Source organism: Leishmania infantum, chromosome 29 (genome assembly GCF_000002875.2).
Source record: "Leishmania infantum JPCM5 genome chromosome 29".
Classification (NCBI taxonomy): Eukaryota; Euglenozoa; class Kinetoplastea; order Trypanosomatida; family Trypanosomatidae; genus Leishmania; species Leishmania infantum.
Genome location: NC_009413.2, coordinates 184,248 through 250,917, shown reverse-complemented (window position 1 = coordinate 250,917; position 66,670 = coordinate 184,248). Strand labels below are relative to the sequence as shown.

General features: G+C 61.0%; 17 protein-coding genes and 1 pseudogene across 18 annotated transcripts in view; all 18 read left to right on the top strand.

Annotated features, from left to right (window-relative positions):
• LINJ_29_0690 (putative flagellar radial spoke protein-like) overlaps positions 1–1,512 on the top strand; it is a gene marked incomplete at both ends in the record, with an annotated part of 2,109 nt that extends 597 nt beyond the window's left edge. The window contains one exon of the mRNA XM_001466551.1: positions 1–1,512. This exon is cut by the window's left edge and continues 597 nt beyond it. Coding sequence (XP_001466588.1) covers positions 1–1,512 — 1,512 coding nt within the window.
• A 1,862-nt stretch (positions 1,513–3,374) lies between these two features.
• Positions 3,375–5,504, top strand: LINJ_29_0680 (putative phosphate transporter; the record flags this gene model as incomplete). Its single annotated transcript, XM_001466550.1, has 1 exon — positions 3,375–5,504. One exon carries the CDS (start codon positions 3,375–3,377, stop codon positions 5,502–5,504), a length of 2,130 nt encoding a protein of 709 aa, XP_001466587.1.
• A 964-nt stretch (positions 5,505–6,468) lies between these two features.
• LINJ_29_0670 (conserved hypothetical protein) lies at positions 6,469–7,263 on the top strand (the record flags this gene model as incomplete). Its single annotated transcript, XM_001466549.1, has 1 exon — positions 6,469–7,263. One exon carries the CDS (start codon positions 6,469–6,471, stop codon positions 7,261–7,263), a length of 795 nt encoding a protein of 264 aa, XP_001466586.1.
• A 696-nt stretch (positions 7,264–7,959) lies between these two features.
• On the top strand, positions 7,960–8,379 carry LINJ_29_0660 (putative BET1-like protein; the record flags this gene model as incomplete). The annotated part of the gene is made up of 1 exon (XM_001466548.1): positions 7,960–8,379. One exon carries the CDS (start codon positions 7,960–7,962, stop codon positions 8,377–8,379), a length of 420 nt encoding a protein of 139 aa, XP_001466585.1.
• Positions 8,380–8,419: 40 nt separating this feature from the next.
• On the top strand, positions 8,420–8,833 carry LINJ_29_0650 (annotated as a pseudogene). Its single transcript has one exon. A coding segment is annotated over exon 1 (414 nt).
• A 4,354-nt stretch (positions 8,834–13,187) lies between these two features.
• On the top strand, positions 13,188–18,788 carry ABCA10 (ATP-binding cassette protein subfamily A, member 10; the record flags this gene model as incomplete). The annotated part of the gene is made up of 1 exon (XM_001466546.1): positions 13,188–18,788. The coding sequence occupies one exon, from the start codon at positions 13,188–13,190 to the stop codon at positions 18,786–18,788; it is 5,601 nt and encodes a 1,866-aa protein (XP_001466583.1).
• Positions 18,789–23,577: 4,789 nt separating this feature from the next.
• LINJ_29_0630 (conserved hypothetical protein) lies at positions 23,578–25,473 on the top strand (the record flags this gene model as incomplete). Its single annotated transcript, XM_001466545.1, has 1 exon — positions 23,578–25,473. The coding sequence occupies one exon, from the start codon at positions 23,578–23,580 to the stop codon at positions 25,471–25,473; it is 1,896 nt and encodes a 631-aa protein (XP_001466582.1).
• Positions 25,474–26,879: 1,406 nt separating this feature from the next.
• Positions 26,880–28,616, top strand: LINJ_29_0620 (conserved hypothetical protein; the record flags this gene model as incomplete). Its single annotated transcript, XM_001466544.1, has 1 exon — positions 26,880–28,616. One exon carries the CDS (start codon positions 26,880–26,882, stop codon positions 28,614–28,616), a length of 1,737 nt encoding a protein of 578 aa, XP_001466581.1.
• An 885-nt stretch (positions 28,617–29,501) lies between these two features.
• On the top strand, positions 29,502–32,822 carry LINJ_29_0610 (putative DNA repair helicase; the record flags this gene model as incomplete). The annotated part of the gene is made up of 1 exon (XM_001466543.2): positions 29,502–32,822. The coding sequence occupies one exon, from the start codon at positions 29,502–29,504 to the stop codon at positions 32,820–32,822; it is 3,321 nt and encodes a 1,106-aa protein (XP_001466580.2).
• An 894-nt stretch (positions 32,823–33,716) lies between these two features.
• On the top strand, positions 33,717–35,168 carry LINJ_29_0600 (conserved hypothetical protein; the record flags this gene model as incomplete). The annotated part of the gene is made up of 1 exon (XM_001466542.1): positions 33,717–35,168. The coding sequence occupies one exon, from the start codon at positions 33,717–33,719 to the stop codon at positions 35,166–35,168; it is 1,452 nt and encodes a 483-aa protein (XP_001466579.1).
• Positions 35,169–36,387: 1,219 nt separating this feature from the next.
• Positions 36,388–38,925, top strand: LINJ_29_0590 (conserved hypothetical protein; the record flags this gene model as incomplete). Its single annotated transcript, XM_001466541.1, has 1 exon — positions 36,388–38,925. The coding sequence occupies one exon, from the start codon at positions 36,388–36,390 to the stop codon at positions 38,923–38,925; it is 2,538 nt and encodes an 845-aa protein (XP_001466578.1).
• Positions 38,926–39,682: 757 nt separating this feature from the next.
• On the top strand, positions 39,683–40,900 carry LINJ_29_0580 (conserved hypothetical protein; the record flags this gene model as incomplete). Its single annotated transcript, XM_001466540.1, has 1 exon — positions 39,683–40,900. One exon carries the CDS (start codon positions 39,683–39,685, stop codon positions 40,898–40,900), a length of 1,218 nt encoding a protein of 405 aa, XP_001466577.1.
• Positions 40,901–42,682: 1,782 nt separating this feature from the next.
• On the top strand, positions 42,683–43,228 carry LINJ_29_0570 (hypothetical protein; the record flags this gene model as incomplete). Its single annotated transcript, XM_003392635.1, has 1 exon — positions 42,683–43,228. The coding sequence occupies one exon, from the start codon at positions 42,683–42,685 to the stop codon at positions 43,226–43,228; it is 546 nt and encodes a 181-aa protein (XP_003392683.1).
• A 1,532-nt stretch (positions 43,229–44,760) lies between these two features.
• Positions 44,761–47,403, top strand: LINJ_29_0560 (conserved hypothetical protein; the record flags this gene model as incomplete). The annotated part of the gene is made up of 1 exon (XM_001466539.1): positions 44,761–47,403. The coding sequence occupies one exon, from the start codon at positions 44,761–44,763 to the stop codon at positions 47,401–47,403; it is 2,643 nt and encodes an 880-aa protein (XP_001466576.1).
• Positions 47,404–48,588: 1,185 nt separating this feature from the next.
• Positions 48,589–50,097, top strand: LINJ_29_0550 (conserved hypothetical protein; the record flags this gene model as incomplete). Its single annotated transcript, XM_001466538.1, has 1 exon — positions 48,589–50,097. One exon carries the CDS (start codon positions 48,589–48,591, stop codon positions 50,095–50,097), a length of 1,509 nt encoding a protein of 502 aa, XP_001466575.1.
• Positions 50,098–51,349: 1,252 nt separating this feature from the next.
• On the top strand, positions 51,350–60,355 carry LINJ_29_0540 (conserved hypothetical protein; the record flags this gene model as incomplete). The annotated part of the gene is made up of 1 exon (XM_001466537.1): positions 51,350–60,355. The coding sequence occupies one exon, from the start codon at positions 51,350–51,352 to the stop codon at positions 60,353–60,355; it is 9,006 nt and encodes a 3,001-aa protein (XP_001466574.1).
• Positions 60,356–62,135: 1,780 nt separating this feature from the next.
• On the top strand, positions 62,136–62,834 carry LINJ_29_0530 (conserved hypothetical protein; the record flags this gene model as incomplete). Its single annotated transcript, XM_001466536.1, has 1 exon — positions 62,136–62,834. One exon carries the CDS (start codon positions 62,136–62,138, stop codon positions 62,832–62,834), a length of 699 nt encoding a protein of 232 aa, XP_001466573.1.
• Positions 62,835–63,500: 666 nt separating this feature from the next.
• Positions 63,501–63,920, top strand: LINJ_29_0520 (ADF/Cofilin; the record flags this gene model as incomplete). The annotated part of the gene is made up of 1 exon (XM_001466535.1): positions 63,501–63,920. The coding sequence occupies one exon, from the start codon at positions 63,501–63,503 to the stop codon at positions 63,918–63,920; it is 420 nt and encodes a 139-aa protein (XP_001466572.1).
• Between the last annotated feature and the right edge of the window lie 2,750 nt (positions 63,921–66,670).

The following is a 66,670-nucleotide window of genomic DNA, read 5'->3' as shown; positions in this document are numbered from 1 at the left end:
TTGGCACCGCCGCGGCCGCCACGCCGCCCACGCCGCGCCGACGCCGAAGACGAACAAGAAGAAGAGGACGCATCCGCCGACGCCGGGGCGGATGGCCAGCCGCAAGTCGACCTCGCAGATCACCCCGGTGCCCTTAGCGATGTCGTGACGGAGCAGCAGTACTTCAACATGGTTGGGCTTGGTTTGCCGCGGGTGGATGCGTATCGCCTGCTTGTTGGCCTACGCCAGCTGATCCGATCTGAGCCGCTGTCCACCGTGCGCTTCTGGGGCGTGGTCACGGGAAGCGCGTACGACTACTACGTCGCGGAATGCCAGGTGGATGAGGATCGCATGCAGGAGAACGCTGGCATAACCGGCGAAGGCGATGCGGAGGACGACATGGAAGAGGAAGAGGAACACGCTCCCGTTTCGCAGATCGCTGACGTGCTCTGTACCCTGGCGGGGGGCCGTCTTGCACGCCGCTGGCCACGTCCTTCCGCGCCGGCGGAGGAAGCCGGTACGGGCCTCAACGCCATGTGCTACTATGCTTCGACTAGCGCGGACCCCACGACTTGGACCCGCCTGCCGGACGTCAGCCCACACCACATTACAGTTGCCCGCGCCTTGCGCTGCCGCTTCACTGGTAACCTCGACGCCCCCGTGCACGGACATCCACGCTTCATGGGGTGCGAGAAGCACTACCTGCGCGCTCAGATTGCGCGCATCACGAGCGCGTGCCGCATCGCACCAGTGCAGACGTTCACCACCGAGGGTGCAGTGCCTGACGCGGAGGAGGATGAAGAAGAGACCTCGGCTCGACCACCGCCGACGGCAGTGCCGGCCTACGCCGTGCTGCCGCCGCTGCTGCCGCAAGAAGCGCCGGACGAGGAGGACGCGGAGGCCATCGCGGCTGTGCAGGCGTGGTACAAGGGATACACAAAGGGGGAGCTGATGCAGGCGAAGGGGTGGTCGCACATTGCCCCGTCGGTGCTGAACTGCGGCCGCGTCACGACGGCGCCGGTAGAGGAGGAGGAAGAACCGGCTGATGATGAAGGCGACGACGGGCAGGGTGACGGCGCGAACGCTTCTGAGGCGTCACCGCCACCGGCGCCCGAGATGATCGCGCCTTTCCTGTCTGACATTAGCCTCGACGCGCCACTCTCCTACCCCGGCCACAGCCGCTCCCACCTCGCTCCCTGGACCTTTCGCAAGGCCTACGAAGGGGAGGGGAGCCTGACAGCTGTGTATGTGGCAAAGTCCCTCCGCTGGCCCGGCGCGGCCACCTACGCGGTGACGACTGCCGGACGTCCTGGGGCCTCTTACCAGATGATGTACTATGGCACGGGTCTCAAGGACATGCAGGGCGCCTACTATGCCCCACCCCTCCCTCCCCCGTGCTTCCGCGAGTACGTCGAGGCGCCTGGTGAATTCGACGGTCAGCGGGACTGCACCATAGATGAAGAGCTGCGTTACGCACCGCCTCCCCCGCGCCCGGAAGCTGAGGGGGAGGATGAGGAGGAAGATGACGTGTAGTGAGGGCGGCTTTGACGGCGATGAGGTGCTTCCACGCTGGGCGAGGAGGCGCGGCAGATGTTTGGAGACAGGGCAGACCAGCGTGCTCTCCTCGGTGCGCGCTCTCAAGCCTCTTGTCGCTCGACTTTCTCCGTTTCTCTCTTGCTTGGCACGTGTGCACACATGTGCTACCCTTCCACCCCCGTCTTCCACGTGCAACTCGCATGCGCCGAAGGGAGCGGGTGGGGCAGGGCCAGCGCATGCCAGCACATGCCGGCGGAGGCAGCGGCAGAGGCGGGGGTTGGCGGCAACATGTAAATTCGTTTCTTTTTTTATGCTTGTGTGCTCGAGCTTAGTATGTACATAGGGAAGAGAAGGAAAAGATTCAGCCAGGAAGGGCCGCTGCTCGGCATCCCATGACGGGGATGACGTGGGTCGTGGGTCGTGCGGACCAAATGGTGGATGAGAAGGCAAAAGCTAGGCATGGCTACGGACGCCCGCCCGCCTCTCCGTATCTCATCAACCGACACACAACCGCCTGTTGCTGCCGCACGACTTCTCTTTGCGTTGATTCATGCACCGCTGCGCACACGCACACGCACACGCACACGCACAAGCACACGCACACGCGCGCGCGAGTACTTTGAGCGTAAGAGCTCATGGATATTCCTCCCTCCTCACTCTCCGCACGATCACCGTTGCGATGCAACGAGGGATCAGTGAGTGGACTGCAGTGCGTGCGTGTGCGTGTGTGTCTCATGCCTCTTTCCTTGCTACTTCTTTTCTTCGCTGCGGTGCGCGCGCTCATGATGATGTGGTGATCGATACTGTGAAAGGGAGAACAGCGCGACATAGGAAGGGAACAGTGGGCTGCATCCCACATGCCTGCTTTCGCGGTTGAGCGAGGCAGAACGCCCCGGCGGCCAAACGACCACATCAGTTGCCAGCACCTACAGCGACTCAGTGAGCACAGGATTGCAACACTGTCGCGAAAGGCACATACTCATCAAGTGCCTTGCGCCAATGTATGGTTAGGTGTGCACGCAAACACACAAGGCAAGACTCAAGCAGTTGGAATGGAAGGCGCGCACCTGGCGCTAGCTGACTCTCAGAGTTCACTTGTTCATCACGCCACTCCACCTGTGTCTCGACCCCAGCTAATCCTTCTCCCCCCTCATTTCTCTTGCTTCCTGCCGGCTATTCCTTCCTTTCCTTCGCCTTGGTTGTGTGCCATGGCTTTCTGCGCCATACCCGCCCGCAGACACGCACCCGCGCGCCCGCTCTTCTCACGTACGCGCAAGAAGGGACGCCACTCACATCGGCCTCTGCTTTCGTGTCCTTCCACCGTGTCCTATCGGCGTTGTGCTATCCGTTCTTCCCGCTTTTCCCCCGTGCCGCATTGAATGTTGCACATTTGAGTTGTAGCGGACTCGTGGCGGTGCGCCCCTCCTTCCCCTCCTCCTCCTCCTCCACGGCGTCGTTTCTGACTCTCTCCGCTCGTGCATGTGTCGCAAGCCGAGCACCCCCCTCCCAGCAATCCAAGCACACTCAGACGGACACGCGCACAGACGCACAACCCTGGACGCATCAACCATTTTTCCTGTGTAGCATCGACCACGCCGCACGCACACGCACACGCACACACAACCCGCATTTGAAAATTCATCGGCCTTGCCTGGCATTCCTTCTTAGTCGGTATCAACACGTACATACACACGCCTATCTATCTGTCTATTAGATAAATTTGTTTTCTGGGCTTTGGTGAAGTCACGGAATTCGGATCGATTCTCGTGTCGGTGTCTTTGCGCGCCTCTCTCACACCGCCTTTGACTGTATCATCTCGTGGTTTCTGTCCTTCGCCGCACTTGCTGCGGGCAGGCTTCATGGGAACCCTTTCCACTTGCAAGCTGGATGTGAACACCACACTCCCGCTGGTGTGCATGTGCACGCTACTCTCCTTCCTGTGCGGCGTCGGCATAGGCGCGAACGACCTTTCCGCCAACTTTGCGATGGTGGTGGGCAGCGGCTCTCTCAACATGAAGCAGGCGATCATCTACTGCACCGTGTTCGAGCTACTGGGCGCTGCCTTCATGGGCGGTCATGTGAGCAATACCATCCGTAGCGGCATCGTTGACCCGGTGCTGTTTTCGCAAAACAAGGATGTTGTGGTGATCGGCATGACGTGTGCCAGCTTCGCCGCGGCGCTGTGGCTGTACTTGTCGGCGGTGTTCGGTCTGCCGGTGTCCATCACGCACACAGTTGTCGGGTCTATTCTCGGCTTTGCGCTCTTCGCCACGGGTGGGCTTACGTACGTCAAACCGAGCGGGGTGGTCGCGGTGGTGATCTCATGGCTCGCGGCACCGATAGCTGCGGGCGGCGTGACAGCGCTTCTGTTTTACCTCATGCGGCGCGACATCTTCAAGGTGAAGGGTCGTTCCTTTGAGCTCGCCCTGGCCGTCCTGCCGCACTGCCTGCTCGCATCCCTGCTGGTGGACTTCTTCTTCATTGTCCTCGAGCAGCCGCCGATCATGTCGCAGACGCTTGCTCAGAACGTCCCGCTTCACGTACAGTACGTCATCCTGCTTGCTCTCATACTCCTCTTCTGCTGGGTGGCGAAGGTGTGGGTGTTCCCGCAGGTGGCGGCGGCCGCGATGAGCGCGCGGTCATTTGTGTGGGAGAGCGAGGCGCTGCGCACGGAGCTGGTGAACATGGAAGACAGCTTGGCGCTGGATGACCTGAAAGACCTGTCTTTCTTCAAGCCAAGAGGCGACGTGAGTGCGACGGCGCCCGTCTCGGCAGGAAGGCAGCCCCCGCGACCTCACTACCAGCACCAGCCGCCTGCTGGTGCGACGGACACGGCTCCGGTGGCCGTGCCGGCAGCTGTGGCGCTCCCGCCGCCCTCGCTGCCAGATAACCCTGCTCCTGCGTGCACGCTTGACTCTCTCTCGCTTGACCGTCGCAACGACGGCGCTGCAGATCACGGGAGCTCTAAGAGCAGCTCCACTTACGGCTGCCCGACGCACTCCCGCACCCCCACGCCGACTCCGCTGCACCAGAACGCCTCGCTTGTACTCTCCTCCATCTCCGCCTCGGACAGCTCCTTTGTACGACAGGGTGGCATGGTACGTCTGGCACCCGTGCACACCCGCGGGCACTCGCCCACATTACAGACGCACACCGAGTCATTTGCCACAGCCGCGGCGCTTATCCAGCGTGGCGCCAACGATGCACATCACCTTTCCGGATGCCACGTTGCCTCGTCTGATCGCGAACGCCACAAAGCACAGCAGGTGCAGTCGGCGGGTGCGACGACGTACGGCAGCACGGAGAGCACGAAGCCGGTATCAGCGACTTGCAGGGGGGAACGGGGGCTAGTGCCGATTCCGTACTCCCCCGCGTTGGTGCACAGCGAGGACGAGTTTGGCGAGGAGGACTGGGCCATGGACCACCCAATGCAGCCCATTCGCTTTGGAGGTATCCTCATCAAGCCCTTCAACCCGCGCGCCGAGTACCTCTTCACTGGCCTGCAGGTGGTGGCGGGAAGCATATCCAGTTTTGTCCACGGCGCGGTGGCTGGCGCCAATGCCACCTCGGCCTTCATCATACTTTACGATGCCTTCACGAACCACGAGTTGCAGGAACCTGGACTCAGCTCACAGTGGTCGATGCTGCCGGCAATGATGGGCATTGCGATCGGCATGTTCGGCCTCGGCGCGAGTCTCATGAAGACGGTAGGGATGGAGCTGGTAACCGTGACGCCGGCGCGAGGATGGTGCATCCAGATCGGCGGCACCCTCGTTACGATGGTGCTGACGGGCATCGGCATTCCCGTCTCACTCTCGCAGGCGCAGGTCGGCGCCGCGATTGGCTGCGGTGTGCTGGACGCCAAGCTGGGCGGTGTGTCGTGGGGCATCGTTACGAAGGTCGTGACGGGGTGGGTCGTGACCCTTCTCATCAGCGCCCTGACAACGGGCGTGTCGATGTGGGTGGTGTCGTCGCTGCTCTGCACGTAAGTGAGAGCAACGGCGTGGATGCGCCTCACGCATGCACGGCATGCGCGTGTGCCATGCATACAGGCGATGCGTGGCGGTGGCGGGGGCGGCAAAGCACGTGTCATGCTCGCGGCCGCCGCGCACCGTTGCTGATGCCCTTCGTTTTTCTAATGCTGCCTTACCCCCTTCCTCCCCTCTTCTCTCCGGGGCCGCGCACAAGCGCACCTCCGCTTGAACTTCACTGACCCTTGCCTCCGCCTTCACTTTCTTCTGCTTGTTTGTGTTCTGTGCATGGGGTGACGCTGACTCATGGCCTCCAGAGGCAGCGGCAGCAGCGAACTGCGACGGGGCATCAGTCGGCAAACCGCCGAGGGAAGAGGGGGCCCCCTCCCTCTCTGCTGGGTCGACTGTGCATGTTTGTTTTTGTTTGGACGCACTTAGCGGATGAAAGGGAGCAACACGAATGCAGGCTTCAAGGTAAGAAGATGTTTGCGGAGGAGTCGTTGGCAGGCTCCAGCAGATCGTGCATGCGCAGGCGACATGTATGTGGTGCACGCGCTTGTGCAGGGAGGAGGGGCTGCTTCGCTTCCTCCGTTATCTTTTTGAGGTGCTGGACTTCGTCACAGAGCGCTGTCGTCGTTGCCTTGACGCGTGTTCGTGTCTTCTCCTTCTCTGCGCCTCACCTCTTTCTTCTTGATCGGTGGCCCACACACGCGAGGCTGCTTCGACGAAATACTTCATAGACCCTCTCGCGGCGCACGGCAGCCGGTTCATCGGCGCCCGAGCGCCACTAGCCCACACCCACGCACCCACGCACACCTTCACGACTGCATAGATTCAACGACGAGTGTGTGTGCATGTTTGGGGAGGAAATCCACCACCACAGAGCACAACCGGGCGTCGCCGTTCATCGTGTGTCCCCTTTTCTCTCTCATACACCCCGTCCACCGCGTGCGCACCTTTCCTACCCGCCGATAAAGACCACATGCAGGCCTCACCGGTGCTGGCCGGCGCGGCGGTGCGCCGAACGGCGGCGGCCTCCGTCGGCAGCGAACCTCGCACCAGGTTACCCTTTCTCATCAACGTTGTCAAGAAGGCGCAGAAGTCTGCCAACACGGTGGTTGCGCCGACGCCGGCACTCTCCTCGACGTTGTCGACGACGGAGCCGCCTATCCAAGCCGCCGCCTTCAAGCCATACCCGCTTCTGAGCCCTGGCGAGACCAAGCAGGCCGCCGGCAGCTCCCTCCTCTACAAGGACGACGTCTGCGTGCTTGTGAACGATGCATTCCCCAAATCGATGGTTCACTGCCTGGTCATGCCACTGGACCTCCGCCTACAGTCCCTCAACGCCCTCACCAAGAAGGACATCCCACTGCTGCGCCACATGCTGCACGTGGGGGATGAGTACGTTCGCTACTTAAAGACGGCGGTTCCCCACACCTACACGGCGCGCCGGTTTATTGCGGGATTCCACGCGCTTCCCTCGTTGCCCATGCTGCACCTGCACGTGCTGTCTACGGATCTGGACAGTCCTTGTCTCAAGAACAAGAAGCACTACAACAGCTTCGCCACCTTCTTCTTCCTCACGGGCTACCGCGTCTTGGAAGACCTGGAGCAGCACGGCCGCGTGACGCTGAACCAGGATGTCACTCGCCTTCGACAGATGGAGGAGCAGGACATGAAGTGCCTGTGGTGCGGCACCGCACTGCCGAGCGTGCCCGCTATGAAGTCTCACATCCAGAGCTGCCCGCAGAACAAAGCCGTGGAGAAATCGTCGTAGGTGGGTGGGTGTGGGCTTTTGGCCACCGTGACGCACAAACGTAACACTCAGCAGCAGCACTCAAAGGAGGGAGCTACGCCAGCCGGCTCATCCGCAGGAAGGCAGTGCCGACAGGTCTGCAGAGAAGACACCGGCTTTTCGGCAGCGTGACGCGTCACCTGAACATGACCGCTTCCACAGCGCGTCTTTTTACGCGCGTCTGTGTAAAAAAAAAAGAAAACGCAGAATGTGCATGCAATCTGTGCGTAGGTGCCGCGGCACCTATCGCCTCCGCTTCTCTGCATCTCTCTCCTCTACTGCCCTTTTCTTTTCCCATTCTTCATCTGCAACCCGATGCCGGCGTGCGTGTCGGAAGAAGCTTGCGGGGGAACACGTGCTGGAGCAACGTCGATGGAGCTCCACACGCACCCGTACATGCATACGAACACGAAAGCGCGCACACACGCACACCCTGCTCATAGCATCGGGCCACGTTTTCATCTGCTCCGCTGTCACCACCGCCCCCGCCACTTATAGGCCTGCTGGCGGTGCTGCTACAACCGTTTGGCGGCACGGGACCAGCCCTCTCTCGACCCTCGCTGAGCTCACCCGCCTCTTTGAGAGCGTATGTATATTTTCTCTAGAGTTGTTGCCGGCTCCACGATCGCGATTACCGCAACCATCGAGCCTCCTTGCTTGCTTCCCAGACAGCGCGCCATGATCCAGCCTCAGAGCACCCTGTTCCGCCGCCGCGAGGGCGGCGTCGGGGATGATGACGCACTTACCTCACCGTCCTCCTCCCCTGCCCCTTACCAGACGCGCCCCGGTACAGCAGCTGCCGCTTCAGTGCACACGAACGCCTTGCAGGAGCAGGAGAACGACGCTCTTATGCAGGCGCTGCTGTCTGACATGCGCAGGGCAAAGAAGAGCTTCACCAAGATGGGCGATGAGGTGCGAGAGCAGAACGCGCTGCTGGAGCGACTGCGCACCTCCTTCCTGAATACGCAGAACTCCCTTCGCAAAACGATGCGGAACTTAGACAAGATAGGCTGGGGAAGCTTCACGCACATGTGGGTGCTGGCGCTCTTCGTGATTGTGTTTTTCATGTTGCTCTACTTGATGCTTCGCTTTCGGTAGTTCACACACTGTCAGACAGGAAAAACCGTCTCCTGTGAACATGCTTGCGGCAGGAGGGACCGCTGTGCGCGTGTGCGCGCGTGTGTCCCTGCGAGCTGCTGTGTGGAGGCTTGGTGAGGATTTCAGCGTCCCATTCTTTTCGGTTTGTTGGGGTGTGCGCTCGCCTTTTCCCTCTCTGTGCGCTCTGTTGCTTTGACGGCGTAAAGTGGGGCGGCTGCTCCGCTGCGCACACACACAGAGGCACCATCCGGTGGAAGGAACAGCCGCGCAAGCGGGCAGGCTGGGGCCCAGGTGGATGTGCGTTTGCATCCCTGAACCGTGCACGTGCGCAACGACCACTAACTCCACAAACCAGGACCTCCTCCTCTCTCATCGGCACGCAACGACGGAGGCGGGAAGTTGCTGCTGGCTTGCTGGCTGGACCCACAGACGAGTGTCTGTGCATGTGTGCTGATGCCACCCAGCGCCCCCCCCCTGCCTTTTTGTCGTGAGCGCACGCTGACACGCGCACTGTGCTGCACCTCGGTGCACTCGCGTGCTGGGTCAGTTGCGAGGACGCACCTGCCTCACGTTGCCTTTTCTTTGTGCTTCAGCTGCACGCACGCAAAACAGCGTATAATGATTCTCGCATCGCCACATACTCACTCTTCTCCCTTTCTTCCGCGCTACCTCTCCTTTTGTTTTCATCCTCTCGTATCGTCTCTGTTTTGGTGCGCGTGCGCCGTCACCGCATACTTGCATTCGCCCCGCATACATGCATCAACCCCTTTATACATGCGCGCGTGCGCTTCTCTCTCCCTCCCTCTCTGACACGCGCTGACGTGTGTACGCGTGGCACGGGCGCGTGCTTCAGATGGAAAAGAAATCGCTCTTCTCCAACTTCTGTACTTTTTTTTCGTTCATTATTGTTTAGATCTTCTCACACACACACTCGCACGCTTGTTGTCGTCGCTTGAGCGCGCGCTGTGTGCTGCGGTGTCTTGACCTCTCGCTGTCTTTCGCTGTTTGCGTCCTCGTCTGCTTTGCCTTTTCGTTGTGTCCCTCAGGTGTAGGCGACGACAAGTCAGGAGCAACGACAGACGCGAAGAACAACGGCCGAACAAGGTAGCCACAGGGGACGGGACGAAACCAAAAGAGAACGCAACACACACTCACACACAGACGGTACGGTATACGCGCCCACGCCGCTGTACCCTCACCCTCTCTTTCTCTCCCTCCCCGAAAGCGGCGACGCCACACTGTCTCTCCGCGCCGTTACCTTGTCTTTCCTCCATCCATCCTTTTTTTTTGTGCTCGCTTGCCTTTTAGGCGTTCCTTTCTCTCTTTTTGATCTTTACTGTTTTGTTTTGTTTGATTCGCCAACTAGTCCGCGCCCACTTTTACGCCACAGGGTTTCCCTCCACAAACTTCACCAAGCCTAGTCCAGCCCACTCCCGTGTCGCTCTCGCTCTGTGCTTGCTTTTGTCTTTGTGCCTTTTCTGCAAACAACAACCATCAGACACACATACACACACACACCAAAGAAAGGTGGGAAAACATATGTAAAGCAGAAGGACGCCACACAAACGTGGAAAAAAGAAAACAACATAACAGCAACCTGAGAGCAAAGTCGGTAAGGCTTCAGGTCTGCGCAGCGCTCGGTGCTTAAGAGAATTCTCTATCTACACATCTGTATCTATCTAGGCGAAGGAGTGGGCCTTTCAACTTTCTGTTTTTTTTTTTTCGTGGTTTCGTTTCGTTTCGGGTCTTTGTAAAACACCAACCAACCAACCAACCAAACAACCAACCAACCAAGCGCGCGCAAACACACACAAAGAAAGCGAAAGAAGCTAGACATACTGGCACAGACGACTTGCTGATGTGATACCGCGAAGACAAACCACCGCCCTACAAGCCCCCCCCCCTGCCACCGCCCCCGCAGAGAGAGAACGAAAGCCAAAAAAAAATAGCAAACTTAACCCATCAAGTCCGAAGCGCCTTTCTTTTCGTTTTACTTTTCTAGTGTCTTGATCGCGCACCACCAGACATCTTCACCTATACGGGCGACGTAACGCTTCTGCTTCGAACGAAGAGAAAATTTAGGAAAGAAAAATAAAAGGCGTGCACAGCTCTGTCTTTCTACTCGTCTTACTCCTCTATATATACCTCTCTCTCTCTTCGCTTAGCCCTGCCTCACTCCCTGCCCCCTCCCCACGCATTGCACGGGTAGCGTGTTGCTCCACACATCCGACGACGGCAAACGCACCAAGTCGAAGGGCGGAAAACAAAAAGGCCGTGTCTTGCGTGGCATTTTGTGTTGGACCTCACTCACTCAGCGTGTCCGTGCGCGAACGCGAAGGATCGACTTTCTGGCTGTTTTGATTCTTTTTTTTTCGCGCTTCTCCCTGCGATCCTCTTGTTTTCCCGTTCCCCCTCCCCCTGACTCCTCTCGTTTTCTCCTTTTCTTCGGGCACACGTCTGCTCGCGTGTCTGTGTGTCCGTGAGAGCCTGGCCGAGCTTGCGTTTTGTTTTCCAAAAGTTCTGCTCATCGAGTTGGGCCGTTGTCCTCGTTGTGTCTTGAACAAGGCAACTCGAGAGGGCGTTTTCGTGTGTTCTTGTGCCGGTACAATCACCGCTCTGATCTAGCTGAGCGCGCGCCGGACGATAAAGGATACACACCGCCTACAAACGGCACGCCCCAGACGCATCCCCACTACTCATCGAGCGAAACGAACAACAAATAAAAAAAAACAGGAAGTGCAGCGAATTCGTGTCAAGGCGTCTTGGGCTAATCCTTCTGCCCCCTTTCCTTTGTACTTTCCGTCAGGAAGCACTTCTTTCGCTGTACGTTATCGCTCTGTTTTGTCTGTGTGTTCCTCCAAACACGTCCATTTTTTTTGTTTGGTTTTACGCATCAACTTCCTCGCGGGTTTTCCATCTTCAAAGCAACTCTCTTTTTTCCCGTTTTTGTTTGGTCTTGGGCTCGGCTCGCCGTCTCGCCCCCTCCCCCTCCTCTCCTCTGCCTTTCTCTTGTTTCCTCTTTTTTTTTTGCTGTTGTTGTTGTTGCGGCTTCTGTTTGGAAGCTGAAGGGTGGGTGATAGTGTGTGCCCCTACCCTCCTTCTCTTCTTTGTTTTTTTTTTGTTGCTTCCCGCTCTCCAAGTCTTCTGGTTGTGCCGTTTATCACTCCGCCCTGTGAATTGTGGCTGCGATTCTTTTCGGCCCTATAGATCGACGGCGTGTGCGTTGGCCCGTGCGTTTGTCTCCGACTTCTCCCCTTCCGGCCCCTTCACCCGAAAGAAAAAAACAAACGGCTAAAAAAAGATTGAGTCCTGCTAACGTTTTTTTTTTTCATTGTACTCTTTCAACTGCAGGTGACGCCGCCTTTGATCACGTTTTTGGATTTCTTCGACCTCTGCCCTCTCTTCGTTCTTTATTTCGGCTTCAGCAGGTGATTGTGTCTGTGTGTGTGCCGTTCTGTCTCTCTCCCCCACCCCGCGTCTTCTGAGGGCTGTTGTTGTGTGCTCCTGACGTAAAGCTGATATCCGCTTGCTTGCTGCCCTCTTTTACTCCGATTTTTTTTGGCCCTTTTTTGGTTGACGCAGGCTACGTGTGTCAGTTTGACGCGTTTCGGTGTCTCCCTCTTGTCGAGTGTTGATCTCTCCCGCGTTTGTCGTTTGTTGTCTGCCTCTGTCTGAGCGCTCACTCAACTCCCTCTTTTTTGCCCCTTTCTCCCCCCTCTTCTCTCTCCCCTCGCCGCCTCCTCTCCTCTCTCCCTGCCACACCACAGAAGCGCCCACACAGGACGTTTCATCTGCGCACCGCTCGTTTTTTTTGTGTGGTGTTGTAGTTTCTTCTCGCTTTTCAATCGAAAACCTCTGCCTCTTCCACCTTCCGAGAGGTGAGCAGGGCATACAACAAGGAAGCAGCGCTCCGTCAAACACGCAAGATTCCCTCCCCCTCCCTCGTCTTCTCTTGCACGGTTAACTCATCCATAACAACCGAATCGGCAAACGCGAGTGGAGGACGATAAAAAAAAGCAAAAGCTAGAGGGGAAAACAAAGAACAGCGGAGAACGCAGTGCAGCACTGAGTGTGTACTCACCCACCCACCCCCCACACCTACACACACACATATACCCAAGTAGTGGACTGCCACCCAACACGCAACCCTTAACAAGGCATCGTCTGGCAACACAGGCGCTGAAGCTCTCAGAAGCTAGTCAAGCTTTCGGTGTGTTCGTGAGGCACTTGCAGAGCGCCTGTGCTCTCCATTTTTTCCTTTCACACTCCTGCTGCTTGTTTGTGCGCGGTGCCCCTCTGCTCCTCGCCCACTCGCTCTGTCTCTGTTTCGCCCCGATAGCAGTCCTCCCCCACACCCCACTGCTCGTACAGGTGCGCCGTGCAGCCTTGTCCACGAGCACGTGCCTTTTTTTTTTCGGACTCTGCGACTGCGATCTGCTTCTCGGCCGTTCGCTGTTTTTCCTTTTTGCCGTATTTGTTTTCGCTCTTCTTCGACACGTTTCTGCGTTCCACTTGCACATCTTAGGGGGTTTCCTCTCCGACTCGGCTCTCTCCGGCTCTTCGGCCAGGTGCCCTTCTTTCTCGGCTTGGCCGGCACGGAGGTGGCACGCAAACACCGCACCTTCACGGAGGCACTTTTTCTCTTCCCTCCCCCTGACACACGACCTTCCTCTTTTCTGCCGTCGTGCGTCTCTTTTCAGAAGGGTACGCGCGTTTCTCCGGGCGTGCATTGCTGCTGACAAGGGACGCGATAAAGGAAGTGCCCCCCCCCCCCCCCACTCCCACCCACCACGATCACGACCGCCACAATGACGAGCTTCTGGCGGCAGTACGGCATTCAGCTGTACGGGTTTCTGGTCAAGACATTCCTGCAGCGATGGCGTATGCCCGTCTCCACGACGGTGGAGATCCTTCTCCCTTGCCTCTTCACCATTCTGATGTCCGTTGCCTACTGGGTGTCGGGCAGTTCGACCGTGCCGGCGCAGATGTACGACGGCGGTGTGTACGTGCCGCTGAACATGACGGACTTTTTGTCGTATTTCATGTGCAAGAAGATGGGGTCAATGCTGAGGGTGCCGTGGTACCCGTGCCCGCCTGGGATGAACGCATCGTCTCTCACGTGTCTGTCGCTCATCGGCAACGGCAATGAGATTTGCATCCAGAACGCCTTCTACACGGTGCTGTCCCACATGCTGTACGGCATGTACTATGGCAGTGGCCCGTTCGGCCTGAACACTATGGACGGCCACCTCACGCTCGCGGCCTTGGTGACCGAGGCGACACGCAAGGAAAACCCAACCTTCTTTGGTCGGGGTGGTAGGGACAGCCTGTCGCACTATGGCAATCTGCTGGTGTCGAGCAACTCGCCTGCGCTGGCGCAAAACTTCATGACGTTCTGCCGCCAAAGCAGCGGCATGTGCGGCGAGGTACTCTATGACACACCCTTCACTTCACTGGCTAGTGCCAAGGAGTACGCGGCCACCAACGAGGACACCGTCTGGGCCATTGTCGACCTTCCGACGGCCTCCCTCGCGTCCAACGGCGAGGCAGAGTTCACCATCAGCATGAACTTCACGGCGACTGCGCCGACGGAGAAGGAGCCACAGAAGAGCCTCTTCACGCGCGGCCTTGGCGCCAACGACGGCAGCGACGGCTACGTGCTCTACTGGGCCAGCGGCTTCTTGACGCTGCAGACATTCGTGCACGAGTTCTACTTGGCGCAGGCGCTGAGCACCCACAACATTACTGGCCCTTCCACTTACTACACGGATCCCAGCTCCGACGTGGAGGGCATCAGCGCGTACCTCACGCAGTACGGCTCCACCTTAATCCCGATGCCGACGCCTTCGCGCTACAACAACGCGTTCCTGACGAAGTGGGCCTACTACATGCCACTGCTCGCCGTGATGGCTGTTCTGTATCCGACTTCGCGCCTCGTGATGCTGATCGTCGTTGAGAAGTACAATGGCATTCGCGAGGCGATGCTGATCATGGGCCTGCATCCGTCCTGCATGTTTTTTGGGTGGTACTCCTCCACGCTCATCATGGACTTGGTCTCCTCGCTGCTCGCCGCCATGTTTCTCAAGATCGGCTTCCTCGACAAGGTGGACTACGGCCTCCTCGTGCTGCTCTACTTCTCCTTCATGCAGCAGAACACAGCCCTGTGCTTCTTCATCAGCTCCATCTTCCGCAACCCACGCGTGGCGAGCTGGTTTATTGCGTTTGTGCTGTTCGTGTTCGCGATCCCGTCTTTCTCCTTCCCGACCGGCATGACGGACATTCAGAAGATTTTCTGCTGCCTGGTCCCCTGCATCGGCTACATTCAGGCATTCAATATAATGCTGAACTACGTATCCTTCGGCTGGCAATTTGGGTGGTCGCAGGCGCGCGCTGGCTACTTCAACTTCTCCATCGCGGTCGGCATGATGTGGGCCTCGTTTGGTGTGCTGATGCTCCTCAGCTTCTACTTGGACCGTGTCTCCTGCGGCGCCGTCGGCCGCCGTGCCCACCCCTTGTTCTTCCTCATGCCGCTGGTGAACCGCTTCCGCAAGACCAGGGCGCCGCTGGTCAAGATGTGGGACATGGGCAAGCCGATTCGCCCCGGTTCTCTGGTCGAGCGTGCCATCGACGACGACGAGCCGCACGGCGCGTCATTTGCGAGCTGCTCTTTGAAGAAGGACAGCAAGGAGTTGCCACAGGACAACAGCCGACTCATCGAGCACTATCATGACGTCGTCAGCACACAGGACCCCGCTGTCGCCGCCGTCTTCCATCGCCTGCGCAAGGTCTACGTTGGCGGCGGCATCCTCGGCTTCTTGTACACGTACTTCACAGGGTTGTTCCGCGATGGCGACCGCATCGTCGCGCTGGACGGCGTGACGTTCGCGATGCGCACCGGCGAGGTGAGCGTGCTGCTCGGCCCCAACGGTGCCGGCAAGTCCACGATCATGGGTGTGGCGACCGGCATGGTGAACCCCACGAACGGCGATGTTTACGTGCGTGGCTACAACGCCCGCACACACCTTGATGAGTGCAGGCAGAACATCGGGTATTGCCCCCAACGAGATATCGTATGGCCTCTGCTGACGGTGGAGGAGCACATCACCTTCTACGCGCGCATGAAAGGCTCCCACTCAGTGAACGTGCAGGAGAAGGTGGATTATGTGGTGGACCTCCTCGACCTGCATGAGAAGCGCCACTGCAAAGCAAGCAAGCTGTCGAGTGGCCAGCGCCGGCGTCTGTGCGTCGCGATCGCCATGGTCGGCGACTCCGCCGTGCTGTTTCTCGACGAGCCCACGGCCGGCATGGACATCAAGGGTCGCAAGATCGTGTACGAAGCCCTGAACCGCACCCGCACCCAGCGTAGCGTGCTGATCTCCACTCACCTTCTCGACGAGGCCGACCGCATTGCCGACCGAGTGCTCATCGTGAACAAGGGCCTGCTGTGCGCGGAGGGCTCGGCGATGTACCTCAAGTCGCAGATGGAGGTCGGGTACGTGGTGACGTGCCTACTGGAGAGCAACATGAGCACAACAGAGGAAAACTGCGCTGCCGAAGGGCTGGTGAACTTTGTGCGCGCCGAGAGCTACGCGGCGCAGCGGGTCGGCGACAGCAGCAACGAGGGGTGCGTGGTGCTGGGGGTGCAGCGGCGCGGGCGCGAGGTGTCTTTCCGCTTCCCGATGACCCTCCTCAGCTCAGCCGGCATGACGCTTCTTTCCGTGATTCAGCTCAACAGCGAGCGGTTGCGCCTGCGCAACGTCGCGCTCAACCTGGCGACGCTCGAAGACGTCTTCTTCACCGTCACTTGCACCGCACCACTCATGTCAAGCGTGACAGACGGCGAGCTTGTCGGCGGGCGAGGGGACGAAGGCGATGCGCTGTCGATCCCTGACACACCGTCGACTAGCGCTGACCTCTACGAGGAGAAGACGGGTTGCTTCTTCGTCTTCTGCCGGCACTTCCGCGCGCTCTTCCTCAAGCGGCTGCACTATGCCCAGCGCGACATCAAGCTGCTTGTCTATCAAGTGGTGCTACCGATCATCTTTCTGCTCCTGTCGCTGTTCATCAGCCTTGTACGAGACCCGAGCCAGCCCGCGCTGCGGCTCGACATGACTATGTACGATGACTACGCCTCCCACCCATCGCAGGTGATGACGGCGTACTCTAACTTCTCCGGCTACGTGCAGAACATGACCCGCTACCCCATGAATGTCACGAACGCCTTCTGCCTCAGTGCAAACCTGCCCGACAACGTCTGGGGCTCGTACTACCTGACCGACTTCCGTGAGATGCCGTCTGGCTTGCCCAACGTGTCCAACGCCATGAGCCGGCTGCTCCTGAGCGAAATCATGTCGCACAAGGATCCGCGCTACGTTTCCGTGGCGCCGGTAGGAGCGGTGTTCCAGAAGGGTGTGCCGAAGAAAACCCCAACGCTGCTGCACAACACGTCTTACAGCCACTCCGCTCCGCAGGGTGTGAGCGCGCTTTACCACCTCGCCATGTATCAGCTCTTCGGCTCCGCCGTGCCGACACCCACCGCCGTCAACTCTCCCATGATGCTTGGCGAGTTTGAAAAGACGCTGGTGACAGCCAACAAGCAGGTCATGGTTGGCATCTTCATCATTCTGCCCTTCATCTTTATTCCGTCCAACACGATCTCCTACATCGTCGAGGAGAAGGAGTCCGGCGCCCGCCACATGCAGTGGCTCTCCGGCGCCAATGTCGTGGCGTACTGGCTGAGCAGCTTTGTGTTCGACTTTGCGAGCTACCTCGTGACGCAGATCTTGGCCTTTATCATCTTCCTCATCTTCAATCGAACCGAGTTCATCGGCAAGGACAACGTCGGCGCCGCCGTTGTGCTCTTCTTTTTTTTCGGCCTGACGTCGATCCCGTTCAGCTACTTCATGAGCTTCTTCTTCCGCTCCAGCTTCACGGCACAGTCCGTCGTCTTTTGCATCAACTTCACCTTCGGCTTCCTGTGGGTGACGCTGGAGTCGATGATCGCCGAGCATGCGCTGCGGTTCGCCGAGGTGGTGACCTACATCCTTCGCATCATCCCAGCCGTGAGCTTCGGCGAGTCCATGTTCGTGCTCTCGGGCGCGCAGCTGGCGAACTTGATGTTCCCGAACCGCGCCAAGAAAAGCCTGTTTTCGCTGCTGCACTTTAGCGAGACAGGAAGCCCCACAGGCGGCATCGGAACAGGCCTCATCTACATGTCTTGCGTTGCTGTGGCCTGCACTGTGGCACTCGTGATTCTCGAGTACCTGCGGCTGCAGCGCCTCGACTCCGCCTTCACGCAGTGCTGCACAAGACCGAACAGCGAGGACGAGGAGGAGCACCGCCGCCTCGAGGAGGCAGATCCGTCCGTGAAGCAGGAGGAGGACTACGTGTGCGCAGATAAGACAGGGCCCGAGTCGACCCGCATTGCGGTGCAGCACCTCAGCAAGCGCTACCTCGGCGCCGAGCACGCCGCTCTCCAGGACATCTCGTTCGGCGTGAAAGAAGGCGAGGTGATGGGTTTGCTGGGGCTTAACGGCGCCGGCAAGACGACGACAGTGAGCATCCTCGCAGGTGAGGTGGTCGCGACTAGCGGCGAGGCGTTTGTGAACCACTACGCGGTGCAGTCGATGGAGAGCCGCCCCTTTGTGGGCTACTGCCCGCAGTACGACGCGCTGCTGAGCAATCTCAGCGCCGAGGAGCACCTCTGGCTGTATGCCCGCCTGCGCTCCATCAAGGAAAAGCACATCAGGGGCGAGGTGCACGTGCTGCTCAAAGAGCTGGGCCTGTACCCGTTCCGCAACCAGCCTGCCGCGTCCCTGAGCGGCGGCAACAAGCGCCGACTGTCCCTCGCCATTGCGCTGGTCGGCCACACAACGAGTGTGCTGCTGGACGAGCCGACGTCGGGCATGGATGCTGTGGCGCGTGCACAGACGTGCGACATAGTGCGACGTCTCACGGCTCAGAAATCCGTGGTGCTGACCACGCACCGTCTGGACGAGGTCGAGGCTCTGGCCGACCGCGTCGCTTTCGTCGTGCGAGGCAACCTGCGCTGCGTCGGCACGCCACAGGAGCTGAAGAACGCGTACAACAAGACTGCCGCCTACACGCTCAATGTGCTCTTCCCCCATACGGTGCAGTTGCAGGACGCGGACACAACCCTGGTGGAGAAGGTGCGCAGCTACGTGCTCGACACCATCACCGCCACAGCAGATGTGAATGCGCAGCAGATGGCTCGGTGCGAGGTGGTGGAGGTGCACCCGTGCTCAATGCAGATGACTGTGAACGGCGACCTCCATTCTATCTGCGTCGCCGTTGCGCACATGCAGGCGGGTCAGGCAAGCGGCATTCCGGCGACGACGTACGTCAGCGTGAGCCAGCCGACGCTGGAGGACATTCTTCTTCTCCATTAGGAACGCTGCAACGCAGAGACGACACTTCCCGCCACATGTGCTCTGGCTGTCATTCATGTGTTCACGCCTCTCTCCGCTTGCCGCTTCCCTTTTACCTTCGTCGTCGTCCCGTGCGCAGGCCCTCCCCCTCCCCCGCCCCGAAGAAAAAAAAAACATGGATAAGGTTGCTATCGTGCCCATCTTCGCGGGCGCCGCGCTTCCGTCATCGCGGGTCATCGCTGACTCCCGTGCGTCTCTCTTTCCTCTGGGTTCTTTGGCGGGTGAGTTGCAGCCCGGAAACAGAAAGCGGACAAGCAACGGAGACGAAGAACACAAAAAGAGCCAAGGTGTCCACAGCAGCACAAGCACGCACACACGCACACATCAACACAAAGGCATTTCGGCGAGGATGCGTGCGTGAAGGGTCTCTTAAGCCGCCGCCGCACCTCTCCTCCCTCTCTATCTTGTACCCGCCCTTTCTTTGTGTTTTCTTGTTTTGCCTTTTCGCGTTTGGCGCAGGTGCACGGGCGCGGACCGACCAGCAACGCGCCAGGCAGCAACAGCCCTCCGCACTCTGCCCTGCTCCAAACGAAAACGAAACGAATGGAAAAGGGGTCTCTGTGTCTGGGCTATCCTGGCGTGTGTCTCTCGCTCTGTATCGCTGTCTCTCGACGTACGCGTGCTTGTGTGCCCGCCCGCAGAAGAAAAGGGACCGCAGGCACCGCACACGCGCGCGCTCACGCATACGACTTCGCAAACGCGTCATCACACGCGTTGTGAACGGACTCCTCCTGTGTCTCTTGCCATTGCGTCTCTGATCTCCAGCTCCTTTTCTTTTTTTTTTTGCAAATGTTTCTCCCTCATGCTTCATTGTTGTCGCTGTTGTTGTGTGCGTATCCCAGGAACACCTTCGTCCACGGCGACCTTGCTGCTGTCAGCTCCACATGCCGTTTTCTCACGTCATTGTTGCTGCCCCCCTCTCTCTTTCTCTTTCTCTCCGTCTGTCTCCCCGGTTAAGTGCGGCATGAAGCACTTGCACAGCAATCAGCACAGCACCGGGGATGAGCCTGTGGATGTGTCATTGTGAGCAACTTGTTTCTGTTCTGCGTGTTCTCTTCGGCTGCACCTGCTCAAGCGACAGGGGGGGGCGAAGAGGCGCACATACGTGGGCGAGAGACTGACGACCACAAGTGCACTCCGCACACGAAAGTTACAGTGCGGCAGAAAGAGTGGGGGATTGGGATGAGGTGGGCGGGTCAGGCAGCGTGGGACTCACCACACGTTCCTGCTGGAGAGCGGCGTGACGCTGCAACGGCAAGTACAAGCGACAGTAGCGGTAATAGCCGGCGCCACGCGCCTTTTCCGCATCAACGCGACCACCAAAAATGAGAACGAAATGCCTCGGCATATTCGCCCAGCGAAGAGTAAGAGAGATGTGCTGTCGATGAAGAGAAGAAAAAAGGGACGCCGCAGCCAAACTCCAGCCGCCACGAGTGACGACGAAGAAAAGTGTGTGTGTGTGTTTGGGGTGGGGGAAGAGGCAGCATGCTTTCTGCTTGCTTGAGCTCACGTGCAAAACAGAGAGGCATGGAGTACAGCGGGTGCGAGCAAAGCCACCGGACCGGCACACTACACTCACATGCGCGGTCACACAGCTACATCGCCTCCTCCCCTCTGCACCGACTCATCCTCCCTTCGTTCTCATGGGGTGATGTGGTGAAAGGTGTGGGCAGGGGAGTGTGAGGGGGGAGGGGGCGATGTGGAGGGCGAAGACGGAAGGATGGAGGAGAGAGCCGGAGAGGCACACGTGAGCATACTCTACATGTGCGAACGGGCCAAGGTGTGAGGGATAGGGTGGAGGTGGATATGTGTGTCTCCCCCCCCTGCGATTGCTCTTTCTCTCTTACGCTGCCTCTCGCCTTGTGTGGCGTTTCCGTGTTTGGGTGTGCCTGCCCGTCCATCCGTCGGAGTGGCGAGTGCGCTCCGCTCCTGCGTTGCCCCACTTCTTTTCGTCGGTCCCTTCCTTTCTCTCTCTCTCGCACACGCGCACACGCCTCTTCTATTTCCTTTTTTTTTCTAACATTTTCGGGATCGCTCGACTTTTTGGCCTGCGTCTGTGTAGTCGATTGAATGGTCAAAGACCCATGCGCACGCACACGCACGCGAATACACCCAGACACCACACATTTATGCCAGCACGTATCGGATTCGTGCAGGGGGTCGGCAAGAAGCATGAGCGAAGCGGGAAAGAAAACAAGCGAAAGGCAATAAAGAGTGATTCTCTTGGGAGCTTGTTCTACCTGCCCCATGATCTGCTGCTGCTCCTCGTAATTGTGTAACTCCTTCTTCTCCCTCTTCCAGCCCCCTCCTTTTTCTTTGCTCGCTTGCCATTGCACGCAAGTGCGCGGGCGCGCGTCTGCCTCAGCTGCGTGGGTGCCTGTTATGTCTGCACGTTATTTGTGCCCACGTATTTAAGTGCATATGCGACTTTATTATTTTGTGTTTTGTTGGTATGTCGCGCGTGCCGGCTGCGTCGACCACCGCTTGCACTCTTTCTCTTCTTTTTCCTCTGTCTTGCTTCGCACACGGCTGCCTCCCTTCTTTTGCGTTTCCGTTGCTCGCGCGTGCGCGGCTGTTGTGAGGCGTGTCGCTGTGTTGTTATCGAAGGCCAGGGGATACGTGTGCATGTGCGCGCACGCAGATGCAATCCGTCGACCACCCACACACAGACGGCACGGAGCAACGAGAGGCGCTGGAAAAGGAGGGAAAACGGAGAAGAAACACGCAGTCGCCCTTCTCGTCACAGACCTTCAAACACACAGAGAGAGAAAGAGATGGAGCGTGAGGACTTGAGAGCAATGGGTTGTAGGCACTTACGCATACGCACACGCAAGTGCACAGCGACGAAAAGGCTCGGCTTCCACCGTGTGATCGACGTACCCCGCGTGAGTGTTTCTTCTTCTCATGGACTTTGTCTCCCTCTCGCTCTCGCTCCCTCAATCCTACCTCGCTGCCATACAACTTTCTGTTTTTTTTTTTTTCAACGATGTTCTTTCTCATTTCTTCTCTGCAACGGTGCGCTTGTTAGCACGTGCACCCCCCCTCCCCCATGCCCCGCTATATATATATATATATATATACAGAGTGAGACAGAGCGTGCACGTGTAGCGTAAAGCGCCTGCGTGGATGCGGAGGGGAAAGGGCGGACGTCACTGACGCGTATGGATGTGCGCCCACGCGTCTCTCCTGCGTTTCCCCTCTTCTATCCACCTCCGACCTTTATTGGACGGCTTCTCGCGTTTTGGCTTCGGTCTCAGCCTGTTTTCTTTTTGTGGCTTCATTTCTCGGTTCATTCCACTATTTCATGGCTAGTGCGCCCGTGACACGCGACACACGCACGAAACGCAAAAAAGGAAAAGACAGGGAAGAGGTGGCAGGATGCACGCCGGCTAGAGAGACGGATCAATGAAGGGGCTGTCTGTACGTGACGGGCGGAGCATGTGTTACGTAGTGTGGCGACACGAGCATGAGCATCCCAACGAACAGAGTCCGGAAGGATGCACACACATACACACACACACACAGGCCGGCAGGCAAGAAGACATACATGCGCGCCCATGTACGTGCTCCGTCTTTTTCTCTTCCCCTTTCGCCTCTTCCGTCAGCCCCCTCTCTCTGTCTGTGTGTGCTCCCCTTCGGTGCTGTTACTGGTGTTCGCGTCTATTCCATCCTCAGCACGAGAGAAGAGTGAGGGGGTGGCGAACGTCAAAGAGAGGCGTCCATCGGGACGCAATCACACACACCGCATCCGCAGCAGCACAGCGCAAGGGAGTGGCACTCTGCCTGTGCGTCTCGCTGTGTATGGCGGCGTGTGTGCTTGCGTCCCGATGGACGCCTCGCCCTTCATCCTCTTCTGCAGTTCCATCTCCGCACCGATTTCTTCGTCCCCTTTACATACACACACAAACAAGAGAGGAAACTCCGCCAGAAAAAAACGGAAGAGTGCCATACTACGACAACGCCCGACGAAGAGGAAAGCGCCACGGATATGGGCAACGCAGGCCGCGATGCCTCACCCATTCCGCTCCGCTCTCTCTTTTTCTTACCCTCTTGCCCTTCCCACTTGCATTCTTTGCTTGGGGCGGACGAGTGAAAGAGGCACTTGTGCACGCGCGCCGGCTCATAGTCGGCCTTGCCTCTTCCCCCTCTTACACCCAAAGGCAGACATTTCTGAGTGCACCCCTCCTGTCACTTCACAACGGCAAACATATGCCCCACCCTCTTTCCCTGTCTCCATCTCTCTGTGCGACTTCTCTCCGTAGCTCACTCGCCCTCTTCTCACGGCTCTCTGCGACACTCGCCACCGTACCGAAAAGCAAGAGAGGGAGAGATTTCAGCATCGAGCTTAGCACACACGCACATACACACACACATATATATATATATATATCCATAAGGGTCTCTGCCTTGCGATACCCCCTCCTCCTCCTCCAGCACAGTCATTCCGCAGCTCCGCAACGTACCCTTGGCAAACGTGTCCAGCGTATACCTTGGCGCTCACCGCAACACCGCGTCGCCTGCGGGAGGTCCCCCTTTCTCTCCCCCGCAGCTGAGTGGGTGCAAAGACTGGGAAAGTCGCCACCCGCAAGCGAGACCTTCACTTTATCGCCCATCCGTGTATCTGCGCCTTTGCGGCCTCTCTCATTTCCCCACAGAACATGTAAGCGAGCCATAGCGGTGACCGACACAACCTAATTTGCTAAGCCTAAGAGACGCAGCAAGTCACTCACCACGCTCCTTGTGCCCGCAGATGCCACCGCGCCATCGAATGCCTCGCCCTTCGCCCGGTGAGCTGGAAGATGCCGTTCGCCCCTACGAAAAGCTCGTGATTGGCCTCCCCACCGCCATGGAGGGGTGGCGGCGTGCGTACGGGACAGTCAGAGAGTGGTGCAAGCTAGCACCCAACCCGCTCCTCTGCAGCCCTGCCAACATCCTTGGCGAGGAAAGCGGCAACGATCGCAGTCGTGCACTGGCGCTGCCGTCCCGCTCCACATCGGGGCATCCCGGCGACGCCACGGCTCGCCCTCCTCCATTGAACGAGCCACACACGAATGCGCAGCGCTTTCCTCAAACAAGCGCCGCTCCAGCAGCCAGAAAGGATGACGCCCTGTACTGCGACGCCTGTCAGCGAGAGTTTGCCACACAGGAAAAGTACGAGGCACACATGGACACGCATATGTACTGCACTGTTGCCGGATGCCGTTTCACCTGCCGCAAGGGCAAGCCTTGGCGGATGGAGGAGCACATAGAGCTGCTGCACAACCGCCCCGATGCGCCGAACCTGGTGGACATGAACGCTTACCTCGAGCAGCGCAAGCGCCGCTTCCCCACGCAGGACGCCGTGAAGATGAAGGTAGAGGAGCTCTACTACAAGGCAGCGCGAGGCGTCGTGCTGCCCGATGAGCGGCGACGGTGGATGCAGCAGCATGGTATTGTTATTCGCAAGCGGCCTCGCACGGAGGAGTCTGTGATTATACGCGGCGGACTGCCGGCCGGGTCACATTCTCCATCGGCAGCGTCGTCTGCATCTGCGTCGTCGTCCCGGTCGTCGCGCTCGCCGTCTGAGCACCGCCAAAGGCGCTCTTCCCACCGAAACCCGTGCGAACCTTCGCAGCCGCCGGCGCCATCTCTCGCAAGCGACGCGGAGGGCGGGCAAGCTCGCTTCATTCAGCCGCGGTCCGTCTCATCTTACCAGGAGTCCGACCCCACGGCCGCACCGATTAAGGCCTCTAACACGTCTCCACAAGGATCACGGACAGGGGACCAGAGCACCGATGCTGTTGGTACCACGGCGACTGCCGTGCCTTTGGCAAAGCAGTCGTCTCCCTCGCCGGCTTCGTCGGCTGGTGCCCACGCCGCGCGAGCACATCCCACGAAGATAATCCCTCTTGGCCCCAACGGCACCCTTACCCCGCGGCAACGCGTGCAGCTCGTGCGCGAGCGCTACGCTGCTGCAAAGGATGTTCCGCAGTTTTACGTCTGCCACCGCTGCGGCATCAAGGGTGATCACTGGGTGTCCGACTGCCCGACGAAAGGCGACAACACGTATGATCGGCATGTCGTGTGGGGCGAGGCAAAGTTGTCTGCGTTGGAGAAGGGCGCCAAGCCGCATCGTGAGAGGGCGGAAAAAGACAACAATGGGCCAGAGCAGCCGGGGCCCGGTGATGCTCCGCAGCAAGAGGCGCCAGAGACCACGGCGCCAAGCGACAGCGGTGCCGAGCAAGCTGTAGCTGAGCAGGTGCATGGCGTTGCGCCAACGCACCCCTTGCCCAGCGAACTCCGCGGGGCGGCGCCTGTCGCGCCTCAAGAGGAACTGAGCGCTAACGCCACACCGCCGTCGGAGGGCCACGCAACACCAGTGGCCGATGCCCCGAAGGATCAAAGCAGCGAAGACATGCCACCGTTGCCGCAGCCTGCAGCGCCGCTGGCTGATGCGCCGAGGGAGGTGACTCGCATGATGGCCCCTGTCGCGGCAGCGAGGTACGCGCAGCCGCACCGCCGCGACCCCGCCCGCCGCCCGCCTCCGCCGCCGACGCTGTACGAGCGACTCACAGAGGAGGCGAGGATGGATGAGCAGGGAGTGCTGCTGCAGGCGTTGCGCTTCTTCGTCGCTCGCGACTTCTTTGAAGACCACCCGAAGCCATGAGAGTCTGGAGGTGGTTTCGAAGACCGCCACTGCGCTGCGGAGGAGGAGGTATCCGAATGGTCGAGGCCGCCGCGCGGAGTATGCGCATGACTAACTTCAGAAAGGCAGACGCGGCTGAGATCGTCGAAGTTGTCGCGCAGCTCCTCCAATACGCCGCGTTGTTGCCCTGGTAGTGACAGTGCCAACGGAGGAGGGCGGCAGAAGTCGGTGGTGGTGGCATGCGGGCCGCCGTTTGGTTGCACGCGCGCGCTTAACAAAGAACGGATGCGATGCTCTTGTTGCTAAGTGGTGCGACGTGTTTTGTGCCCTCGCCCCGTACCACGGGATGCCGCCCAATAGGCTCCCATATTGCCCAAGGCACTGTATTGGTCGTGGGTGGGTGGGGGACGGAGCGAAGGGCTCAACACACGGTTTCTTGTTCGGCACCCGCGCATGCGGATTCGCGTAATAAGGTGCAGTTGCGTACACCGACCCTCGCATACATCCAGTGTGTACTGCGAGACGGAGAGTCCCTCTCCCCAGCACACAGGGGGGGAGGAGGAGAACAGAAGGACAGCGCGGGAACCGTCAGAGCGAGCGAGCGCAAGCAGTGAGGACACCCATCACTGCTTGCAGGAGAGAAAGCGAAGGTAAAGCGAGGGAAGTAGTCTTGTGCAGCCGTCGCCGCTACAGGCGTCGTGCGGTTGAGTTAGGCGGCGTGGCAAGGGCACTGTATAGACCCCGTTTCTCAAGCGAACCGCCACCGTTTGGGCAGGGAAAGGGAGAGGAGCTTCTGCCTGCTGTGTTCTTCATGTGCGCGTCTGCATCCGACATGTCTCATGTAATGCAGGCGACTCTCGCTTCGCCCGCTTTAAGAAGTGCCACCGTCCCCTCCCCCGCCTTCTAGGCAACAATAGGAGAATCTTTCATCTTACTGACTGCATCTGTCTGGGCAAGCCCAGCAGACTCAAGTCGACCGCCCCCCCCCCCCTTGAGACCTCCAGAGGCACCTTCAGTAAGTGTTTCTCTCTCTCGACATGTTGTGGTGTTGTCTGTCTGCGTGATCATTGTCATCAAGCGCGTTTTCCTGCCCGAAAATCTTGCGCTTCTCTCTTCTCTCGTCCCTGGCGCCGCTTGACAACGTTTTCCTCACTCTTGGTCTTCTCTTTCTTTCCGTGCACGTCGAGCGCAGCCATCGGGTCCACTCCGTGCACAACTTTTTCGCCCCTTTATCTCGTCTCTGCCCTCTCTGTTTCGCTCCGCAAGTGCGGACGCGTACCATTCACGTCGGTGCAGCACACAAGTGGGCGGTGTGTGTGTGTGTACCCCCTACCCCCACGCCCTAACACAGAGACGCGTTCATTTTTGATTGGATCGCAGCCGTTGCCCTTCTTTCCATCTTTTCTCTCGTCTTCAGCTCACGCTCCATGTGTGCCTCCCCGCAGCTCACGCGCGAGCTCTCCGAGGACCTTCTCGCCGGCCGGTACGAGTGCATGGTCTGCTCCGAGCCTGTCGGCCACCGACACGAGCTTTGGGCCTGCTCACGCTGCTATGGCGTCTTTCACTTGCCATGCATCCGCTTCTGGGCGGACAGTCAAACGAAAGAGCGCGATCGTCAGCTGCAGTCCACGTCGGGCGTCGCCGCCCGCGGGGAGCTGGACCGCTTCCGCTGCCCTCTTTGCCAGTCCTTAAACGATAACGATAGCCTGGCTGTCTATCGGTGCTATTGCGGCAAGACGGCGAAGCCGCCCGCGGACGCGATGCTCGTGCCCGGTAGCTGCGGCCAGCCGTGCGAGCGGCGTCAAGCAGACCCCTGCTGTCCTCACCGGTGCACGCTGCTGTGCCATCCCGGGCCGTGCCCAGCCTGCACGCGTGTTCGCGAGCAGGCATGCTGGTGTGGCAAGCATTCCAAGACGGTGGGCTGCTCAAGCAGTATTCACGGGTACGAGTGCGACGAGACCTGCGGGAAGCTGCTGGACTGCGGGGAGCATCGCTGCAAGGCGCCCTGCCACGAAGGCGCCTGTCCAGTCTGCACAGTGATGGTTATGGAGAAGTGTTACTGCGGGGCTACGGTGCGCACGCGGCGGTGCGGGGCTGCTCCGCCTGCCTTCGCCGGTGCTGCTGCGACAGCAGCTGCGGACGACGGCGCTGCAGGTGACGCGGGTGCCGGCGCGAGCGTCAGCGGCTTCCGTTGCGCGCACCACTGCGAAAAGAAGCGCGATTGCGACCAACACGTGTGCGGCATGCTGTGCCACCCTGGCTTGTGCGAGAAGTGCTACCGCACTCCGCAGCGCCAGAAATTCTGTCCGTGTGGCAAAACGCGGGTGCAGGTAGAGCGAACGTCGTGCATGGACCCTGTACCGTCATGTGGGCTCACGTGCGAGCTGCCACTGCCGTGCGGTCACCTGTGCTGGCTGACGTGCCACGACGAAACGCCGTGCGCACCGTGCAAGGAGACGGTGACGGTGCCATGCGCGTGCGGCAGCCGCCACGTATCCTGCCCCTGCTTCTGCCAGTACCTGCCGGAGTCTGAGTGGGAGGCGGCGCGCGTGCGGTGTGGATTGCCAACTGGCACACTGCCTGTGTCGATGCCTCCCAAGTGCAATCAAGTATGCCGTCGCATGTTGTCTTGCCACAAGCATCGCTGCACTAAGACGTGCTGTACCGACGCGGAGCACACATGCCTGCAGATATGCATTCGAAAGCTCGCGTGTGGTGTGCATCAGTGCGGGCGACTCTGCCACCAAGGTAAGTGCCCCCCATGCGCCCACGTCTCGTACGAGCGCCTCTACTGCCGATGCCGGAAGACGTGGGTGGACCCGCCGGTGCCGTGCGGGACGCGGCCGCCGCAGTGCAATCATCCCTGCAGCATCCCGCGTTCGTGTGGGCACCCGCCAAACCACCCATGCCACATCGAGGCTGAGTGTCCCAAGTGTGTCGTGCTGGGAGAGAAGCTGTGCGCGTCGCACCAGAAGCCGATGCCGTTCCACATGCCATGCTACAAGAAGGAGATCTCGTGTGGACGGAAGTGCGGCAAGAACCTGCCCTGCTGTGGCAAGTTCTGCAACCTCGTGTGCCACATCGGGCCATGCGAGCACGACTGCGCGAAGAGCTTCCCGACGCTGGCCGATGTCTTGAAGCGCGGCGAGGGCGCGGCGGGGTGACGCGCATCTCGGTTAATTTTCTCTTCTGCTGTGATGGTGGCGGCCCGGGGGCGCGCTCGTGCGCGATGTGGACAGCGATTTAGCGGCCGACGGCAAGACGATACAGACGACTAGGGGACACACACACACACACGGAGATAGGGCGTGTGCCCATCAAGCGTGGCCTGCGTCGCTTCTGCTTTGCCCTCGCCCTTGTGGACACTGCGTGCAGCAGAAGGGGGGAGCCCGTGATGGGGGCGACTCGGTCCTTCTTTTGCGATCGATGTGCTAACCCATCATCTCTCCACATCTTCCTACAGCCCCCACCACCCCTTCCTGTGTGTTTGATAGCCACTCTGCCACAGCAAACGCCCTTTTTATGGGGACACCTTCCCAACACCCGCCTACGCGCGCATGCCTGCAGCTGTTTTAGCGCTCTTGACTGCTCTGGTCTAACGGCCTTCTTCACCACCTCCTTACCCATGAACTGCCCCACTCTTTTCTTCCGGTTCGCGCACCCGCCCCCCTCTATCTAGCTCGCTCGCCCACGCGAATCTGCTCACGTGTCCGCCATCCAGTACTCCATCAGGAGGTGGAGACTGGCGACACATTGCTGCCACTCCTCTCCTTCAGTCGTGAGTGCCTGCGCGTGTGCGTGGTGTATGCACTTCATCTGAGTCTCCGCACTGGCGCCCTCCTTCTGAAAAACGAAGTGAAGAAGCACACGAGTCTGCCGCCTTGCCGCTCCGTCTGCACGTCGTCGCATCTCGCGCCTTTTCCTTGTGCCGATCTCGCGTTACGCCGTGAGCAGCGGCGTGGAAGGGGTGAAGGCCAGGCAGAGAGTGTCCGTGCAGTGGGCGGGCACTCACCTTCCCGTTTCCACCTGGAGGCGCGCACACGGCCACAATGAACATCGGTGACTCGGGCAACATCTTTGTGGAGAAGGCGCACCCCGCCTACACCCATGTCATCGACTTTCTCATTTCCTGCTGCGAGCCAGTCAGCAGGACCCAGTACATGGAACAGTACCGCATGGACAGCTCCTCCTTGTCCGCGGCCACCGCCGAGGGCACGTACTCGCTTGCCATGATTGAGAGTGTTCTCCGACACTTCCGGCTGAACGCGGCTCAGGAGCTGCCTGTTGACCTTGAGCGCTGCGCAGCACTGGAGAGGCTGGCGGCCGCGCTGGACGAGTCGAATGGTAGCGCGGAGGTAGATGGATTTCGGACTTCTCAGGAGGCGTTGGCGACTAAAACCGCGTCTTCGTCGTTTGCTGCTCGCATACCACTGCCGCGGTGCCTCTCCGACGTCGATCTGACAGGCACCATTCTGGCCTCGCTGAACCGCACAGGCGCCGACGACGTCGCATCACCCGCTGTCTCCGCCCCCCACGTGAGCAACGACAGCTGGAAGACTCTTGTAAAACGGGAAAAGGTGGAAGAGGAGGCGGTAGGCGACCGTTTGTCCGCGGGCGACGCGGCTGCCTCGGCCTTGGAAACAGTCTCGTCTCGCGCCGCAGCGCCTTCCGGCAGCCCGACTAGCCGTCTCTTGCAGCTCTTCCGTCCCTTGTTGCCGACGCCGGCATCTGCAGCAGCGCCTATACACTCGCCCACCGCGGGCTCTCCGCTTGAACAAGGGACGCCAATCGCAGCACGACCGCTCATCTCCCTTGCAGTTGTGCGGCCTGCTGACGTCCATCGACCGCTTCCAGAGTCGTTGGCGCAGATGCTGAAGGAGGAGGAACACGCTTCTCGCGTGCAGATCGTGCTGCAGCCGCGCCTGCGGCGCTTCCACCAGTTCGAGGCGAGCCGTGGTGCCTCCTTTGCCTCAACCACCGCCACGTCCAGGGCGACAGTATGGAAGGAGCGAAACGGCGCTGCCGCCGGTGCGCTTGCCGACCGAGACGATCAGCAGCTGCTCTACTTTGTTCAGTCGCGTCAGCGGGCGCACTTGGAACACGTACTACCGGCCCTGAAGGAGTTCCTGGAGCCGGTGGTGATCTGCGGCGCTGAGCGCTGGATCTTATCTGACGTTGATCGGAGCCCGCTGGGAAATACAAAGGACATCGGCGATGCTGAACGGCTGGCGCGGGACGCCGGGCGGCCTGCCGTGCTGCGCTTGCTCTACGAATCCCCGCGTGCCGGCACCCGGCATGAGAAGGCGGCAGCGACGCCAAGTGCCAGCCGCTTTTTGTACAAGTGCCAGGTGCGTGACGGAAAGCTACGAGAGGTGAAGGAGTGCCTCTTTTCAAAGTTTGACATCCGCGCCGACTGCTACTACGACTACATGCAGGACCGCACCCTGCATGTGCCGAACCTGAACCTCGCAAGCCACGTTCGTCTGCGGCCCTACCAGGTGGCATCGCTCGAGAGGTTCTGCCGAGGACGCAAGGCGCACCAAGGCGTCATCGTCCTCCCGTGCGGGGCTGGCAAGACGCTAACTGGCATTGGTGCTGCCGCCACCATGCAAACTACCACTATCGTGATGTGCATCAACAACATGTCTGTTTTCCAGTGGCAGCGCGAGTTTTTGCGTTGGACGGACCTGGCTGAGGATGAGGTGACGGTGTGCACAGCAAAGGTGAAGCAGCGACCGGGCAAGGTTTTCATCACCACCTACAGCATGGTCGTCGCAAAGCGAGGTAGCACGGACGGCGCTGCTGCGGAAGAGTCCCGGGCGATCCTACAGGCCATGACTGCGCAGCCGTGGGGTCTGCTGCTTCTGGACGAGGTGCACACCGCCCTCGCGCACCACTTCCAGGATGTGCTGAACACAATCAAGTACAAGTGCGTGCTGGGGCTCAGCGCAACGCTGCTGCGGGAGGACGACAAAATCGGCGACCTGCGTCACCTTGTGGGGCCAAAGCTGTATGAAGCTAACTGGCTCGATCTGACTTGCGCCGGCTTCCTGGCGAACGTCGAGTGCGCCGAGGTGCAGTGCCCGATGCCGCCCCTGTTCCTGCAAGAGTACCACGATATTCAGAGCACCCGTGCCCTTCTCGGCGCACACGCACGCCTCAACCATCGTGGCGGCCGCCGCGGCAACGGAAAGCGTTGCCGCGAGAGTGTCTTTCAGGACGACGAGGACGCCGGGGAGGACGGGGACAGCGATGGGGAGGACAACGGCGCCCGTGGAGGGAGGGGCAGAGGGCATGACGCGTACGGCTCCCTTACCTCGCGCTCTCTGCGCCTTGCTTCCTGCAACCCGTACAAGCTGTGGTGTACGCAGGCGCTTCTGGCCTTTCATCAGCAGCGCTCTCCGCCCGACAAGGTGATTATATTTTGCGACTACCTCGCTGACGTGCGCTTCTTTGCGCATCACCTCCACCTGCCTTTCATGGATCGGCGGACGAGCGAGGCAGAGCGGACAAACCTGTTGCAGTACTTCCAGCACTCCGATAGCGTGAACGCCATCGTCTTGACACGTGTCGGTGATGTCGCGCTGGACCTGCCCTGCGCATCTGTCGTGATCCAGGTCTCTGGCCTCGGGGCGTCGCGTCGGCAGGAGGCGCAACGCCTTGGCCGCATCCTGCGCCCCAAGCCGCCATCCCTCGACAACACATGCGCCTACTTCTACACTCTTGTCTCGCAGGATACGGCGGACGTCAGCACAAGCTACAAACGGCAGAGCTGGCTGCGCGATCAGGGCTTCGCCTACCGCATCTTGCACTGTGACCGCGTTCTGAGCGAGTTCGCGCGCGTGGGCGGGCAGCCCTGCTGTGTGGGGCCACCCCAGTGGTGGTATCAGACGCACAACACCGCTTCCGCTACACCGTCCTCGGAAACGGCAGCGGTGGCGGATGCTGGCGTGGTGCACTACGATGGCCTCTACTGGGCTCCGTTTTCTGTTGATGCAGCAGCCCTCATCGAGGCGGCGTTTCAGCACGGACGAGTGACTTGTACCTTGCGTGGCGGCGAGTTGGGCAGAGGCACCCCCCGGCCCTCGTCCGAGGAGCTCGGGCGATACCCTCTGCTCAGCTCCGAGTCATGGAAGGTCACCTTCAGCAGCGTGGATGCGCCGCGGACCTTTGGCACTGTGCTCATTGGCGAAGGTGCGCCGTCTTCTTCGCTGCGCGAGCGCCGCGTGCGTCGTGGCTGCCTTGACCGCAGCCATCGGTGCATCCCTGCGACGGCTGATCAGGAAAGTCACTGCATCAGCTTCGTCCGAAACACTGTGTTGCGTGCACGAGATACGCGTGGCAGCGACGCCGTGACGGAGGCCGAGTAGACGGCTGCCTGCTGGCGCTGCTGGTGCTGCTGCCACCGTTGTGGTGGTAGCTGTCGGCGTGAATGGGCGCCCTTCTGAGTATGCATGGGGGCTGTGCCGCGCAGCTCATCTCCCCTTTTCCGCATACGCAAGTCTCTCCGTGAGTGCGCGTGCTGTCAAACGGCGTTCGCAGCTCAAAAAAGCGCGCTTCGACGGGGCACAGCAGCACCCCTCCCACCCACGTCTGACTCCCGGCTGCCACCTCCACTCACGTGTCTGCGAATGGACACGTGAGTGGATAAACGAGGCGTGCGCAGAAGAAGCCAACCAAACACATTGCGCACCTCTGCCGACAAGAGAGGTTGCAGTCCTCATGTGAGCAGGCGCTTGTGTGTCTTGCTGTGATGGCGGCGGTGATGCCGCAACGGCACTGCCGCTGCTGTGGTTTCAATCGCCGCCTACAGTGCTCTGCAACACCATGAAGCGGACTCTCGCTCTCTCGAGCGGCCCTCACTTTTTCTCTCCGGCGTACTCTCCACGACTTTCAGCGTGTGGAGGACCCGACACCGTCATGTCCTGCGTTGCCATGATGATCTTTTCTCTCTCTCTCTCTCGCCCTCTTCCCTTCCCTGCTCTCTCGCCCATCAAGCATGTCGTCTCCAGCCACCATCCTCGCCTCTGTCGCCGTCTCTGCCAGCGCCAAGCTGTTGCTGTTCGCCACCCTCCCCCTACTCGAAAGGCAAGTGGACGGTGCCGCAGGACACAGTGCGGCAAATACGGCGCGAGTCAAGGCTTACGGGAGGAGATCACTGCATTCCCACTGCTCCATACACCCTCAGCAGCTACCTGGCACTCGCACGCACCAATAAGCGGCGCCGCGTTTGCCTTTCGTTACGAGACAGTGAGCCTTGGGCTATGCCCGCCACATCAGCGCCGTCTCCGCTGTTGCCGGCCCTTCGACCCGCTTCTGGCACCATGGCGGCCCCACATGTAGCGATTGAGGCAGCTGCGGAGGCGGCCTCCGCTTCCAGCAATGAGGAGACGAGCGTAAAGGCGAAGGGGTACGACGAAGATTGGCACCGACTACCGAGTGAAATTAGCTACTTCCAAGACCTTCTAGCCTCCCTAGAGGAGAAGCAGCAGCTGGCCTCTGCCGCCTCCTCCGCAAACGCCGTCGCCACTAGGGGGCCTTCCTACAGCATTTCCCTGCAGCGAGAGAGGGAGCTGGAGGAGCGCGAGTTGGCGGATCTGCGTCTTCGCAAGCGACAGCTCGCCATCATCGAGGCCCGGCGCCGTCGATCGCGGCGTAGATGCGACGCCGTCGACGAGGCTTTTCAGAAAGCTCTGAAGCGGCGATGGCAGGCGATGCAGCACCTCGCCGCCGATCCGCCTGCCGAGCGCCTGGTGGGGCAAGGCATGACGCAGTACGTTCCGGCAGCGCTGCTGCCGGATGACGTGGTGGACAGGCGCGGACGCCACCAACCGGGCCCGCTGCCCCTCGCGCCGCAGTCGGCGGTGGAGGCGCGGATGCGCCGCACACCCAATCCACCGGCGATCACAGGTGCAGGTCCTACTTCGGCCACGGTCGTGAGGGCCCTCAAGAATTGCTCGTCTGGCACGACTGCAGAGGAGGACGCCATCGTCTTCTTGACCCAACTCGACGCCTGTGGAAAGCTTGTGTGCAAGGACGGGGCAACGGGCGGCAGTCACAGCCCGACCCAGTCTCCTTCCGTGTCATCACGGGTGGTAGCGATGACCAGCAGTGAAGGGATGAGGGCGGAAGACGAGGCACTACCACGAACAACGTCCGCCCACGCCGCCTCGACGATTGGCGCTGAGGCGTTGACGAACGCAGACGTGCGTGAGGACGACAACGAAGACGAAGGGGGTTGGATTCGGCCTGCGACGGTTACCGAGGCGAACAAAGCACGCTGGCAGGAAATGGGCTATCACGTCATCGTGGTCGGCGGGAAGGGGCGATGCGGCGGCGCCGCTGCGCGTGAGGCGGACGCTGTGCGCCGTGCAATTCGGTCTGTAGAGGCCCTGCCGAACGAGAGGGTGGCGCCGCGGGCTGTTGAGCAGCGCACTGCAGCCTCCTCGTCATCCCTCACGCGCCGCAAGCCCCCGAACGACCAGCAAGCAAAGTGCACGAGCGTCCCAAGGTGGGATTGGATGCAGCTCGCGCCGTTGCCTCAGGTGTGCCTCGTGCAACGGCGTCTTCCGGAAGAAGACATGACCGTCGCGGAGCTGCGGGAGCGGCATCGTCGGCACATGCCCGTTGCATCCTCGACCACCTCTGTGCCGCGTGGGCGGCAGAATCGTGGTGATCGTTTGTGGAGGGTGAGTGGTAAGTCTGTGCCTCACTAGAGGGCGCCGAGGCAGTGTGGTTGGCCGTTGTCGAAGTACCGATGCGCGCTCCCCCTCCCCTTCTCGACTTGCACACTCCTGTGCGTGCCTGTTCCTGCCCATTTCTCATCCCCTCCGCCTCCGCCCTCTTTTCTCTCGCTTCGGTTTAGTGTCCGCTTCGCCTTCACGAGGCGGCTGTGGATGTAAAGGGCGCGCAGGCAGAATGGCGAAAACGAGGGGAGGACGCCGACGCGCTCCCCGTGTACACGTGCTGGCTACCAGCAGCAAGGCATGTGCGTCTGTGTCCCTCTCTCTCTGTGTTTGTTTGTGTGTCCGCGCCGGCCTCGCATGCATGGTTTATGCGCAGCCCGGCCTCCTTTTTTATATATCCTGCCTCTCTTCCCCCACGCTTCCCACATTGCCGGCGCCGCTCCAGTCTGCAGGAGGCGGCGTAATGCGACAGGGGGGGAGGCAGGGGGGGGTGCCAGGGACGGTGACGACGACAAACGGCGCGTTGGGCACTCTGTTCACTACTCTTCAAGGGAAAGGTGCACGCAGCCACCCGAGCACAGCGTTGCATGTGCCTTTCCCCTCTTTTGTTTTTGCTATGATTCTGTGCCGTTGCATCCTTTGGAACGCATGTAAGTAGCGAGGTGCACGCGCCTTTGAACCCCCCTTCCTCCCTCTTAGAGGCGAGACCATGGTGATTTACTCGAAGCACGGCGTCTGTGCGCCCTGCTCAGAAAAGCACGAAACAGCGACGCTTCTTACGCCGGGTCATGAGAGGTTTTCGCTGTCTTGCGCACACGGCGAAAGAGACCCGAGTCGTGTGTTTTTCCCCTTACCTTCTGCCCACTAGACTCACGGCTTGTCGTCGCGCGACGCTGCTTGCTTTTCTCCTGTGCTGACGTGTTTGTGTGTGGAGGGACAGGGAGCACTGATGTGCCGCCATGTAGTGCCTGGGCCTGCTGCACGCGCTTTCTTTCTCTCTGAGCTTCCTCAGGCTTCTCTGCCTCTCGCACCTGGACAATGCTGCTCCCTCCTCTTCATGTTATCTCGTCGGTGTCTTCCTGCCTCTCCCCCTTCTCCCTCCAACCCGTCCTGCCATCCATCCAGCCAGCCGTGCTCCTTGAGTCCGCTTGTGCCGGTTCTTTCCCCACCTCCTCGCCAACACGCACACCCGCAAGGGTGAGGTTGAACCTTTGAAGCGTTGCTCTCTCTCTCTTTCTTGCCCATCGAGATGGTCAAGCAGCGACGGTGCAACATTCCGCCTGAACTGCGTGCCATGGCTCGTGCCGTGTCTGATGCCGACACCCGCCAGTTCCCGGACCTTGCCCCTGCGCCGGGGCGCGCCGGCCCTCCAGTGAGCGCGCTGCGCCACATCACCACGGAGTTGAATGACGATAAGCCTCTAAGCGCTCGGGAGTTTAAGCTGTTCCGTGCCGCCTGCGAGGAGTGTCGCCAGCACCTTCACAGCGTCACGAACGGCATCATCGCGTCAGGGACACCGATTGCTGATGTGCTGGTGCTGGCGGTCCGCATGGACATCCTCTGCACCGATCTCGGCCTCTCCCTGCCAGCGGTGTTTCCCACGCTGCGGGAGATCCACACGTATCTACTCGATCTTAGTGATCAGCTGGCACTCGGCCGCGGCGAGTTGCAGCGACAGGGCGTCCTTCTAGACCGCCTGATGCGCTTCCTTCACAGTGTTCTCCAGCGGGGTGAGCGGGCCTTGCGTGATCACGAGACATGGGAGACGCAGCGCGATACCTCCAACCCGGATCGTGGCGCACTCAAGGCGGAGAGTAGCATGGCCGCCGCTAGTGCGGTTGCCAACTCACCGCGCGAAGCCGTGCGCGTCTATAGTGTAGGAAACAGTTGCCGGACGAATGCGGCGGCCAGCGATATCGCGTTGGTCTCCTGCCGTGCCTCCCCACGGCAGCCGTCCGCGCACGAGTCTTCCATGGCTGCTGCACCGCAACCAAAGGCGCACCGGGAGACCACCGCCACCGCGGCTGCAGGTGCCACCGTCGCTGATACGCAGGAGCTTATCCCAGTGAGCGGGCAGCACCTTCTCCCCCTCCACGTCGCCGACGCCGTTGCCAGCGTGAACGCCGACCTGGATGTGCATTTCGCGCACATCCGATGGTACGTGAAGGCGACAGACGAGGCGCCTGTGTACTTCGATGCTCACGCGCACCTGGAGGACAACATGCTGCGGAACGCGTGGGACGTCCATGTGGGACGCAACCGCGCCGCGTGCACGACGGAGGAGTTCCTTCCCTTCCTGCCGCTGTTCCCGTCGTGGACGCATGGGGTTATCATGGCGGTGCTGAACTTCAAGGACTGCGGCGTCATCTCGCTTTACTCGCTGCAACGGTTTCTGAGTGTGTGGGGACCACTGCAGCTTCTGGAGGCGAACCTGCGCCACGAACTGGAGCTGGGTGCAGTGGACTTGTCGGAGCCGTTTGCCTACCTGGCCTTCTCCTTAGCCGCCCGGTCTGACGCAATGGCTGGCGACTATGTTGTGGGTCTCACCGATGTTATCGGCGAAGTGCGCGTAGCCGTCTTGCGTCGAGCCCGCGGGCATCATTGGCACCTGCGGGCGGCCCCGGGCGCTGCTCCCCGTTCCCTCTCCACGAAGAGGACGGGCAGAGGCGCTGCTACCAGCACCATGACATCACCGGCCCAGGCAGTGGCGGCGCCGCGCAAGCGCTTGGTCACCGTGTCCTACACCCTGTCCCACGCCACTGGTGCGTGGATGGTGAAGGGGCTGGCGCGCGAAGAGTTCGACTCGGTCGCCGGCGCATGTGCCGCCTTTGCGGAGATCTTTCAGCGGCCATGTGGACAGCCGCTAAGGACCTCTTGCGCTGTGCCACTGCTGCCGACGTTGGCGCATCCAGCACCGCTGCTGCCTCTGCAGGGCACGGGAAGCGGTTCCGTGGCGCCGGCCCCTTCGCTGCCCTCTTCCCCCGCTAACCCCGAGGATGCCACCGAGGGCAATGCCTCCGCCTTGCATCGCGCCTGCTACCGCAACAATGCCCGCTACGTCCGCACACTGCTGCACCGTGGCGGCGGCACAGTCATCAACGTCGCCCTCGTGGACCCGCTGGTGAGCGACAGCTTCTGCTGGACCCCGCTGCTGTGCGCCGTCAACAATCCGCACAGTGACCCGGTGGAGTTGGTGTTACAGCTGCTGGGGGCCGGTGCCGAGGTGGAGTACATGGATGACGCCGACTGCACCGCGCTCTACTACGCCATCGCCAACGGGTATGCCGAGACGACGCGTGTGCTGCTGGAGCACTGCCCGACGCTGTCGACTTCGCCCTACACGGTGCCGCTGCTTGTCGCGATTGGCGCCCACGACTGCCACCTGCGCGCGTGCGATGTGCAGAGGCTGATGATGGTGGTGCCGACGGCGGCTGTGCTGCGGGTGATGGTGGCGTACGAATCCAGCCTCGCCCTCGTCGCGCTTGCCTCGACCATTGTGGAGGAGAAACTGAGTGGCAAGGACCATAGTATCTCATCAGCGGAGCGATACCTGGTGGCGCAGCGCTGCTCCGCGCCAGCGGAGCAGTACACCTCCGCAGAGACGGAGCAGCTAAAGCGGTGGGTGCATCACCATACCCAGTGCTGCCTGCGGGCACGCCAGAATGTTCAGGAGGCGGTGCGGGTGCTGTACGCGCGACAGTACGCGTTGTCGTGGCGTGTGTGGCTTGACGCCTTGGGCGCCGAGAAGAGGGACGGTGCCGCGCCGCTGAGCCTGACGGAAGGCTGAAGGGTGTCGCTGCCATCTTGATCACCAGCGCAAGGGCCTCCGACTGCGCCGTCCCGCTCCCACCACGGACCCCGCCGCATCGGCGGTGACTCGTCTCTCCAGTCTTGGGGAATCACTGTTGCCAACGAAGGGCGAGACAGTACGCATCAAGTCAGCGCAGCAGCTAGTCGCCGTAGGAGCGCCCATCGAGTCCTTGGCTTGTACAGATCAGCGCCACAGCTAGGATGACTACTTGTATCTGTGTGTGTGTGCGTGCTGGTAGTCTTATGCGGATGTAAATAGGCAACACGTTGTGTCTCTTTTTTTCGCTTTCTTTTCCTTTGTTGGCTTCACTGCTCTCTCACTTTTTGCTCATGTGGGATCGTGTCGCGCCATCGATGCTGCTGCTCGCACGGTTGTGCTGTTGCGACTTCGTGTTGACGGTCGTGCTGGTGGAACACTTACTCCTTCCTCCTCTTATCGTGCACACTTCGCGTGCTGACGTGTCTACACGCCCGTCCTTGCATCCGCCTCGCTTCGTCCTCTCCGTGGCGCGGCGTCTGAGAGACGTGCCGTTATGCGTGCGTTCACGCCTGTGCGCTCGACATAGCCTCTCCACATCGTTCCCCCATCCTCCGCCTCTTGCTGATCTGTATCTTCATCCCCTTGCACGTAGAGCCCACATCGCCGGTGCACACATACACACACACACACACGCACACACACAAACCTGCTTTGACCTTCTCTGCCTCGCCGTTCTTGCCGCTATCAACGAATCATGTCTCCCCACAACAAGCGTGGGAAGGCCAAGGAGGCTGCGAACAAGCAGCGAAAGGCGAACCAGCATCAACGCCACAGCACGTCCACGGGGCACCACACGTACTTCGGCACCCGAGGCGGTGGCGGCGACTCCTACCTGTCCACCCATACCTCCGCCAAGCAGAACAAAGTAAAGCACACTTACGATGACACGGACCCGTTAGACCAACAGCTCTTCGATTATATCATTGTCGTGGACGTGGAGGCGACGTGTGAGCAGAACAGTCGGAACTACCCCCACGAGGTCATCGAGATTCCTGGTGTCCTTATCGACGTCCGCACCGGTCAGGTCGATCGAGCCCGCTCCTTTCACACCTTCGTGAAGCCCTGGCGCAACTCCAGGCTGACCCCCTTCTGCACCCAGCTCACCGGTATCACACAAGAGGTCGTGGACGCTGCCCCGAGCATTACCGAGGCCATCCAGCTCTTCGAGAAATGGTACCGGGAGACCATTCCCAGAGGCGCCAAGACCATCTTCGCCGCCGACGGCCCATGGGATTTCAAGAACTTCATCCACGAGCATCACATCCTGCGCGATCATGTAGGCTTTCCCAGCATCTTCTACGAATACCTCGATATCCGCACCACCTTTGCCCACCACCTGAACCACGGCGTGCCGATTAAACTAGACGCCATGCTGCGCAAGATGAACCTGCGCTTCGACGGCAGGCCGCACAACGGCTTCGACGACGCATACAACATTGCGCGGCTCGCTGTTGCGATGATGAAGGCCGGCTGCGTGCTTGACTTCGTAATAGCCATTCCACTAGATGATGCGTACCACTATCACCTGGACGGTGTACCGCTCTACCGGCGTGAGGAGGGTAGCGGGCACGTCGATCGCGACGTCGTGGAGGACATCGCGAAGCGGTGCTACGGTGCCGACTACTTCAAGTTCGGCCAGCGTCACCGCGACGCTGTCCGCGCTTATCGCCTCGAACACCCCAAGGAGTTCAGCCACGCCAACGTGGTGGCGCTGAAGCGGCGCAACGACCGCGCGTTAGCTCGGCAACGGCAGCGGCAGTGGCGCCTCACAGTGCTGTTTCTCTTCGCACTCCTGCTGGTAGAAATAGCGTACGCGCTGCAACTGCACCGCGCTGCCGCAGCGTGGCTGGCGTCCGCCTTTGCCAGCCACAGCCTAACCAGCTGCAGCGCTTCTGCCTCACAAAGCGTGTAGGGTGGTGCACGGAGCGGCTTATCGACAGCGCCAACATGGCGACGCTCACGCGCGTCTTCGGGTGCACCCCACGACGTGCGCGTGTGTGTGTGGACGACTGCGCTGGGGAATAGCTTCGTGGCTGCTGATGTTTTTCAATTTTGTAAGTAACTAAGATAATCGTAAACACCGTTGGCTGATTGCGAATACGCCGCCTTCTCACTCTGTCACCGCATGACCCGCCGACACCCCCGCACACTGACGCGAGCGGGCTACCCTGCGCACTTGGCGCGGGAGGTGTACACACCGGGCCGCGGCGTTGCCACAGGGGTTCGGCAGCCCTCGTGCGGGCATGCAGGCGCCGGCCCTTTTGGAGCTTCGCACGCACACGGCATCTTTCGTCGGCAGCGGTCGTGCTGAGCGGGCTGCCCCCGTCGGGCGTCTGAGGCTGGTACCCTGTGCCCCTTTCAGGGCGACAAGCCGTGACCTTTTCGCGCTCAGGCAGATGCTTGCCCGCGGCCTCTCCCTCAGCACACCCACGCCTGGGAAAGGCGGGCGGATGTAGGGGAGGGGACAAAAGGCCCCTGCCGCTGCAGACGCATAGCGGCGTCCCGGCTGTTGCGGCGCGTGCGGGCAGGCCATCCACACACGCCCCCACCCCCGGCGATATCGACGGAAATGGAAGATGATGGGGACCATCCCCCGACAACGACGTCGCCCGGAAACATGCCCTGAAGCGCCGAGATGCGGGCGCTGCCGTGCGCGGCTGGCGTGGTGCATCGCACCAAAACAAAGCGCGCGGGCGTGAGAAGCGCACGGCGGACGGACGGAAAAGGCGCGAGCGTCTTTGCGCCAGTCAACCTCAAAGTGCGTGCGTGCGAGGCGTGCGGCGCCCTCTGCGTCCGGCCGGGTGGGCCGATGTGGCGCAGACGCCGGAAGCATGACGAGGACACCCCGGGCCGCACCGTCGGGTGCCCCGGCCTCAAGTGCGGGGGGTCCCCGCGCCATGTTGTGGGATGCCGCGGCTTGGGGCGGCTCGGGGGGGGTGCTGTGGGCGGGCTCCCTCCCCGCGCATGCCGGCCACATGCGCCTTGGCCACCCCTCGCCGACCGCCCGGCGGACGCGATTGCTTTCGCTCTCGAGCAGAACCCTGAATGCGACCCGCTGGGATCAGGGCATGCGGCGGCGCCAGGTTCGTGCGGCGCCAATCGCGCAGCGCGTGTCCCGGCAAGGGGCGGGGCAGGACAGGGAAGGCCGGGTGGACGCATGACCCGCACAGAGGGGCAGACGGCGTGTCCTAGGCGACAAGGCTTTAGCCGCGGCAAAAGAGAGGCAGACGAGCCGTGGTTGTGTATGCGCATATTTGCTAACCGACACGCGGCACAGAGGCGTCTTGAAGGCAAGACCTGTGTGCTCCGCGCCGTGCTTGTGAGAAGCACACAGGGAGGAGGGCGGAAGAGAGAGGCGGAGGACCGCTTGTACAGTTTTGCTCTGCTTGGACTTGGCATGTTGCCGCTGGCTTTTTTTTTCCTCTGCTCTAGTGTCTGTCTGCGTGTCGCCACGTACCCGAGTATCATCAAACGTAAGCACACGACTGTCGCCGTCTCGGAGGTGTTGTGCAGCCTTTCCGCGACTTCCCCTCCCGTGTCCTTCTCTCGGCCACCCCCTGCGCTTCTTGAAGGATTTGCGGATTGTGATCGCATCGGCAACCAGGCCACGCACGCGACAAGAGGTGGTCCTAAGACGCGTGTGCGTGTGTGTGCGTTTTGAGCGAGGTAGAGAGAATGGGAGAAGTCACAATACATGATGAGGCTTGCACAACGAGGCAGAGCCAGCATCGTTGCCCTCTTCACTTGCGCATCTCTTCTTCACTCTTCTTGCACTGCTCCATCATGTTACGCGCGACGCACTACCCCAATCACGGCTTGCATCTTTCTCTCTCTGGCTTCGCCTTCCACTCGCACCTTTTCACGCAGTAGTGTTGCTGGGTTCCTGGCGCAGCCTCTTGAAGGAATTCCAGGGCACCCACCGACGGATCTACATATACTCACAAGCACGCATACGCCAACAGACAGGCAGCAGCCACTGCAGCCCGCCGCATTGCTTACAACCCGCCCCCCTCCCCTGTTGCAAGCACACACATACACACACACACACACACAGACAGACAATCTTGCAGACCTTGCTTGCGTTTTTGGGCGGATCCAAGGCTTGGATCAGCTGTACACGAGATACGGTGTAAAGACGGCGAAGCGAAGACACGTGCGCATCGAACAAGCCAGCACCGAGAAGCAAGGGCATACGAGCCGGTCAGTGAAGCAGCTACGCCTGGACCACGAATCGCTGTGAAGGCTTGCGAGTGCGTTCACGTTGGTGCGCCTGTGTGCGTGTGTGCCCGTCGTCGACTCGCTGCGTTCTTTCCCTGGCTTCTTTTGTTGCGCCGAAGGCTTCTCTCTGTTTCTGTTAGTGCGCGCGTGCCTTGAAAGCGTGCTCATCTTCCCGTTTTTCATCTGCTGCGCGCGCGCGTGCGTGCACAACTCTGCTCTTCCACCATTTTGTGCCCTTTTTTTTCCGTTTTACTCCTCCTCCGTTTTTTCTCTTTTTTTTGTGTTTCGCTTTTCGCGGACTTCCAAGGTGACGGGGCCTCCACAAACACCCGCGCACATCCACACGCGTCAACCAAGAAAGAGGTAGAGGCATACGCACACACACACGCACGCACACACAGAGGTATACATACATACACACACGCATATATATATATATATCTTTGTGTACGCATGTATGTGTGTACGTGTACATCTTGGCATTGATAATTTTTCTTCCTCCTGCGTGCTGTTTGTGCTTTCTTTATCTTCTCGCGCTCCTCCCTTTGCATTGGCCTGCGCCGGCTTGCCTTGCGTTTATGTGCGTAAGCGCGGTGGTGTCTTGTGCTAGTTCATCTGCTTCCGTGTACACCCGTGCGTGAGTGTGGGTGTGCGTGTGCGTGTTGGGGAAGGCGTTGCTTGCTGGGGCGCTGCGTCGTTGGCCTTCTTATGCTGTCTCTCTTTGACTCCGGCGTCGATATTTTGCCATCACGATCACCCACTCCTTTTTCCTTCTTTTCTGAATACAGCTTGTCTGTACCGAGGCGCTGCTACGGTGGTAGAGGCATCGGCACCGCCTAGGGACTGAAGACGTTACAGGGAGGGCCTCTTACGTAGTGGTGGCGACGGCAGGGAGGGTGAGAGAACACGGCTTCCTCTCTCGCGCATCCGCTGCAGGCGCCAGTGTCTCCATGCAACTCTTCTTTCCGCACGCCCACACCTAAGCAGCCAACGCTTGTCTCTTCGAAGATGTCCGATGACCACACCCCCATCATAGCTCGCTTGGCGTCCGCACAGGTGGCGACACATCAAGAAGACGATTCGCCTTCCATCGCAGCTGCTGATGCGCGCCATGCTGAACCACGGGACCACTGCAAGAGCCCCACCTGCACTTCCTTTTGTGGCGAGGCCGCAGGCACGCCGCTGCGGCGGCAGTTGGCGCAACCGTGCGCCACTTCCACCTCGCCCCGGGACGTTGTCGCCGAGGACGCAGCGCCGCCTGCAGAGCTACCGACGCTGGTAGCAGGCTCGTCGCCAGCCTCCACCGCTACCTCCACACCCGCCGCCTTCGGTGGAAGCGGCGATGGCATCTTGCAGAACGGTGGCGGCGCTGCTAATGCCAGCTCCGGCGGCAGCACTGGCTCTCTCCTCAGCAAATCTAAGGCAGCGAAGCGGCACCACAAAAATGCCAGCACACCCCATGCAAACCGTTGCATCGGCGCCACAGGCTCTTCTTCAGATTGCAGGTCCATCTCCGAGCGTTGCAAAGCCGCCCGCACCTTGGCTGCGGAGCTCATGTCTGCACTCATGGAGCGTCCCCCTGAGGCCACTGAGATTGCGCAGTACCGCGCGTCGATGGAGGCGGCAACACTGCTGACATTGTCCACTTCGCCAGCTGTGGCGGAGTCGCAGCCCACGGGTGGGTCTACTATGCGACCGAAAAAGCCAGCGCACCATGACGCCAGCGTCACATCTCGACTGATGGGCAAAGGCAGTCCTACGACGTTGGCGCACTCCTTCTTGGAGGCCGTTCTGAACGGCCGAGCGAAGACAACGCGCGCGTTGGCCCCTGGCACGCCACTGGTGCACGCCGACACGACGTCTGGCACAACAGTCTCTCTCTCGGGAGTAGCGTCGCCCACCGCTAGCCCCGGCAACGGCGCTCGTGCTGACCAGCGCAGCGCGTCCTCCGGCGCCGCCACTGCTTCCAAAGCGACAGAGAGGACTTCAGCGCAGCCATCTGCCCCTAAGCCGCTGGGGCTGGTGCCGACCGACACGGGCACCATTCCGCAGCTGCTGAGTCTTCTGCGTGAGATAGCGCTCTCATGCGCGTCGCTGGACACCCTCGACAAGGTGGCAGGTGGGTCGGCGTCCTTTTTGAGAGGCACAGACGCTGCGCCTTTCCACACAAAGCCACTGGGCGCCGCCAGCGCGCCGGTCACGGCGGCCGTTGCACGCGGCGCGGGTACTGGTGGGGGCAGCGCCACCTCTGGCGGTCGCTCGGCAGCACCACCCACGGCAATTGCCACTGCACATCCTTCACACGACCCCGACATCACGGAAGAAGAGCGCTGGCATCGCGTATGTGCCCACTTCGAAGTGCTGCGCGGGCTTGTCCTGAACGAGCATGAGCTGACACGTGCGCTGGACGAGGTGCTCGGCGTGGAATGGCGCGGCGTGTCAACGCCGCCGGACCTGCACGCGTACGAGGAGGGTACTGCCGTGGCGCCGAGTGCGTCGCCGGCGGTGTCGGCGGATGGGCTGCACAATCCTCCTGCGGCAACGCTCTTAGGCGCACCAGTCGCTGCGGCTGCGCGGTCGATTGTTCCTGTGACGCCTGCGCCAGCTGATCACGAGACGCCACCAGCCCCGTCCTTCACCGCTGGCTGTGTGCCTGGCGGGGCCGGCACGCCGAGGACATCTACCGCTGCCGCTTCTTCTGCCGTTACTCCCATGCCGATCACGACCAGCTCACACACCGGCACGAATGCCACCGGCGTGATCGGTGTGAAGTCTGCTGCGTCGCCAGGGACGACGCTCAGCTACAGCGCACGCCCCTCCCAAAGCCGCACCCCGCCCAGTGTTCAGAAGCCGCGAAGCGCCTCGTTTTTTTCGGCAGCACCAATCCCGGTTGCGCACAGCCCTGCCGCCACCGCGAACGATGCAGCCTCCTCCTCGATGAAGCAGTTGTCCGAGAGCAGCTCAACGTACTCGCCGTCGCAGCACGTTGCCATGATGCTGGATCGCGGCACGACGCCACCGCCGGCGTCGCGCACACAGGATGAAGGCGAGGCCGGACTCGCCAACTTTCCTTCGACACCGTTGTCTGAGGCAGCAGCGCCGTATCAGCCCTCGGCGTCGCTCATGAACACTAGCCCGCACGGCGGCAACGCGTCCACGTCGAACAGCGCGCCGTTTCACCTGGAAACACGCGAGGAGATGCTGCGGCGCCGCAGTGCGGCACCGAACGCGTTTTACGCTTCCGTATCGCACAGAGGCACCACGCATTTCGTCGGCGGACCTCCCAGCGCGGCAACGACCCCACGCACGTTCATGTCGTCCTCGCTGGCGCCGGGCATGCCGCCATTCTCGCTCAACGGCGGTGCTGGCGGGGCGCGCAGCGTGCCGGTGTCGCCGCTGATGTCGTACTCCTCGCCGTTCGGCGCCTTGCCATGCCCTTATGATTATCTGCTTGTGCTGGACTTCGAGGCCACCTGCGAGGAGCACCCGCCGCCCAACTACCTGTACGAGATCATCGAGTTCCCGGTGGTGGTCGTCGATGCACGACTGCAGCGTGTCGTGGCGGAGTTTCACCGATTTGTGCGCCCGCGATACAAGAGAGAACTCAGCCCCTTTTGCCAGAAGTTGACCGGGATGCGGCAGGAGGACGTGGACACAGCAGCGTCGCTTGAGGAGGTCATCAGGCAGTTTGAGCGCTGGCTCTCCCACACGCTGCCGCCACATGCCCGCTGTATGTTCGTGACGGATGGCCCGATGGACTTGCGCGAGTTCATGTACTATCATAGCGTTTCTCGCCAAGGCATCCGCTTCCCCTCGCTCTTCTACCAGTTCATCGACGTGAAGCAGACCTTTGCCTGCTTCTTCCGGTGCTCGCAGGGGAAGATCAAGGCGATGCTGGAGGTGCTGCATCTTCCCTTCGAGGGGCGGCTGCATAGCGGGCTCGACGACGCGCGCAACATCGCGTCCATTGTAATTGGTCTCCTTCACTACGGATGCAGTTTCTGTGAGGTGCCACTAAACCGCCTGCCGTTCAATGGACTGCTGCTGACCGGGGCGAACAGCGTGAGCGGATCGGCACCCCTCTTGCTACCACCCTCGACGGCGCCCGCCGCGTCCTGCCACACACGATCGTCCGAGGCGTCACCCACGGCCATCTCTGCTCCCTACTCCGTGAACGAGGACGACCACTCTCGCTAGGCCTCCCGCTCCCTAGAGCGACTGGAGGGCGAGAATCGTGCGTGTGTGTGCGCGCCTCTGTGTATGTGCGGATGATGGACGAATGCATGAGGCCACTCATTTTGCTTCGTTGTTTGGTTGCTTGCGGTCTTTCACACTGCTTCTCCCTTCTCACCGGGCCGTTGGCTTCCGTTCAAGATGACGTGGTTACCGTTGACGTTGGCGTTGGCGTTAATGCCGCTGATGGAGCCTCTCGTGCGTGTGTGTGTGCCGCACACTCTCTCCTGGTGTTGTGCTTGAACCGTTGTGCTCGCTCTCATTTTGATTGCCTTCTGTTCTATTGCATATCTCCTTTGCTCTCTTCCTCCTCCTCCTCCTGCGCGCGCGCGCCTCCACCCACCCACGCACCGTCGGCCCATCCTCCCTCCCTTCCCCCAACGGGAGCAACGCGTGCCTGTACGCGTGTGCGCCACTGCGTTTTCGCGGGCACATCTCCGAGTGCGCTTGAATAGACCTGAAAACAAAGCGAGAAAACAAGACGCAGAGCTGGTAGCGGCATCCGCCCGCGCAGGCGCATGGCTGATGTGAGGTTAGGAGAGGGCTCGATACCGACAGACACCGACACCATATCCGGACTGCAACTCTGCTTCCGTATCTGTGTGGCATGCAAGCGCCATACCACGTGTGCGTCCAGTGTGTGCACTCTTCTCGGGTGACACTCGGCTGCACCTGTGGCGCCCTTCCCTTCCCTTCCTCGCCTCTCACCTTCTTGACAACACTTCGTGCAATGTCGCAGGCTCTTCCTGGGCGTCTGCCAGCGCACATCTTGTGGTTGGATGCACACACACACACACACTCACACAGACACATCCAAAGAGGCACCCCGTGCGCCAACCTTCCTCCACCTCTCCCGTTCTCTCTCTGTCTTCTCCTTCGCCTTTTGGCATTCCTGCGCCGCTTGCGGCTCATTCTCTCTTATCCATCCTATGTGACGACATCTCTGCGGTCCGTCATCGCACCGACAGACTGGCCAAGAGAAGTGCTGCTCTCAGCCGTTGGACCGATTGTGGGAAGGGCGTGCCAACAGATGAGCCTGCGCACGCGCGCACTTGCGTATCGTGACCGGCAAACTCCATCCGACAACGTTTCTATACCGCTTTCGTTCAGTTCTTTTCGACCCCACCGCAGCGTCGACTTCTTCCGTGCATGGGGCGCATCCGTTCACTCGCGAAGGAGCTGCGCCAGCTGGAGCTTCAGAAGCAGACCGCCTCACCGCCTCCTCCTCGCGCGGCTTCCGGCGACGACGTGTTGGATGACGCAACACGCTCTGCCACGTCTAGCAGGAAGCCCGAGGCCCCCTCCTGCTCGTCCAGCCCTCGCGTTGGTGACATCTTGACAAACGCGGCGCATGCCGCGACGACCGCAGAGGCAGAGGCGGTGCCATCCTCTTCGCCAGCCTCTAGTACCGGAGCTGCCGCAGAGCCTCAGCCGACCTCGGCGTTTCCGCTTCCACGGCTGTCTTCCTCGTCCCGGGACGGTGCACACGACCGCAGCAGAAACAGCCTCTACTCGCTCGGCGGCAGCCGCTTTGATATTCTCATGGGGGGAAGTCACGGCGATGGCGGTGCTTGTCGCAAATCGCAGGTGCGAAAGGCCACGAAGGCGTGCGCGAGCGGCGGAGGTAAAAATGGAGCCGCGACGACGACGGCGACGCAGGAGCCGCAGCTGCGTGGTGATGCGGAGGGGAGTTCTCTCCTTGAGAACGGCGAAGACGGCGAGGCAACGACTAACCCTGCGCCGCCTCTTGGCACGTCCAGCGGCATTCCGACTCGCCCACCATTCAAACGCCTCCTCGCGCAGCCGTTCAGCCACGTGCTTGTGTGCGACTTCGAGGCCACCTGCGCCAGTGGCAGTGTTCACTACCCGCACGAGATCATCGAGTTTCCTGTCGTGGTGCTGGACACGGCAACGCTACGCATCGTGGCGGAGTTCCATCGGTATGTCCGGCCGCTGCGCAATCCAAAACTGACAGCGTTTTGCACAGAGCTGACGGGCATCACGCAGGAGATGGTGGATGTGGCGGACCCCCTGCCGACAGTCGTCGCGCAGTTCCAGGACTGGCTGAAGACCGAGGTGTATCCGCTCTGCCGGATGTGGGCGAGGCACTACGGCCCTAACCGCCTCTCCCACAACCTCAAGTCGGAGCAGCGCCGCTTCGTCTATGACGAGCACACAGACGCGGCGAAGGCCAACACGTCTGCAGAGGCCATGATATGCATGGCTACGGACGGGCCGTGGGACATGCGCCGCTTCATGCATGAGTGCAGCGTCCTGCGCGACGGGGTCGACTTCCCGCCTGTGTGTTACCGCTACATCAACGTCCGGCATAGCTACAGCGATCACTTCAAGTGCCGTCAGGCGAAGCTGACGCACATGCTGAAAAAGATGAGCATGTCCTTTGAGGGGCGGCGGCACAGCGGCATCGATGACACGCGCAACATTGCACGTGTGCTGGCGGAGCTCTTTGCGCGAGGCTACCGCGTGCATCACGTGAGCACCATCAAGTACGCCCACCGCAGAGACGCCTTCTTGGAGAGCGACCGGGCCGCACAGGAGTTGCTGTCCGAGTTCGGCGAGACGGACGAGACCCACACGAGCAAACACGCGACTGTACACAAGGGCGGCGGCAGACAGCGAGGCGTGAAGAGGGCATAACGAGAAAGGTACGCATGTGCATGTCTGCATGTCTGCATGTCTCTCGAGTGCGCGTGCGTCAGTGAGCGCGTTAACTAAAGCGAAACAAGGCCCCGGAAAGCTGTTTCGATGGACACGTTCTTGCGCATGTGCACGTCTGTGTGCCTGTGCGCTTGATGCACCGCTATGTGACTTCTGCACTGCTGCCCGCCCTCGCGTTCCCCAGTGGCAAGCAGCGGCGTTTTAGGGGATTGGGTGAACGTTATGGGGGTGGGATTGCCCTGTGAGAGCATCCATGCATGTATCGGCGGAAGGCCGCATCAGCTCACCATGGATGCCTCGGCAGTGAACCGCGAAGGTACACGCACTCTCAATCTTTCTTTTCTCTCGCTCTCTCGCGTGCGCAAGCGTCTTCTTTCTGCCCCTGTCGCTGCGCTTCTCCTCTGTCGTCGGCGTTCAACAACACGCGTGCGCGCCACACATAGCCGCTTAATACGGCTTCCACCACCACAGCAGCCCACGCATCGTTAGCATCCGCGGTGGTGGCAAGGCGCCTGCGCGTGCCCCCCCCCCCCGGCTTCCGAGCAGACATCTGTGCATAGGTGTACGCGCGCACTGACACACGTGTGCGGGAGAGTATGTGTTCAATCTGTCCACGTGCAGATGCTCTGACTCCAAGTCCTTCTTGCTTCCATTCCTTCGTACCATTACAAGCTCTCATCGAAACCTCAAGCCCCGGGCCACCTGCAAGCACGGCCCTCATCGCGCCGGATAGATACACACACATACAGGCAACCTTCTACAGCATTCGCACACCGCCCGACTTCAGCGCGGCGCTTTCTTCTGCCTTTCTCTGTTGTGCTTTCTGCGCTTAGTGGTCTGAGCACTGCCGCAGCAGCGACTATCCTGCGTCCACTCAAGAGTCCGCCTCAGTGTCCATTGCTTGCGCGTGGACTTTGGCCTGTGCACGTGTGTCGTGCTCTGATTGCCTCCTCTTCCCAGTCTAGATTCTTCTGCCGGCGACCGCGTGAAACAGCTAGCGTATATCTGCACACATACATACCTATACATCTCTCTCTCTACATGTATGTATATATGTGTGTGCATTTATAGATATATATATATATATCTGCGTACATATCTATATGTGTGTGTGTGTAGATATATTCGTGCGTTGACGCCTTGCTCCCACTTGTATAATAGCTTGTGGCCCTCCTCCTTTTCCCTGCCTCTCCGTCACTCTCTGTGTGTGGCTGCCGGCGCCCTGACGCAGATGTACCGAAGGGAGAGCAGCGAGCGACTGTGCGGCACCGCCTTCGACTCCCACGCAGCATCCCCTTATCATACAGATACATCGGTGCCACACCACGTGTACAGCGAAACTTGGGAGTCGCACGAAAGCCGCGGCCAAGGCCAAAGGCGCTGCGAAGAAGAGGTCAGTATTCAGCGCGGAGAAGAGGAAGACACATCCCGGCTTGCATCCACGCAGAGCTACGGAGAGGGCTCCTCCATGAGCGCCGCGACTTTTGCGCGTTCCGGCGGCGCCGCACCCGCGAGCGCGCAGGTGGAGGGGTCTGTGTACACCCCGCATCGCACCTCGCCACATGTGTCCGTTGCGCTGCCTTCCTCTGTTGGCTCCTCCATCCGCTTGCCAGCATCGCCGGCGGGCTGCCTGAGACCCTCTTCATCAATCGCGAGGGACGCTGCTTCTAATCCAACGGCGGCGGCGGCGGGAGGTGGGCGCGCTACGACTTCTCACCCTCTGCCTGTTGTACTAGACGTGAAAGTCATAGAGACAGACGTGGTTGACCCTCCGTTCCCGAGCGAGATTCAGTGCCGCATTTGCGGGCTGTCCGTTCTTCGAAGCGACTGGGAGGCGCATCAGGCCACAACGCTGCATCAGCGGCGACTGCGCGAGTGTGCTACCGCATGCGGCAGCTGCAGCAGCTCCTCGTCTCGCCCGCTGACAGTGGTGGTGCAAGGTAGCAGCACAAGCCAGCCGGCGGCCGCCGCGGGCTTCAGGGGTTTGCGGGCACCAGTGACTTCTAGGGACGCGCAGAAGGCTTCATCCTCAGTGACACCTTCTGCGCGTGCGCTGGCACTGAGTAGGGAGAACCCCCAAGAACGCAGCCAAGCCGCCGCAGCGGTGGAGAGGCGGCCATCTTGTCGCCCATATCCATCTCGTCGCGAGCTGGACTCAGCCAGCTCCGACACTGCCTCGCCCATGTACAGTACTAGCAGCAGCACCACGAGCAGCAGCAGCAGCAGTCGTACAAGGAGTATTAGCAGTGTTAGCGCGGGCAGCACCTGTAGCAGAAGTGCAGAGTCGGAAGGCAGCGCCGCACGCGGCCATTCTAGCGTCAGCGCTGTCCCCCACGCCACCACTCCTCGACCAACTAGGCAACCTCCCACCCCCGCTGCGCCCAGCAGTCCCACGCCGTCTTTCGTGCTACCGCCTGTCTCTCCTCCGCGCTTCTCCGCGGCATCGTCTGCGTCCGCTGCCGCGTGCCCCGCTTCCCTGCTGGTGAAGACGCGTGGGTCAGACGAAGCGGCAGCCGCCGTGCGCTGCGTGGAGTTCCCGGAGGAGGAGCAAGAGCGGCGGCGCGTCAGAAAGCTAGAGAAACAGCTGAGCTCATGCCTCTCTCGTCACGAGCACAAGGTGCTGGCAGCGTGCATGCGACGGTGGTATGAGGCGATGTTCACCAAGGCAACCGCGCCTATTACCGACTCAGATCGGCCAAAGCGAGGGGGTGGTACAGTAGTCGTGGCCGGTGCTCCCTGCTCACCGGGGGGCTGCACTGGGACATCGCTGTCCCCGGAAACGGTCAGAGCCCACCGCATCGCGGTCGACTCTCCATCGCCGCCGCCTGTCTCGGAAATGGCGCTTGACAACGTCGATTCCGCGCCATACGAGCAGGGCGTGTCGTCTGCCCCACTCAACTCCACGAGTCCGGCAGTCTCGGCAGCCGCGACCGGTGCGGCGTTCCGGAGTCACGACCAGGACAATCGCTCGCGCGACGTAGCGGAGGAAAGAGTCGATGAGGGCGATGGAGGATCCCTCGCCCGGCGCAGCAACACCCAGCAGCCAGCGTCACCGAGTGGTTCCATGCCGCACTGCGGTGAGGACATGCAGATGAACCGTCTAGCAGCTGTCGGTGTGAAGTGCGCTGCTTCTCGAGTTGTAGACGCGAACCCGATACACACTGAGCACGCCGGCGTGCTGATGACCCGTGGAGAGGCCGTGTCCCCACCTACGCCGTTTTTCACAACCTGCGTCAAGTCCTACGCGCGCGTTCATGTCACTGCGGATGGCTATGTCTCTCCAGCGGAAGCTCGCCGTGGCTCGAGGGGTGGCAGCGCAGAGAGCGAGGCGCAAGATTTGGAGGTGATGCAGACGAAGGTGAGCTGGGTGGTCCGGCCGGCGAGTCGACCGTCCGCAGCGCGCCGTTCCAGCTCCGATTCCTCGGATAGCACCTCTGCCCGAAGAGACTGGAGGGGCGCTGTTGGTTGCAGCGGTGCCGCAGTAGATGCTGCGGCTGCAGCTGCTGCTGCGCGCGGGAGCACATGTGATCCCTCGCAGCCTCCTGCTAACTCGCCAGGCGTAGAGGCCGCGTGGCGGCAAGCGAGGGGCAAGGGTGCGGGGCGGCACGGCGGTAGCCGAGCTCAGCTTCACCACGCCGCAAAGGGTAAGCGCGGCACTGTGTCTGGTGGGCGGCCCCATCTGCTGCAACCGCATTTGGCAGCTCCTAGCAACGTTGCTGGATACGGCAGGTATGCAGACGATGACGGGGGCGTGGGTGCGCATGCCGTCGGCGATGCAGCGGCGTCGGAGGAGCCGCCCGAGCCGAGGCGCCGTCGGCACCGCAAGAAGCACCACCACAGCGGCAAGACCAAAGCGGAGGAGTGGAGGTCTATGTCAAGGAAGAAACGCCGCGGTGACGGTGGCGACGAGAGAGCCGAGGCCGACTGCGCGTCACGGCGCACTCAGACACCAGATGAGGAGGAAGCCCATGCCAGTGCCGTGCACCAGCCTCCGCACTCGGCGGATGCCTCAGCGACGGAGACGACCAGTGCTATGAGCGCCGTACTTTACACTGGAGGCAAGGGCGGCGGCTGCGACAGCGTGGAGCGGACCGGCGAGGAGCGACACCGCCGCAAGGGTACGGGTGACAGGAGGGAGGGGAGGAGGGAGTCTGGCCGGCCCTATTCAAGCGGCTCTGCTGCTACGGCTGCGACCCCCATCCCATCTGGCGAGGCGGACACGAGCACCGTGGAGGACGAAGGGGCGTTGCGCGAGCCGTCACCGCTGGCCTCCGAGGCTGCGGGAAGAAGGCACGCAGTTTCGACGCGGCTGGCGGTGCCACAATGCAATCGATCGAGCACGCTGGATGAAGCATCGCCGAGGCAGTCATCGCACGCACCACCACCAAAAGCAGCGGCGTCAAAGAGAGATCCGTTTAGCCACGCTGGGGCCCTGAAAGGCGACCACGCTACAGCTGCCTCGCCATCCTCCTCGATCGCGCTCACAGGTGCGTCGGGAGAGCGCTCCTCGTCGCTTTCGTCGTCATCGTTCTCATCGCCGTCGTCCCTCAGTTACAGCATCGGTAGTGACAGCGACATGGCCGAGCTTGTTGCTCGCCTCTCGCCCAGCACCCAACAGCGTGCATGGCAGCTGCTCCGTCCGGGGAGCGCGGCGTCGCTGCTTGCCCACTCCGTCGATGTGCCAAAGGCGCCAGCGTGCGTGCCAGACACGCAGCAACACCATGAGCTCGACCTGGCAGCAACGATCATGTCTGCAACGCAGACGCTGACCAACGCCTTCATTGCAGGGCAGGGCAACCCAGCAGCTCAGACAGAGGAGGAAGAGCAGGTCCGGCTCGGGCACCTGCCCGCTTTTCCACTCTCTGCTTTGGCATCTCTGACGCCACAGGATGTGCGCAGCCGCGGCGCGGCGACGGCAACGATGCCCATGGCCGATATCCTGTCCGGCGTCTTGACCGGGGTGCCAGGCGGAGACAGTGGTCACGCGGCTGCCTCAGAGACCGGCGAGCAGAGCGCCGCACATGGTTCCAATCATCATCTCTATCGTAGTCACCCACGTGGTGCGAACGCGGCCGTGCGGCTTCCCAAGACGCTGCTGGCGTTGCACGTGATGAGCGCTGGCGCGGCGAGCAGTTCAGTCGTGGCTCCACCTGTGGATAAGCTCGACGGGCGTGTCTCCGATTGTGACGGCGATGCCGCGCAGCCGCCACGGGAGCCGTCGGTGCCCTTTGTTGTGAATCAGGCAAGTGCTGAGGTAGGGCTGCTGCTGCCATCGTCGTCTGGCCACCCATACGATCTTGGCGGCCCAATGTGCTGCGGCAGCGGCAGGGGCGGACGCGGGTGTGCCGGCCCTCATCCCTTCCTTGGCGCGGCGCTCGTTGGGAGAGAGAGCGGTGATGACAACGAGGAGATCAGTGTGGCCGGGCTGCCGTCTACAGAGCGCTACGATGACGTGTACCTTGCCTACGCACACGGGGCGGCAACGTCGTCAACGCACGGCGTAGACGAGGGGCGTGCGCAGCAAGGCAGCGGCGCTCCAGAAGAGCACGCAGCGGTGGGGCAGAGCGGCAACGCTGACGATGTTCTGTCTCCATCCTCGATGCCGCCAACTGGGCTGGGCATTCTTCAAGTGTCTCGGCGACCCTCTCGTGCCTTGTCCACTGCCGTGAACGAACGCGTCACAGGTGCCCCCGTAGGTGCGTCCTCGGCAGTGCAGCTTCCTCCGTCATCCTTTTCCACGCATGCGCTAGTTGAATCAGGCGTTGCGCAGTCGCCTGACGAGGGACTTAGCCTGCACGCAGTGGAGGTGGCGCAGCGACATAGTGCCACTGCTAATGCCGCCGCAGGGCCTGCACGCGACTTGCACGATGTGCACAACGAAGGAGCCGCAGCAGAGAGGAGGAGTATGCTTGCGCCTGCTGGTGCTGTGGCTGCTGTCGCCGACGAGGGACGGCGACTGGTAGGTGGCGTTGCACCAACAGCTGTCTATACATCACATGCTGAAGTGGAACGGGCACCGAGCTCGCTCTCATCCGCTACAGGTAGTGAGCCGACGGCGACGCGAACCGGTGCGGGAGCACTGGTGCCTTTTCGCACCACCCGTCCACTCCACAAGGCCGTCTCTGACGGCCCTGGCGCGGTGCTGCCGAGTACAAACCGGCTTCTCGCAGCGTCTTCTTTCGCGTTCTCTCGTGGTGGGATGCGAGCCGCGAACCCGGCAGATGCCATAGTGCCAAGCTCAGCGCCAGCGCAGCTGCACCTCGATCGTTTACGGGGACCGATGTGGAACATGGACCAGGCATCGGAGAGGCGACTTCTTTCGCTTGATCAGCACACCTACACCGTCACCCCCACCACGAGCGCGGCCATCGAGAGTGGCGGTGATGCATCTTCGTGGCCTCTGCGCCCTGCCGATGGCAGGCACGCTGGGAAGACCGCTAGTGATACCCCTCACCGTGGTCTTCACCCCACGACGGCTTCTGAGGCGGCAGGCTTCAGCGCAGTCTGGCGCGACGCTGCGGGAGCATCCGGCACCGCGCTTGTGCGCATGACCGAGCCGCTGAATACGCCGCCGTACACTACCGTTGTGCCTTGCTCGAGGGCGGATGGCGCAGGTGGGTTTCTCTATGACTTACCCTCTCTGAAGATTCCAGTGCTGCGCGCCAGAGGTGACCGAGACGGCTTCGACGAAGGTCTGTCTCGGCGCGCTCGCGACCGGCAGCTGAGAGGTACACATCTGTCGAGGGGGGCCACCGCTCAAGCCGCAGTGGTGACGGGTTCTGGTAATGTGCCGCTGCTAATGCCGTATGCTCTGCTGCCTGCAGCCGAATGCATCGAATCCTCTCCCGAAACCCTCGCGCAGCCTCAGCAGTCGACGATGGACAACCATCCTCCCCGCCCGTCTCGGTTGCCGCGTCTGCGGGACGTAGAAGCTTGTATTTGCAACCTTGCTGGCGACGCCGTCACCCGCAGCCCCACACAGCATCCCGAGGCAGCCGAGGCGAGCGCACTCTCAGGCGCGCTGGCGCCAGCTTCAGCCGGCACTACGCACATGGTGAGCTACTTGCCACACGGCGTGATGCCTACGACACACCCGTATTGCTATGCGACCCTCAAGGGAGCTGCTGATGGTGAGCCCGGCACCAAGCGCGACGATCGCATTGCTGAGAGCGAGTCAGTTGTGACGGCCCTGCGATCGACCTTAGCGGCGCGCACGTCTTTGGGCGCGGGCCTGGAGGACAGCGCGCTGAACCACGCATCCGCCTCTTCCACTGCAGTGACACCATTGGTCGAAGCGGCAGAAGCAGGGCTTGGTGCAGCACGCGATGCCTCTCCGCTGTCCTCGTCGCCGTCCTCGTGCTCGCACGCGAGTCCTGCAGGAGTGCACCCGAACAGACGCCCGTCTCATCATCGCCGCCATTGTGATGGGTCGGCTGCGTCTCAGGAGAAGAGGAGCGACGAACGAAGGGAGCATAGAAGGTTGAGGCAGGGAAGCCGCCGCGATGGCGATGTCTCATTGGGACATCACCGGCAACACCGTCACCATCGGAGCGGCCGCCGACGCGAGGAAGACAGCAACGACGAAACGCACCGCTGGAAACACCGACGCCATCATCGCGCGCATGCGCAGCACCGCGTGCCGCGACACGGACGTGAGAGGCCGCAGGCAGAGGACACCGGCTCGACGGCCGCACAACAAGCGCACCTTCCTCTGCTATATGCACTCGAGGCGGCCCCGCAGCAGGGCCACGCGGGTGCAGACTGCCGTGACGTGCTGTACGTTGTGCAAGAGGCTGGCAAGCGGCCGCCGTCCGGAGCTCACCGGTCGCACCCATACCGGGTTGCACTCCCGTCTGCACCAGTGGTGCCGAGCACCTTTGGGCACGAGGCGCTTAAGAGAGGCAAAGACCATTGTGGGCAACCAGCGGCTCCTTGCAACGTCGACATGGCACGTGCGGCGAGGCAGCACCGTTCTCATCGCTGTGGCAGCAGCAGCGCACCACACATCAGAGATGGCGCAAGCGATGAGGACGCCGCGCTGAGCAGGCATCCGCATCGGCGACCCGGCGAGCGCGAGCGCGCCCGGGGCCACCGACACTGCTGTCGCCGAATGCCAAGCGCCTCAGTCCTGTCAACGCCCTCATCGTCGTCGAGGAGCATTGGCAGCGGCAGCAGCATGAGTAGCGGCGGTGACATCGAGGTGGCCAGCGCTGATTCCCCTCGCCGCGGCCGTGCCGCAGCGTGGGTAAGCGTTCCGCCAAGCACGGCTGAAGACGTAGCCCGAGGCCCAGACAGCGGTGACGTTCCCAGAGAAGGAAAAGAAGAGGTGGGCGCACCAGAGCGCAGCCGAAGCGACGATGCGGAGCACAGCGTCGAGGCACCGCCGCGGCAGCCGATGGTGTCAATCGAGGCATGGCGGGGAGAACGGAGCGCGCAGCCGCCCTCCAACCTTGAGTGGGGGCCAGCAGCTGAGCACAGTGGGCCCGCAAGAGCGAACGCGTATGCGCCCGCGATCAGCAGGCCGTCTGCAAACGCGAAGGCAGGCATCGGTGCAAGCAGCTATGGCCCTGGGCGCGTAGAAGCTGTTGATGATAAAGGGGCCCGCAGCGTCGATTCCCACCAACCACCGGAACTTGCTGGCAGTAGACGTTTCACTGAGCAGGAATCGCCCGCAGGGGATGAAGATGGCACTCTTCTCTCCCGTGTGTCGCCCGCCGCAGCGCCTGCCGGATCGGCGTCAGGGAAACACGTGCCTGGCGCACAGTCGCCGTGTAGTGGGGCACACGGGTTGGCTTATGTGTCCTCCGCGAAACTCGGGCGCCCTCGTCGGCCTTCCGCGGACACCGCGGCGACCGGCATGGCGAGGGGGAAAGACACCGCGGACGGAGAGCCGGCGCCTCCACAACACGGTGATCTCCTCCACCGCTTCAGCAGCGCGGAGCTGCCAAACGTGTTGGCAGGCGAAGTGCGATGGCGCACCTCACCTGAACCGTCGCAGAACCCGTCTGGAAGCACACGCCGCCCGCTGTACGTTGTTCACAACCCCGCGCCATCCGCGTGCGCGATTACGGGAAGGCAGGCGCGCCGCGCGTGGACAATCACGAATCCCACGAACTCCCTCGGCTGCGGCCGTCTCAACCCATACTGCTCCTCATGCCGCGCCAAGTACAATCTCATGTTTGTTGACCCTCAGATGCGACCAGTCCAGTGGCCGTCGGCTCAGTGTGCTGAGCTGGATCAGATGGGTGACTGCCGCATCCACAGCGGGTACATTTTCGGCGGTGGCGACACAGAGTCTAAGCGTGATGCGATGCTCGTCCAGCAGCGACTGCGATCGAAGAGGATGGCGGCGTGGCCGGAGTTGCCGCACTCCGGCAGAGATCACCTCATCGTTCACGAGGAGGATCTCGATGGCCCGCTGCGCCAGTTCGCGCCGCCGCCGCAGGGGCACTTTGTTCGCATCGCGTACGCAGAGGACATGCGACTTCCCGTTGGCCCGGCGCTTCGTCGTCGAGCGGCGCTGCTCGCAGCGTCGGCCCGCCGGAGCTTCGCCTTTTCGCCATCATCAGCGGCGTTCTCACAGCTGCCACGGCACCCCTTTCCAGGTGATGCGTCCGGCGATGCACTGCGGTTTATCACCTCCCCTGCCGGGGAGAGATTGAACGATTGCCCACCCGCCTCGAGCGTGCCTTGGTACCCCAGCACCATACGAAGCGGCACGTGCAGCTACGACAGCTACCTTCGAAACCCGACACGTGACCGCAACTCTCCTCACAACCAGCGCAAGCGCTGCAGCTCTTGCAATACGAAGGACGCCGGCAGTGCATCCATCACCCAGCTTGACAAGTTTGCGGACGTGACGGTCGCCGAAAGCCGTCAGCCCCCGCCGCACAGCTATCCAGCGTTGGAGACGGTGGGGGTCGCGAAGCGACTGGCCGTCACCGACGCCGGCGCTACCGCGAGCGTTTCTGCCGCTACATCGGGGATGGCGGCAGAGCCTGCCAGCGTTGCGGCTTTGCGCCAGGAGGAGCGCCGGATCAAGAAGGCGCTAAAGCAGCTTCTCTGGCGTGACTTGCCACAGCAGCGGGGGACGGTAGAATGGGAGAACTACCTGCGCTCGCTTAGTGAGGGGCTCCGACAGCAGCCCGGCCTTGCACTCTCGCTTGCGCCTCCGCTTCCTGCGCAGGTGGTGGAGACCGTGCAAGCTTCCCTTACAGACAGCGCAGCCAAATCATGACGATGATGCCCTACCCATCACTGCTTGTGTGTGTGTGGGGGGGGGAGGAGGCCGACTCGGCCCTCTGACAGCCTTGTTGCTGTTCAGTCTGCTCCGCAGCTGATCCTTGCGTGCGTCTCTCTTCGCGCGCACATGTATGCCTGTCTCTGTGACTGGCTGCTTCGCACTACCCGCATTTTTTTTTTGCTGTTGCCACTCCTGCACGCATGCGCGCGCGCACACACACATGCACGCACGCTGAAGTGTAGATATAGATGTACTTGCGTCTGCACGTGTGGAGCGAGAGCACTGGGCTCGCCTTGCTCTCTTTCCTTCCAATCCTTTATGCGCCGCATGGGGGCCATCTCCGATGTGAGCGCGTCCATTGCGTCGTCGACTCGTGTCTGCATCCCCCTCCCCTCTTTCGGGTGTTTTTGTGGCGTAATCGCACGCGTGTCTTTGACGGCAACACTGCAACCCTCGCCCTCACATCGCGCATCCCGCGTTGCTCTTCGCCACAGACGCGTGCCGCTGTTTTCCATGTGCCTCCCTTATTCGTTTGTGCACCTCAAATCGTGTAGTGCCTGTAGTCGATGCCGCTGCGGAGAAGGTGCGGAAGTTATATGCTTGGATGGGGTGTGTAACATATCCATAGAGACTTGAACACCGATCAGCAGCATGGGAGAACGGAAAGCACGCATGTTTGGACTTTTAGACCTGCATGTGCGGCGATGTGGCCATGATGAGTCAACGCCGCGACCGCTTCATCACCTTTGTGTCAGCGTCTCTTCTTATGCGGTCTTTGGTGCACTCATCTCACGTGCACGAGGTCGGCAACGTCTGTGACGCTGCGCGCACGCTCACTGCACCGCCTTTTTCCTTTTTGTTTTCTTTCCTGCTCGCCAATTTTCACAGCCCTGTCGATGCCTCCGCTCTGCGACTCCGTCTCAACTGCCCCTCCCTGCCGTTCACACCCACACGCACACCCACACACACACACACACGCTCATGGAGATGTGCCTCGGAAAGCAGCCCAAGCGCAGCGTAAGAAGCACGCCCGAGGGAAAAAAGGGCGACGCCGAGGCACTTCGTACCGTTTCACCGTGTTTGTGCCTAAGTAGCAGCAGCGGCAGCACCCATGGTGGACTCTAGGCCCTCAGTCGCCACCCCATCTGGGCAGCAGTCTCTCTTCTCTGTTCTCGGAGGCGCCGTTACACGGGCGGCGCTGCAGCAGATGCAGCGTGACGTTGACGTCCTTTGCGAAGTGTCGGCTTCGGCGCATGCCTCCCTGTCGCCTGGCCCCCGTCCTGAACCAGTGGCAGCGCCGTCACTGCAGCCCGGTGCTTCGGGTGGCCATCCGCTGCAGCGTGTGCTCGATGCCCTTCGCTCTGCCGAGGTGGGCGCCTTGCCAGAAGGCGGCAACGACGAGAGACGTGCTCAGCCTTCCTCCACCTCCATTTCTGTCCGTGACGCTCTCATCGACGCTCTCGGTCTCTTTGCCGGGTCCTCGCTCTACCGCGAGTGGGTGCAGGCCCCTCGCCGACGCATTCGGCGTGTCGTTCGTCAGCTGGCTATCACGGTGAGAGAGCGCTACCTGTCTCTGCTCGCAGAGCGCCATTCCCTCGCCAGGGAGGAGCCGCTCGATGTGCACGTGCAGCTCTACCCATCCCACACTGTGCAGCGGACGGCTGTCCCGGCAGCTCTGAAGGAGACACAGGGATTCTGCGCTGCTGTCACGGTGCGGCGCCTATCGGCGCTCGAGGAGAAGGTGACCGCGGCACGGCGGCTGCGTCAGCGCTACATGCAGGCTGCAGCGCCAGGGCAGACGCTGTCGAGTGCCCTCAGCTTTTGGGCCGACGTGTCTTATGGCGATGCGCCGCCTGCAGCTCTGATCGACTACCCGCCTCTGGGGTTCGAGGAGGACAGCAGCAGGCTCACCGTCGAGGCGCTACAAGCAAGCAGAGATGCCGCCGCCGCTGAAGGCCGCCGGCAGCTTGGGCGCAAGACTCAGCGCGCTAGCGAGGATGCAGATAGGCCAGCGCATCCGGCGCTCTTGTTAGGCGTCGAGGAGGAGTCATCAACGGTGACCGTTACCCGTGAAGGGCTCGAGGGGGAAGAGGGGCCTGCATGGTTGCAGCCTCCGCTGCTCCTCCAACTGGATGATGGGCTTAAGGACAGGCAGTTTGCAGCGGCCACCACCGCCGGCCGCATGGCGCCTGTCCCCCACCTCCGCTACGAGGGTGCTGGCCTGTTGGCAGTGGTGTACGTGCATAGCTCGGGAATCGCTTATGTCGGCTACCCGCACGTCTCCGACACGGCGTCGAGCGCCGAGCCCACGGACGGACTTGTGCGACGGCCTGACGACGAGCCGCCGGTCGATCCTTTGGCGGTGGCACCACCGACGCCACCATCATGGCAGCAACTGCCGCCGGCGCCCATCTGCTCGTTGCCCATGAGCTCTTCTACCGGCTTCGTGCGCGGCCTTCTAGGCTTGAGCTGAAGGCGCGTGCCAAAATTCTGTCGCGCGGAACGCGCCCAACATATCAGGAGAAGCACGTAATCGAAAGGACCCGAGGGCAACAACATGCAGGCACGAGTGCGGCGGGGGAGGCGTGTCAACCTCTCCATCATTACTAACTTGGCTCTTGCGCTCTCTGCCTCTGTCTCTCGGCGTGTGCCTGTCCGCAGAACTTGGAGCACCTTCTCCACGCAGCCTTCGCCTTTGTATCAAACGCCGAGCTGCTGCCCTACCCCTTTTATTGCCATTATCATCTCTTCCTCTGCCTCGTCCTTGCCCCACCGTACTATCGCCACCTCCACACACACGCACACGCTTCTGCAGATCTTCCACATCCGCGCTGCATCTTTTTGCTTTTTTTCTACCCCCTTCTCCTTCTTTTCTTTGCTGCCAACGCGAGACACACGCCTCCCCTCCATCGGCGCCCCGTGCTCGTCCCCTGTTTTCTTTCTGTCGTTGGTGTTGTGATAGCCCCTCTTGTCCGCCCGTCGTGTTCTCCGTCGCAGCTTGATCAGCGAGCGCATCGCTACTTTTCTTCGCTTCACATTGAATACGTCCGTCACGGGCTGCCACTGTCCGTGTCTCTCTCTCGTATTCTTCTTTTGGTTCTACCTGGCGCCCCCTCCTCCAGACCTTCGCACCGCAGCCATGGCGATATCTGGTGTTACGCTCGAGGAAAACGTCCGCGGCGCGATCGATGATCTGCGCATGAAGAAGAGCCGCTACGTCATGATGTGTATCGGTGCGGACGGAAAGAAGATTGAGGTGACAGAGGTTGGTGAGCGCAGCGTGAATTACACCGATTTGAAGAAAAAGTTCTCGACGGAGAAGCCGTGCTACGTGGCCTTCGACTTTGAGTATAACGACGCTGGGTCGAAGCGCGAGAAGCTTATCCTCATTCAATGGATCCCAGACACTGCGAGGCCGCGCGAAAAGATGATGTACAGCGCGAGTCGAGATGCTCTGAGCTCCGTGTCGGAGGGCTACCTCCCCATCCAGGCGAACGATGAATCCGGGTTGGATGCCGAAGAAATCATCCGCAAGGTAAGGCTCCATCGTAGCGTGTAAGACAGCGCGTGCGTGTATGTGTACGCGCGTCTTCGATGCAGCAAGAGAGCGAGAGGGAGGGAGTTAGCGAGGGAAGGGCGGCACCATATTGGCAACGGCTGCAGAAAGATACTTGCGCGCATGTAAATACACAGGGTCGCATGTACACGTTTACGCCTTTGCTGCCCTCCTCTTCTTTCCTCGTTGAGCCTGAAGGCTTGACTTCAATAATGTGGCTGACGGCGGAAGGGGTGCATCGGGACACTTCTGTGTTAGCGTGCAGTTGACAATGCGCGCCCGTCAGCCGGCGGCGTGTCCGCAGCGGCGGGGAGGGGGAGGGCAGCGGCGTAGAGGCCGCCGGGGACGGAGGCATCGATGCTTACCCGTAGGGATCGGAATAGGCTCGAACAACGGTGACGGACAGAGGAGCAAAAAAGAGAGACGAGAGCGCGCAAGGGACGAAAGGCTGCGAGGTGAGAAAAGTGCATGGAAGGCGCGAAGCAGCATCTTGCAAAGACGGGCAGGAGCAGCACAAGTTGCGGGGGTGACGCTCCTGGAGGCGATGTGGAGCAGCACTGGTGAGCGAGGAAAGAGGGATGGCAGAGGCGCGCGCGCGAAAAAACGAGGGGCTGCTTCATCCTTCGTTCTGGGGGAGGGGGGATTACCATCGCGGTTAGTGTCGCCGCTGCAGACGCGAAGAGAGCGAGAGGCTGATGACTGAGCTTCTGACACGCACGCACCCTTGCCGTGCCTCAGTCGCTTTCGCCAGGTGCGTGTACTTGATGATACGCATCCCTTCGTTGGCTTGCACTGGACCAGACATCAGGGCCGAAATGCCGAGCAGGCGCGTGTCGCTGCGCTCGCTTTCGCTTTCCCTCCCCTGGCTTCTTCACGCTTTTTTTTTCTACTTGGCTTGCGTGTGTGCCACTGTCTCCGCTTGGCAGCATATCCGCGTCGTCTCGCCGCATTTTTTCTTGTCCCTGTCCTCTTGCGTGTTTGCCGGTTGTCTCTCTACTGTTCGTCTCCATGTATGCTTTCCTTTCTTCCCGCTCTCTCTCCATCTGCAGCGGGTACAGGTGCACACGTGGTCGTGTTTGCGCGCGCACCCAGTCTTCAAAGGCCCGCATGGCATCCCGCTCCCAACCCACTGTTCGTGCGCGCGCTCTTCTTCTCTTCTTCCTTCCCCCTTCCTGCGCGCGTGCTTGTGTGCTCCTCCTCGTCTTCGCTCACGTCGTCTCCTTCCGCTGGCTTTCGTTGATTTCGCAATCTTATTTTTACTTTTCTCTGTTGTTTGTTTCATTCGCTTCTCTTCGTCCGCCTCCTCCACAGTCCGGCTCTCCCCTCTCTCTCTTTCTCACGCGCACCCCACCTCATCCTCTCCCCTGACGGTGCCAACTCTTTCTGTCTCCCGCCGTCACAGCCTCCGCCTCGTTCTCACTTTCACCACTTCGCTGCATCGGCGTCGGTGGCGTGGCGCTTTTCTCAGGCAGGCGGACATACCGCAGAATGAACCCTTCCTCCCTCGCCCAGGAAGAGCACGCGCGCTCGCATACACACACACACACAATGCAAAATGGGGAGGCTGAGATTGAGGGGCTCAACGGAAGTGCGTGTGCGTGCATCGTAGGAACAGAGTGGGCTTACTTGCCTGTATGTCTGTGCATGTGAGCTCCCCTCCTCCTGGCCTGCATCTACTACGTCCTCCCGCCATCCCTGCTTCCTCCCGTGATGGCGGTATCTTGAATGTGCGAGCGTTTCTGCCGCTGGGAGTGAGTAAGGAAGGGGTGGGGATAGTTGGCTGGCGTTTTCTTCTTGGAGAAGAAGGTAGCGCAGACATGTGATACGGCACGTTTTAATTTTTCCGACACTCACGCCTTCGCCGACTGTGCGGTTTGCATAGACACAGGCACAGACACGGGTGCATAAAGGCGTTCGTTTTCGACGCATCGCGAGAGGATGATGGATGTGCTTGTGGGTTTGTGCCGCCATATTTGTGTCTTCGTCCCACTCCCCCTCACCACTTGCCCCATTCTCGCCATCTGGATGTGCGTGCGTGAGTGGGGGGGGGAGGGAGAAGCGGCAGCATGCTGTGTACGCGTGTATGTTTTCGTGTCTGCGTATGGGGTGACCGAGGTCGTACGTCAACATCTGCAGAAAGCTAAGCTTAGCACGAAGAAAACGAATGATGTGCGCTGCTCGCGTGCACATTCGGCAGCAGCACGGAGTATGAGCAGCAACGGTACAGTGTGCATGTGTGTGTGTGGACTCATGATGGACACAACAAGACACGCCCATGCACGCGGTGAAGGAGCACGAGAAGCGGCGAGGAAGGGCAGACGGGGAAGGAGGCTAAAACTATCTTGCCTCTTTCGTTCTGAGTTTTTTTTTTGTCGCCTCCTCTGCCGTCTGACATTCACGTCTTCCCCACACGCCTCGCCGACGGCTGCGGTGCGCGCGGCTAGTGCCTCTGATCACCGCATGTGCACATATGCTCATGGCGATGGCTATGCGGCGTACCTCGTCTTCTGCACGCAATGGATGTTCTTCCTGTGAGCACATTACCTCGCCTCTCCATGCGGATGCATCGGCGAGCGCGGCAGTACATCATCTTGCTCGGGTCTGTTGCTTACCGCCTTACCACTCTTTTGTTCTCTCTCCTGCCATTCACCTTGCACACCTTTACACTACCGCACTTTTGTAACTTGCAGCTCCTGCACTGAGAGCGCAACCACCTCTTCTCCCCCTGCCGAGCTTTTAATCACAGAATACTT